This window comes from Phragmites australis, chromosome 13 (genome assembly GCF_958298935.1).
Source record: "Phragmites australis chromosome 13, lpPhrAust1.1, whole genome shotgun sequence".
In the NCBI taxonomy this organism is placed as follows: Eukaryota; Viridiplantae; Streptophyta; class Magnoliopsida; order Poales; family Poaceae; genus Phragmites; species Phragmites australis.
In genome coordinates this window covers 31199639-31260586 of record NC_084933.1, presented here as the reverse complement: position 1 = coordinate 31260586, position 60948 = coordinate 31199639, and the positions used below count along the sequence as shown (strand labels likewise).

General features: G+C 42.3%; 9 protein-coding genes and 1 pseudogene across 10 annotated transcripts; 3 read left to right on the top strand and 7 right to left on the bottom strand.

Moving 5' to 3' along the window:
• Positions 1 to 334: 334 nt before the first annotated feature.
• Positions 335 to 5061, top strand: LOC133888969 (choline transporter protein 1-like). The gene is made up of 10 exons (XM_062329390.1): positions 335 to 759; positions 1548 to 1906; positions 2033 to 2178; positions 2470 to 2653; positions 2786 to 2859; positions 2940 to 3053; positions 3196 to 3552; positions 3668 to 3928; positions 4292 to 4519; positions 4618 to 5061. Exons 1-10 carry the CDS (start codon positions 563 to 565, stop codon positions 4807 to 4809), a joined length of 2112 nt encoding a protein of 703 aa, XP_062185374.1. The 5' UTR covers positions 335 to 562; the 3' UTR covers positions 4810 to 5061.
• Positions 5062 to 5300: 239 nt separating this feature from the next.
• LOC133888971 (MLO-like protein 14) lies at positions 5301 to 11167 on the bottom strand. Its single transcript, XM_062329391.1, has 16 exons — positions 10916 to 11167; positions 10552 to 10801; positions 9535 to 9592; positions 9197 to 9444; positions 8910 to 9026; positions 8434 to 8494; positions 7829 to 7923; positions 7619 to 7693; positions 7306 to 7391; positions 7128 to 7177; positions 7002 to 7042; positions 6747 to 6911; positions 6628 to 6663; positions 6466 to 6533; positions 6297 to 6357; positions 5301 to 6096 (listed from the first exon to the last, which is right to left on the bottom strand). Exons 2-16 carry the CDS (start codon positions 10699 to 10701, stop codon positions 5626 to 5628), a joined length of 1782 nt encoding a protein of 593 aa, XP_062185375.1. The 5' UTR covers positions 10702 to 10801; positions 10916 to 11167; the 3' UTR covers positions 5301 to 5625.
• A 3216-nt stretch (positions 11168 to 14383) lies between these two features.
• Positions 14384 to 28807, bottom strand: LOC133889460 (uncharacterized; annotated as a pseudogene).
• LOC133889458 (uncharacterized) lies at positions 18778 to 19454 on the bottom strand. Its single transcript, XM_062329972.1, has one exon. The coding sequence runs from the start codon at positions 19321 to 19323 to the stop codon at positions 18778 to 18780; it is 546 nt and encodes a 181-aa protein (XP_062185956.1). The 5' UTR covers positions 19324 to 19454.
• Positions 21444 to 23160, bottom strand: LOC133889457 (uncharacterized). Its single transcript, XM_062329971.1, has 2 exons — positions 22945 to 23160; positions 21444 to 22791 (listed from the first exon to the last, which is right to left on the bottom strand). Exons 1-2 carry the CDS (start codon positions 22991 to 22993, stop codon positions 21479 to 21481), a joined length of 1362 nt encoding a protein of 453 aa, XP_062185955.1. The 5' UTR covers positions 22994 to 23160; the 3' UTR covers positions 21444 to 21478.
• A 2526-nt stretch (positions 28808 to 31333) lies between the features above and the next one.
• LOC133888477 (uncharacterized) lies at positions 31334 to 33948 on the top strand. The gene is made up of 5 exons (XM_062328748.1): positions 31334 to 31624; positions 31744 to 31797; positions 32414 to 32517; positions 33489 to 33527; positions 33662 to 33948. The coding sequence occupies exons 1-5, from the start codon at positions 31549 to 31551 to the stop codon at positions 33794 to 33796; spliced, it is 408 nt and encodes a 135-aa protein (XP_062184732.1). The 5' UTR covers positions 31334 to 31548; the 3' UTR covers positions 33797 to 33948.
• A 3877-nt stretch (positions 33949 to 37825) lies between these two features.
• Positions 37826 to 41611, bottom strand: LOC133888475 (bystin-like). Of its 2 annotated transcripts, none has more exons than XM_062328745.1 (10): positions 41142 to 41611; positions 40929 to 41055; positions 40713 to 40764; positions 40305 to 40632; positions 39903 to 39982; positions 39775 to 39822; positions 38943 to 39089; positions 38489 to 38561; positions 38175 to 38367; positions 37826 to 38142 (listed from the first exon to the last, which is right to left on the bottom strand). In XM_062328745.1, the coding sequence occupies exons 1-10, from the start codon at positions 41499 to 41501 to the stop codon at positions 38102 to 38104; spliced, it is 1449 nt and encodes a 482-aa protein (XP_062184729.1). In that variant the 5' UTR covers positions 41502 to 41611; the 3' UTR covers positions 37826 to 38101. The 2 variants fall into 2 exon arrangements, with proteins under 2 accessions (XP_062184729.1, XP_062184730.1); XM_062328746.1 differs by having other exon boundaries at positions 37826 to 38119; positions 38295 to 38367; positions 41142 to 41606.
• Positions 41612 to 41774: 163 nt separating this feature from the next.
• On the bottom strand, positions 41775 to 49267 carry LOC133888476 (general transcription and DNA repair factor IIH subunit TFB2). The gene is made up of 16 exons (XM_062328747.1): positions 48886 to 49267; positions 48443 to 48566; positions 48201 to 48368; positions 46851 to 46919; positions 46251 to 46344; positions 45970 to 46070; positions 45437 to 45482; positions 45299 to 45358; positions 45135 to 45203; positions 44654 to 44737; positions 44507 to 44590; positions 44263 to 44348; positions 43355 to 43445; positions 42640 to 42720; positions 42480 to 42554; positions 41775 to 42304 (listed from the first exon to the last, which is right to left on the bottom strand). The coding sequence occupies exons 2-16, from the start codon at positions 48553 to 48555 to the stop codon at positions 42170 to 42172; spliced, it is 1356 nt and encodes a 451-aa protein (XP_062184731.1). The 5' UTR covers positions 48556 to 48566; positions 48886 to 49267; the 3' UTR covers positions 41775 to 42169.
• Positions 49268 to 54495: 5228 nt separating this feature from the next.
• LOC133888474 (tetraspanin-19-like) lies at positions 54496 to 57708 on the top strand. The gene is made up of 6 exons (XM_062328744.1): positions 54496 to 54930; positions 55855 to 55954; positions 56308 to 56388; positions 56471 to 56575; positions 57076 to 57270; positions 57349 to 57708. The coding sequence occupies exons 1-5, from the start codon at positions 54770 to 54772 to the stop codon at positions 57256 to 57258; spliced, it is 630 nt and encodes a 209-aa protein (XP_062184728.1). The 5' UTR covers positions 54496 to 54769; the 3' UTR covers positions 57259 to 57270; positions 57349 to 57708.
• Positions 57709 to 58258: 550 nt separating this feature from the next.
• Positions 58259 to 60488, bottom strand: LOC133889810 (E3 ubiquitin-protein ligase AIRP2-like). Its single transcript, XM_062330286.1, has 6 exons — positions 60145 to 60488; positions 59693 to 59843; positions 59534 to 59600; positions 59218 to 59455; positions 58584 to 58785; positions 58259 to 58503 (listed from the first exon to the last, which is right to left on the bottom strand). Exons 1-6 carry the CDS (start codon positions 60222 to 60224, stop codon positions 58474 to 58476), a joined length of 768 nt encoding a protein of 255 aa, XP_062186270.1. The 5' UTR covers positions 60225 to 60488; the 3' UTR covers positions 58259 to 58473.
• Positions 60489 to 60948: the final 460 nt, after the last annotated feature.

Here is a 60948-nt window from a genome sequence, read left to right as displayed (position 1 = left end):
TTGTAATACTCAATTTATATATATTTTTATAATTTCATGTGATATTCTTCTTTTAACTAAATTTGAATTCAAATATATATAAAACTAAAACTAGATCCTATAGTATTTACATCCCATTCAAGCCAACAGCGGGTCATCACGGAGGTCACCGGTCAAAACAGTGACCGCGGTGAAGGCGTGGCGTGGGTAGATTACCCTGTGTTTCTGTACTTAGGTGGTGCTGACCATGTGACGCTGTACATTTTTGGGTAAGAAATCCAATGCAGTCAGTCCTGCGGTCTGCGGAGCAGCAGACCAAAAAGTGTCCACACTCTCTCCTTTTCACAAGAAGCAGCAGCGGGACAGCCAAAACCTCTCTCTCTCTCTCTCTCTCTCTCTCTCTCTTCACGCCACCCATCACTCTCCTCCCGCCTGCTGCTCCCTGCCTCCACACTCCCCACCGCCCACAGGTCGCTTGCTTGCTCGCTCACGCCAAAACCACCGCGCCGAATCCAAATCGAATCAAGTAAGCGAGGAAGAAGCTCACACCGAGGCTAGTACCAAGCTTGGACGAGGAGGCAGAATGGGAGGCCCCCTCGGCGCAATCATAGGCCGGTACCCGTCGGCGGCGGGCGGGGGCGACGACCAGCTGGGAGGCGGCGGCATTATACGGCACAACCGCAGGTGCCGCGATGTCGCCTTCCTCGTGCTCTTCGCGGGCTTCTGGGTCGCCATGATCGTCAACTCCAGCTTCGGATTCAACCAGGGCAACCCGCTCAGGTGAGATTCAGGCTCTCTCGGTTACTTCTCTGAGGACCTGTGCTTCTCGTGCTGCTTAATTTCGGTTTCTGTAGCTGGGTTTGGGTGCCCAGTGGAGTTTTTCTTCAAGATTATTAGCCATTTACCGTATGGATCTTGCTTATTTTGTTATGGTATTATGGAATCTTTGTCTTGCTTCAGTATTCCAACCGGTTAGGTAAAGAGCGTGGCATCTTTTGCTTTGCAGAGGGAAAATTGAGCCCTTTTTCAGTGGTTATAGTAGACTTGTGTGGTCCAAGGAATTGTATCCCCTGCCTAAACGCCAGCAATACAGCTAAAGAGGTTGTGCTCTCATAGGTTAAAAGCAGATGACACTTTGTGTCCAATTGCCCATATGCTCTCTTAGAACTCACGGTCCAGCCCTGATAAATAATCTCTTTTCAGGAATAAAATTCGGTGCCGTGGATCTTGAGTATTCTTGCATCTGTACATTGCTATCATTTTACTACCACCATACTATTTTGGTGAACCACTACATTTTAGGTCCAGATGCAGAGTTTATGTATCAGCTTGGTTTTCATGTTGTCTTTATCCATGGAACCAACTTTTACTGATATCTATTTGGTTGCTGGAGCACCCACTACATTGTTTAAGACTTAATCATAGATTCATAGTTAGCTGAAAGCACCATGCGCCCTATCAAATAGTGTCTGTTTGATCAACCAGCCCTAACGAGGAACGATCAATATTATTACATTCTGCATTAGATCAATTGAACAAGAATGACCTCCTGTGCTTTAACCACACAGGCTTACTTACGAACTGGACTACAAAGGAAACATTTGTGGTGACAAGCATGGTGACCCAAATTTGCACGAGCTTGACGTTAGATATTGGATGAATCCGAACCAGGTCTACCAAAGTGGGCTCAAGAGCAGCAAGGTTAACCTTGCTGATGCCAAAGCCATCTGCCTTATGGAGTGTCCGAATCCAGCTGTAGATGCATTGAACTTTGTTTGTGATTATCCAGAGGGGGACATACACCTCTCTGTTGATGATTGGATCAACAGGGACTATGATTATTTCGAGTTTCTCACACCAGACATGAGAAATAGTTCTCTTCAGCTCCAGGGTCCATGTTATCCTGTCATATTTCCAACTGTCAACGGTAATATTCATTATGTAGCCATTTTTCCTTCTTTTTGAAAACAACGGCTAAACAGCATGGCTTGACTTATTCATCTAGTAAATTCATATGGTGAGATTAGTAACTTTAAATCTTCTGCCCCTTCAGTCTATTGGAGCTGCCAATTTATTGCCCGGGCATCCAATGTATCTTTGAAGCATTGGCAGCAGATGGGCGGTGTCAGCATTGATGAAAACATTCTCATAGATAAAACAGTGCACAAGGCCATCGATTCTAGATCAGCTGTATTAAAGGTTTGTAAACTTCTTGGCACCATTTTCTTGCCCTCCTAGACCTTTTTATTTCACAAGATTTCCTGGTTTATACTTACATTAAGTGACAAAGGGCTTATCCTGAATGCGCATTAAACTACACTTACAATACCTTTCTCTTAAAAAGAGATTAATATTGCACTGATGATTAATGTGAAAGTACTTGGTGGCGTCTTTAGGCTGAATTTTTACAACATTGATAATTAATTTGTCGTATTCAAAGAAATTCATGATGCAATTAAAGATATTAATTGCTTTATTTGCTGTCTGCAGAGATATGTTGCTGACATTGGGAAATCGTGGCCTGTGCTTATCGTTTGTGGTGGAATCCTCCCTCTTTTCTTGTCAGTGATCTGGTTGCTTATGATTCGTTATTTCGTTGCTGCCATGACATGGATAACAGTAGTTCTCTTCAATGCCCTTGTTATATCTGTAACAATGTTTTGTTACATTAAAGGTATGATGCACTATTCTGGGTCCTAATTACTAGGTATCTATGCACAAAGAAAGCTCCATCTTATGTTATTGACACATTGTACATACCTGATTTATGTTTCACCACTTGTAACTGGCTGCATTGCACATTCAGCTGGCTGGATAGGCAATGATCCCTTAACTGTTGTCATTGGCGAAAGCGATCCGTATGTTCACATAAGTGGGCGGGTAAGTACCTCCAATTGAATCAATCTTTTACAAGATATAGTTGCTTCTGCTTGTTATCTGATAGTCCCATCTTTTGCCAGGAAATAAGCCACCTTCATACTGTTACAATTTTCATGACAGCGATAATGATCATTGCTTTCCTGTCCTCAGTAGCTATTGTTCGCCGAATACTGATAGCAACACCGGTCTTAAAGGTACGCAAATAGTTGGATAGATGACAAGTATAACATATTCATTCGACAACCAGTAGTTTGTTACAAATGTGTCGTGCATAAATACCGCCTCTGTTGTGAATGTGATACCTAATAGCTCCTAAACCATGATATATGGTTTCAGGTTGCTGCAAAGGTCATTGGTGAAGTTCAGGCACTAATAATTTTCCCGGTTGTGCCATATTTTATCCTTGCTATCTTTTATATGTTCTGGTTTTCTGCCACACTCCATCTCTTCAGCTCCGGTCAAGTTATCCGAAATGATTGCAATACAGATTGTTGTTCATATGATCTAAAGCTGGGGAAAGTAAATTGTGACAACTGCTGTGGATACAGCATCCATTTCACCCCACATATTAGCATTGCCATTCTTTTCCACTTATTTGGATGCTACTGGGCCACCCAATTCTTTCTGGCATGCTCTTCTACTGTGATAGCGGGATCAGTTGCTTCATACTACTGGGCACGTGGTGAAATATCAGTAAGCACTTCAAAGCCAGAAGTTAACTGAATGGACACGTTTTCCATGCTTATTTCTTTTCTTCTTAGATAATATTTCCTCCCTTCCACTGACCATTCAAGCAATTTCAATCCAGCACGAGATACCATTTGTTACTGTAATCTCTTCATTGAAGCGTCTGCTGCGCTACAGCCTTGGATCTGTTGCTCTAGGTTCACTTGTTGTATCTGTTGTTGAGTGGGTGCGGTTTATACTAGAATGCCTCCGCCGCAGGTTGAAGCTAGTTGATTCTGCTCGGGAAAGTTGCTTTGAGAAAGCGGCATCTTCCTCTTCTCAATGCTGCCTGGGTTGCATAGACTGGACCCTCAAGTCAGTAAATCGAAATGCCTATATAATGGTAAGTATAAAGATTTGTTATTCATACCAATTGCTCCCCTTAATTGAGCTATCAATTTGTCAATTGTCATTGTGTGGATAAACTGTCCTCTGGTTATTAGCTACCACCAGGGACTGGTTCAACCCCCTCACAACTGACATATACTAGATCAACCGCTCAAATCTTGTTTGAAAGCAGTTGGCTAAACCCATTTGATATGACGTTATGCTAATGCTGTATTGTTTAAAAGTGTTGACTTTTGAGCAGCAATGTCCTATACTCCTATTGAGGCTTGAATTCTTGCATGTGAAACCATATGTTATCCATGTTACATGGTTCTCGTATTAAACCAAAAAGGCTTATATCCTTCATTTTCTGCTGCAGATTGCCATTACTGGGAAGGGCTTCTTCAAAGCTTCTGCTATTGCAACTGGTTTGATAATGAATAATATACTGCGTATTGGAAAAGTAAATGTCATTGGAGATGTTATCCTCTTCCTGGGGAAACTGTGTGTGAGCCTATTCTGTGCACTTTTTGCCTTTCTGATGTTAGACACTCACAAGTACAAATCGGCACACAACAAGATATCATCTCCACTTATTCCTGTAGTGGTGAGCATTTTAACCCTTTTTTCATTGAAGTTGTCAAATTTCATTTTCATTGCTGAAACTAGAGTTAATTGCATTCTGATGATACGCTGATACTGCAGGTAACATGGGTCCTTGGTTACATAGTTGCCAAGCTTTTCTTTGCAGTGGTTGAGATGTCGATCGACACCATAATCCTTTCGTTCTGCCAGGACGCTGAAGAGCACCAGGGGAATGCGCAGTACGCACCCCCTCTTCTCATGGAAACACTGGATGAACAGAGCGAACTGCAAAGACTAACTCAAGGACCTTGACTTTTAATTCCTCATGGGTACTAGAGTTAAAATGGAAACTTAGTAGCAGCCTAATCATTTACTGTATTTCCCCCTTCTCTTGGCCTGTGGCGAGGTTCACCATTTGGCTACTCTACTTTCTTCTACAAGTCTGAGTCTGACAGGTTGTCCTGGCCTAATTGGCAAGTGTAGGCACCTTATCTAATATATGTACTATCGCTGATACGATGTTAGTGAAGAAGGTTGAAATCTATATGTGAGTTCATCTATTCATCCTGAATTTTGCCTGATTTGCAAGGGAAATGGTGATTGGGGTAAAGTCTTTTGTTCAATGCTCAAGCCAATTGTCACAGTAAAGCGGTGAAAATGTAATGCTAGGAACAGTTTTCCAATTGGTGTCTATTTGTAAGTAACCTCACCATAGTGACGTGCAATCACCCCAGATAATAAGCCTATCGCATAAGGCTCAACCAAGCCCAACTATAGGTCAATCAGATAAAGCTAAAGATACCTCCAAACAGAGCGCGCGTTTTACCAAATACTTGTGAGATTGTGAGGAGCAATATCATTGATCCATGTACAAAGTAACTCAGATTTAACTCCCGACAGAGCAGGCGTCTCTCCTAGCAAGATTTCTCACGTTGCTAAGATATGTTCAGACAAAGTTCATCATAACTTTCATTCAAACCTGTATATCAGATCTACCTCAAAATCCAGTTCTATAGCAGCAGCCGGCTGCAGCTCAGTCTTCACACTGTACTAGCAATTTCACTTCCTCCTAGAGCAGTAGACAACATCCAGTGTCACATGCGTATGCAGTATGTATGCATCGGCACATCACGTAGCTTCCTCGTTCATGCGTGTCGGGGTGCCCGTGCCTGTCCTCGAGGAAGCGATTCTCGGCATGGACGCCGACCTCGTGACGCTGCCACCCCGGTTGGACGGCGACGACGGCGCCGAGGCCGAGGCCTGGCGCAGGAGCATCGCGTGGGCCGAGCTGCTGCCCGGCATGGCGGTGGGATGGAAGCACGGCGTGTCGGGCCTCGGGCTCCCGCCGCGGTGCGGCTGCAGCTCGATCTTCAGGTACGGCCTCCTGGCTGCTGTTGGGGTCTCCTCGAACGGCTCATGATTATCTTCGTCGTCGTCGTCGTCGTCCTCGTCAGTGAGGGAGCACACGGTGCTCGTCTCCGTGCGGATCGTGGAGTCGTCCCCGCGGCGCCGCCGCCTCTTCCTCGCGGCCTTTCCCCACCCGTGTATGGTCTCTCTGATCCTCCGCGGGATCAGAGCGGCCTTGTACTTGGATCCCATCTATTGTCGTACAAGCATAGTGTATTAGCTGCATTATATTTTGTGGAGAAAGCAGCCTCTCTAGGAATGCAAAAACTAAAATCTCACAGAAGTTTAACAAGCTGTTCAATGGCATGACTGTTTCTGGTTCCATAAATTCATCAACATGTAATAATCAAAGATTCGTATATTCTGAAGCATTTGGCATAGAAACATGTTACCTGAGTGACCAGCGCATAAACAGGCAATGTACTGTAACTGCACAGGAACTGTCCGGCAAACCTGAAACGATATATTGGGAGGGTTTATCATATATATAAAACAAGAAAATATGCTGTTCATTTCATGATTTAAATGAGCAGAAACTAAGTGGTATTCTGAAGTGCCTACCCCAGTATAAGACGGCCATATACTAACAGGTGGTTTTTGATGAAGCATGAATCATAACCAAATTGCCACTGCAGCAAAGTGATATGGTTAGTACAATTTAAAAGATAAACAGAAAGCCTCACGCCATATTCATTGTATAAATCAACTGGACAGAAAAGATACCCAGAACCAGAAGAAAGAAGCCAACTCAAATGCATTCTGCACAGTTATCAAATCGAAGCATGAGTAAGCTTAGGTTCATCTCTCAACTATTTTCAAATTACCTAGCAGTGTAGATGTACCTGAAAGAGAATGAAATGTATCAACCACAGGAGAAACTCTGGTTTCTTGAACCAAAAGAGATCATCCCTTGGCTTTATCCTTGGTCCATAAGCACTCATCCTTGCACCCTCTGCTGTTAAAGTTGCAATGACATGCTGCAGCTTCGCACCGACTAGAAGAACAAGCTGCAGAGCATTCGCATTTCAGTTGAGGCCAACATTATTCGAAGAAACTACCTAGGTTGTAGAATGTTCAAGAAGCAGGGGACAGCTTACAGTAACAGGAAGAATTGCTATCCAAAAGTACAGGTTAGATCCTGCAACAAAATCATCATTAACAACACTGGACAGTGAGGAAACAAAAATATCTCATAAAAGGAAACAAAGTAGATTAAAGTTTACCATTCACATTAAATAACATGAAAGCAACAACGAAGCCCCACAGCACTCCACTACAAAGAGGGGGGAAAAAGAGCAAGTTAGCTGACCATATTTCCCCAATGCGTAAAAATAAAGCATACTTAAGATCCATAACCAACCAAGCACACAGACACATAACATTGCATACTATTACACTAACCTCACTCCAACAATCTTCTCAAACTCCTCTTCCATTGAGCGTATCATGTAATTGTGGAAATCGTATGTCGGTGAAAGATTGTGGTTCTGCAATCATCATTGAATCAAATAAGAGTGTACAACTAGTGCATAGCAAGATCAATGGAACTATAGTACATCTTTCTCATGGGGTGTAAATGGCAACACTCAACAAACCCATATAGAGTATCAGGTAGACAGGCAAGGCGCAACACCCATCTATGTGAATAAACATATTTCAAGGACAGATAAAAGAAGAATTCTACTCAAGATGGCAGAGGAAAGAACTGACATACCATTATGAAACCCTTGCGGAGGATAAGGTAGTCTGCTCGAACAACGGACTGACCAAATTGCGCGATAAAGCAAAACTGTATGGTAACACAACAAAAATCTTAAGTGCGTCTGCAACAGTGAAATAACAAAAGTAATTTTTCTAGGCCCTATGCATGGAAAGAGAACTTAATGCCTCAGATGAGCTATAAAAATTATTTTCCTCAACGTACAAACCACATGACCACATTATTTTGGCTCCACGACCGGAACGAATAGGATTTGGCAAGTGCTGGTTGCCTTCTAGTTGCTGACACATGGGCGATCTCTGTTAAATGCAAATTAGAAGATGAATAATCGGATGCATTTTGACTGTAATATGGTTATGTATATACAGTGTCACCAATAACACAGGAAAAGGCTCCAATTACAGAAGCAATTCAAGAGCAGATTGGTTGAATCAGAAGACTTCCTACTAGAATTGCGAAAACACTGCTCTTGGGAAAAGAGGATTAAAATTATTGCAGAACTAATTTTAGGAACATATATAAAATGGCTACAAGAGTCAATTAACAGGAACTACTAAAGCAATCATAAACAATGAGGTTACAGTCTCCCTGACCAAGGTTTTTAAAATGTACACATTGCCCCAGAATTAGTTATTTCAACAAGGACAGTACGAAGTAAATACTGTTTTCCTTATTCTCAATTACTCATTTAAGAAGTGCTTCATTATTGATTTAGATCCTTCACCTCTGTTTCACATCATTAAATGAATGAATTTCCAATCTGTATCATATCCTTTCTTCTGAAGGATAAAAAAAAAAGGTACACTTACGAGAAAATGATTCGTGATTATCCCTGAATGCTTCGTCCTCCCATTTTCTCCATTTATGTATCTACTAGCATGCAAAGATTAGGATCATGACATTAATGCCTATAAAATATGTGTGCAAACAACTAATCTGAGAACCAATAAAATACGTGAACAAGTGTTATGTTCATATACACACACTATCAGACGTCTGTCTAGCCTGTATTCAAAATGCTAAATGTTTCTTCATGGGTCCTATAACTTGTAATCAAATAGACTGACACACTTTTTGATGAAGACGAGAACACACAAGCTTCAGGAATGTCTAACACACAACCACAACAGCTCTTCTAAGTTCTAAACCTCATGGAATCCATCGTCAGTTTTCCATATAAGTTATGTATGGTAGAGTCTACTTTGGTAAAAGGATTAGTTTGTGCTCAAAATGGAACTATATAACAAAGGTAGAAATACTAATCCACATGATAAAGGGCACACACCTTGAGTATTGCTAACAACATAGTCAAGCAGCTATATGTCACATGGGTTACAGCCATGACAAATATAAAGCGGTGCAGCTGCTCCAAACCTTCATGCGAAACAAATGACTCATATCCCTGCACTTCAAACGAGCTTTTCTAAAATACTGAAAGAAGCAAAAGTAATATATATTCTAGCAGGAAAAATATTTGTTGCTATGCTCTAATTCTTCAAGGCAGTTCGAAAAACTAAAACATTTGCCATACTCTTCAGTAAGTATAGCCGGTCAGCAACTTTACAAACACACCTCACGGCAGCCTTGATAGTGATGGTAACTAGCTTTTAGGTTCCTCCTGGGTGAATGGTGCAGAATGACCTCCATTAGGTGCTTGCGCGCATGAGCTATGGCATGCTCAGCATTTATAGATTCTTCAACCTCTTCTTTGGTGCATGGGGAGAATCTACTGTTGTAGTACTTGGAATCAATGCAGATTCCTGAGATAATTCGTGATGTAGCAGCGAGAAGCAAAGATATGAAGCCAAGCAACATCATTTCTACAGCAAAAAGTAGTAAAGCGTTAGTCCACGCTTCACAACAGCCCAACAAAAATAAACTAGAAAAATACAACAAAAAAGGATGGATACCTTCTTTCATCTTCTCCATTGCTTTGTGAAGTGGATTCCGGTGAGTTTTCTTCAACCACTGTAAAAGTACGAGATTACCATGATTTAGTCGATCCAGCTATAGTGCATGTTTGAACATACTCTATTCATTGATTGAAAATACATAATGTAGATAGATATATTCTTTGATACTGATAATGTCACACCTAATCAAGTGAATGAGAAAAGAGCAACAAATAAGTTTTAAGCAGAACACTCAATTACGAATATTCTATTTGGTTACTATGGTCAAGGCAACAAATGCGATGAAAAGCAATGAGAAAATCATTTCACACATTTGTTGAGACTGAAGGCTGTAATTGAACCTATTTCACTCATTTGTTGAAGCAAGCTGCAACAGAAGCATATGCATGCAAACTATAATATTTGAATTTCATTCCAAAGTATTTGCCAACTTATTTCAGCATCCCATTCTCACTGCAGTGCTGTATGGGAGAACATAATTATCCAGGAAAAGATTGTGGGTACTGGGTGGTGGCATCATGTGGAAACCGTGCACTTTCTTTTGCCTATTTCTGTCGGAATTCAGATCAAATATGAATACAGGACTAGGAATGGGGAAAGGGAAATCAGACGATTTCATTCATTGTTTAGAAGTAAACGACAGAATTTCGTGACAGAATAATTTCTGCAACTTGGGCTGTTTAGATGAATTGTTGGTGGAAAACAAAGCTTTGCTTTTAGTGCAACGTTAAGTTGAGTTGCCTTCAGTGTAATGTCAGGGAGGTTAAAGAACAATTCCTGCCAAGAGAGATTTCCCGTCCATATTTTGTTCAGAAACTCACAAAATGAGAATAAACCATAGCCCGAACAAGGTCCTAAAGGTACCTGACCATTTCTGACTGCAACATAACACTTGAATCATAAACAGAATCTTCTTTCCAAACCAATAGAAAAGAAAGGAACACACGGAAGCATTAAGCAGGTAATGATGACAAGCACAAACTGCATCTGGCTTCGGAGTGCTGGGGCACTCACATTGCTGAGGCAGTGGATGGAGCGCTCGATGAGCAGCGAGCCCGCGACGAGGAGGGTGAGCACGGTGGCCACCGACCACGTCGGCGTCAGCGCCAGCGACCGCATCTCCCCCTCCCCTGTGACCTTGGTCGCCCCCTCGCCGCCCGCCATCTTCTTTCTCCACACGCGCAAGACCAACCCTCAGGACGCGCAGAAAGGAGCCACCTTTCCGTCTTCTCTCTGAGCGCCTCCACCTGTTCCTCTCCAGTAACTGCCTCTCCACATCACATTGCAATTAGTGCCATGGGAGGGGTTGTGAGGAGCTCAGCTCAAGGATCAAGCAGAAGCAAAGAAACTATTGAAATGTGAAGGAGCTAGGATTTACAAGGGCTTCAAGCTATGCGCCACATTACATCGCCATTGGCACTGATCAGGAGGAAACGCTGAAAATGAGAAAGAAAATAGCGATCTTGGAGGAGAAGTTCCAATATTTCTCCTTTCTTCTGTTCGATTAGTCTATGAAGGCCTTTGCTATATTTAGGCCGTGGCTTTTGGAGCTTGCGGGGAGAGGAGTAGAGGACGATGTGGTGAAGGCAAAACCTTGTCGCGAACTCTTCTGATCACGCCAAGATCTCAAACCACATAATCATATTTGGAAGGGAAAAATGCAACCCCCCTCCCCCCACAAAAAAAAAAAAGTTAGTCTGGCTTTCAGATTCCCCCTGATTTGAATTTGATTAAAATTCAGTTGAAATATATTTGAATTTGATTTGAAATATTCCTTGATTCATATATATATATAATCAAGAATATATATACACACATGTATGTATATATTCAAATACATTATTTTGGCTACGTATTTGAAAGAGCACCAAATTAAATTCTAAATTAATCCTTGCAATAAATTAAGATTATGCATTTAGCCAAAATAATATATTTGAATATATACATACATGTATATAAATATATTCTTATATATATATTTCCTTGATTTTATGTTGGTTTAATAATTAGACATATTTGAATTCAAATATATTTCAAAATAATTAGATATTATGTTGGTTTAATATGAATCAAGGAATCTTTCAAATCAAATTCAAATATATATTATTAAACTAACATAAAATAAAGGAATTATATATATGGGAATATGTATCAAGGAATATTTCAAATCAAATTAAAATATATTTTAGCTAAATTTCAATCAAATTCAAATCTAGAGGGGAATCTGAAAGCCAAACTAACTTTAGGGGTTTTTTTGCAACAAAACAATTTTTGAGAGAATCTCAAAATCAGATTGACTGGGGGGTTGCATTTTTCAGGGAGTACTGATACTTGAACCGAAGCCGTTCAGAAGAGATCAAGAGACAAAATAGAAGACCAAGATGTTGGGAATGGGCAGAAAGGACGAGCAAAATGGAAAGATTTGCTCTTGGGAGCTTGTGGCCTAGAAGATCAAGGGAGGTAGGAAAAGGACGTCTGTTGCAGCAACAGTTTTTGCATCACAGTGAGAGAAGAACAGGCTGCCGAGCTAGAAGAATCGCGGCCGGAAGAGATCACTGGACATTAGGACAGATCGCCAGCCAAAAGGGGATCTTGGAATAAACAACTACACAGAATTGCGATTAGTATTTCTTTTCCCTCCCATGATTTCCTGCTCGCGCTTAAAAATAATGGTGCGGCCACGCAGCAAGAAGATTCGGGGGTGGCTCCTCCTCGCTGCTCTGCAAGTACAGAGGGCTCTGACACAAGCACGAGGGGGGTACGTGTCGTGAAGGGTCCGGTGTGGCCGTTGGGGTGGCGGATGCGCGCCTTAATTAAGATTTTCCCCCACCAGTCGAATTGCGAGGGAAGACCCCCATTCATTCCTTGTGCTCCCCTTTGCATTCATTATTCACCCGGTTAGCTGTTCGTGATCCTGGAATTTGATCGGGATCTAAGGTTTGTTTATTTGAGCTGTGTATTTTAAAAAGCAGTTTTTAATTTTGGAGTACGTAAAGTTAGATTGTGGAAAGCCGAGGGTTTAAAAGTTGAGAGTTGTTTAACAACTTAGATTTTGAATGAGTTGAATGGCTGTTTGTGCATATTAAAAATCTAAAATGCCCGAATCTATCTTGAGAGCCATGTTTACTATTTCATAGCATGTTTCTTATTCGATCGAATTTGTAGTTTATTTATAAAATATGAAAATACATAATTAAATTGTAAAATATACATCATTCATACAAAATTGAATTCATAATTTTTGGACTTTTTAATTATGGATTTAACCAATTACAACACATTTATCAAATTACATAAATTCTAGCAAGTCCCCTTGTTGACCCTGGTCAAAATCGACAATAGGCGACCATGGCGGCTCTACTCGAGCTTGCCGACGACGATTGGCAACGCAGCTTGGCAATTGGAAATAAGAAGGGGCTCCGGCACGCGATTGGAATCCGTCCAAGGTATCACTTAGGGACCCTAGAGTTCAGCCGGCGACGACAAGGGTGGCACAACAGCCTTGAGCTGTGCAGCGGCGATGACCGAGAGGAGAAGGAGTCGCGGGGAGGGCATTAGGAGAAGGGCTCGAGCATCAGGGCGTCTTCGAGGAGATCACCGAGGGGTTCGTGGCAACGAAGGAGCTTTGGAGTGGCTAATCGACGGTGGGAAGATGGTCGAGCTAACACGGTAGCTAGGGTTGGGGAAGATGGCTTGCGCCCGAGCTTCGGCGAGGAAACGACAGCAGTGCTTGGATCCAGGTCGAGAAGGAAGGCGGGCATGTAGCGGAGGAGGTCGGTGACGGTTGAGGGCCGACGGGCACGACAGAGCTGGCAGCGCGGAGGGAGTTGAGGTCGCGGGTGGTGCGGAGGGGGGCAGTGGAGAAGAGAGTGGCGGCGGCGGCGTTTGGCGGTGTCACGTGAGTATGCGGTAAAGGAGGGGTAGTGGTGGATAATTCTACTTTAAGTCTGATGGGCAATTTGGTCTTTTGCAAATTAAAAGCTAAGAAAAATTGATGGAGAGTGGATCGGGGGATTGTGATAATCTAGTAATTAAATTGTAGAATCCAACTTATAAAATCTGCTTGTTTATTTTCACTTCAGTTTATAAAAACTGTTTTTTATAATCTATAGTGGAAACAAACGACCTTTGGTGTGGTTGAGTTGAACTACTTAGGGGCTTTTTTAGTTCCTGACGCTGGGAAGCTAGACCAAATTTAAAATTTTGGTCATGCCTAGATGATTTAGATAGCGTTTGGTTTGAAGCTAAAATTTAACTATATTTGAATTTTTGCTGGACGTATCCGTCAACAGTTAACTAAGTAGTAGGGACGAATTTTGGGCAGCCGATTTGGCCGCTGCATTAGTTTGATCACAAACCAAACGGTTAAATTTTGATCAAATTTTGGTATTATCCCAACTTACCATAAACAATATTTGGCTTAGCACTCAGCGCCTTCAACCCAACAGTCCCTTAGTACCGCCGCCCATTTCTTCATTTTCAATTTAGATACTAGTACCATGCATAGCTCTCAAATCCATGTACCACACTGATACAACATCTACGAGTTGATATTGAAATGTCTGAGAGCTTCCACTATATTACATACTCTCCCCAAGACTGTTAATCTGTAAATAATCTTGTAATAGTAGGGCCGCTTGGAATGCATGAGCTTGACAGCGACCGGTTTCATCCCCGTACGAATTGAGAAATGTCCTTGCCTTGTACTATACGAATTTTTTTACTTTTCGAGAGCATATTAACTTCAATTGTTTCTTCTTGTTGTAGTAGAAAATTTTCATAAAATGAGGTGTAAAATAGGGAGCACTGATCTAACCATAGCAAACCACATCAAATAAGCAAGAGGTAGAGGGAACTGGACTACTGGTTACTAGTAGTATCGTCAACCGTGCACCTTACCATTTACTACAATAGGCCTCACCACAAAATCCAGCGTCTCTGCTCCAAAAAGTGTGCATGTGCTGATCACATTTGCCAAGGCACAGTACTCTGCTTGCTTCCGTTTACGATTTTGCATAGGACACAGTACTGATCACATTTGCCAAGGCCATTTATCCGACCCCAATCCACCCGGCAATCAGCTAGCAGAATCATCAAGAAGGGAAGAGCTCACCGAACTCCATTCCCTCCAGGCCTCCACACACGTGAACTGGGCAAACCGGGCACAGGGAGATCTATGCTGACGATTTCCACCAATGATATGTCAGCAGATACAAATGGCCCATGTACACTGGAAAGAAGTCAAAATCAGTACTCGATATACAAGCATGAACTTGCGCTCACTGCAGGCAAACTTGAATGCCACAATCGTATTCCAGCCTGATTAACCAACCCGAGTTGGTAAATCAAATGCGCGTTCCATTTCGATCAATTCCTGGGCATTTGTGCAGAATCTAGACCATGCATGGCTTCAGATTTTCAAGGACACACGGTATGAATGACAAGCTGTGTAACCCAAGTTGTTGGTGCATGCATCTTTTCCAGCGAGTTGTACTGTCTGTTTACTGAATGTAGGCGACCGTGCAGCCGTAGTTCAAAGGGCTCTCGTCTTCGAACTTGGCCACTCGAGGATGGTTCCGGAGAATGTCAATGGCGCAATCCTTCACGGCTCCGGTGCCCATGCCATGAACCACAAAGACCACTTGATAGGGTCTGCACGCGTCGATCGCCATCTGAAGCTGGTAGGACGCCTCGCTCACTCGCTTTCCGCGCAGATCCACCGTGTTCTTCGACGTCTGCACAACCGGACCAAACGAAATATTGGCATCTTGGTTTGCTTCCGCTGAAGATCGCTGCTTCAGTGTTTGGCCCTGATAGAAAGCGAAAATTATCAGAACTAGATTGAAGCAAGCCACGACAATCAACAATGCCGAGCACACCAATCTTCATTGATCCTAACGTGCCTAGGTTATGTACAACAGCAAAATTAACAATGGTGCATGCACCATTCTTGCATGGACCAATCTCTGTCCAGCCTGTTCCATGCTGATGCATCTACCCGAACTAAAGTCAAGATCATCAATACTACTAGGCAAGCAAGTCAGAATCAATGCATCCTGTAGGGCTCAAGCTAACTTGGTTTCCCTAACTTGCTATAGCAATCCACCACGTGTTAGACAACGAGAATACTGACAAAATTGACTCAGCCGGGTGGTGGATACACTACCACAGCACGATTATGACGATAATGACCAGTTCATTAGTTGGATTAGTACTTTGGTTAGAGAATCAAAAGATAACAGTGTAAGTTATATTGAGTGACATAACTGAATCAAGAGAACATGCCTGACTAGAGTCAGAGTTCCAGTGTCAAAGAAACCAGCTGCATCAACCTCATAACAGCAGCCTAGATATCCTAGGACAACTGATAAGTCATGACACTACACGGCTTACACAATTAACTAATTCAGCCTGTGCACTTTTCTCGAATGGGCTCTGATAATGATAACTACAGAATCAGTCAAGATTTTGGGAAAAAATTGTATGTTCCACTCAACCTTTCCAATATTTCGGATCTGCCATCGTTTTTGACAGATTATGAAGAGGCTCCTGGAATGATTGAGTACCTTAGTAAGATATCACTTGATGGTTATGGCAGTTTACCATTGCAACAGCAGGAAAGAGACACCATCTGTTTTTTCAATCACTACTACCTTGAAACATATTTTATCATGTAACTAATGCCATGGCTAAGTTATAAGACGTTTCCAGCATTCCGAACATATTGTTCTTCTTATAATCTTATGCGGCATATAAAAAAGATTATTCAAACTAGAATTGGTCTAAATAGATAGTATATTGAAAATATGCAGCATACCTTTACTTTTATAGAAGAGGAAGCTAATGTTTCATTTGTGCCTCTTTGGACCAATTTCATCTTGTTTCTCTTGACTCGAACCTTTATTTTTCCATATTGAACCATACAACTTCCATCTTCACCAAATGTTTCTGAAATAGTAGCCATAGTTCCTCCTCCCAGGCCTTGAATATAAACTTTATCTCCAATTTGTGGAACAAACAAGCTCTGGTTTTCCTCGTCATTGAAAGTAATGTCAGATGGCTGATGAGCAGCGGCCACTGAAGCAGTGCCAGCTTCTGCTTTTCTCATTAGTGAATTGAACTGTTCAAGTTTTGAATTTTGCAGTTGAACTTCAAAGTTCTTGATTATAATGTCCATCTGAGACTTCACGAGCTTTAACTCTTTCTGCACCTTTTGAGACTCTCTTGCCCTCAAAGCAGCTACTCGACTATCAAGATCGTCAGCTTCTGAGCAAATCTTCAAAGTAAAATCATTGCAAAGTAAGAATTCAAGTGACAGTAAGAAGATCCTTTTACATCACTGCTATGGAAATGTATAAAACTATAGTAGATCATTAGAGTAAAAGAAGTGGACCTCATCGTACAACCCCTCGACTTCTGAAAAAACGGATGCTGCTTCATTTGCCTGAGACTCTAGAAGGTTTCTTTCTTCTAGAAGAGAGTCATACAGTAAACCTTGGCGTTCCTTTTGTTTGTCAGGCAATAGTTTCTCAACCCATTCTTGTGCACGATCAAGCACTATTTGATCAAAACCAATTGACTTTGCAATACTAAGTGCATTGGAGTTACCAGTACTACCCCATAAGATTCGGTATGTTGGTTGCAAAGTTTCCAAGCAAAATTCCATTGCAGCATTCTCGAATCGATTATCGGCAGCTTTGAGACGACTTAGATCAGCATAATGAGTGGTCACAATGGCCAGGTTCACTCGATTGGCAAGATACTTCAAAATGCTGGTTGAGAGGGCTACACCTTCTGATGGGTCAGTGCCACTGCCAATCTCATCAATAAGAACCAGAGAATCTTTTGATACAACTTCTACAATCTTGCGCAGACGTGATATGTGCCCGCTGAAGGTAGAGAGGTTGTGCTCCAGCGACTTCAATCCAGAAAATAGTTTGTGTTAATAAACATATTGTCACACAAGTGCTTAGAGAAACTCTCATAAAAAGGCAGAGACTACCTGGTGGTCACCAATGTCTGCAAGAACCTGATCGAACCATGGAAGCCTAGGCCTTCCTTTGGCCGGGAAGAACATTCCAGCCTTTGACATGAGTGAGGCCAGCCCCAAGGTCTTCATAGTGGCAGTTTTGCCTCCAGTGTTGGGTCCAGAGATCACAACTATCCTAGTATCGTTCTTTACCCACATGTCCAATGGAGTAGGCATTTCAGTTGCTTCTGTAGTTGGTGCTTCTTCCATACCAAGATACTGTTCAAGTAGCAAAGGATGCTGAATGCCCTCAATGTAAACTGAATAACCACTGCTCTGATCTGACTGGCTACTGCTATAACTGTCACTGAAGCCTGGTTTGACACCATTTGTCCATAGGGCATAAGACCCTCTAGCACAAGCAAGGTCCAATTCCAAAACCTTCTCCATCAAATGTCTAATCTTCATTTGGGAATCTGAAATCCGTGAAGTAAGCAAGCCCAATATTGCTAACTCTTCTGCTCTCTCATCACCGGAAAGTTTGACTTCCCTGTTGTTGAGCTCAATAGCGTCTCTTGGCTCCATAAAGTAGGTTGCACCAGAGCCACTGGAACTCAGAACGATTCCGCCAGGCAGCAAATGCTTGTGTGAAGCCTTCACGCCAACACACATCCTAGAACGGCGCTTAGTGACAAGAGGGCTATCAATCGCACCAGCTTGGAAGACCTTTGATGATGTATCTTTCAACAGAGATTCTAACATCTCGATGTTCTTCCTCCTTTCTCTGCGGATAGTCTCTAGTTTCTTGCTGGCCCGATCCAGGACCAGAGAAAGAGTGGAATCAAGGCAAAAGTCTATCCTTTGCACAAGCTCTGTTAAGAAGTCGCAACCTTGCAGTATATCCAGAAGAGGAGAGTACCTGCAGCAGCTTGATTCATCATTTTTATACTATCTTTTGCCATTTGTTGGCCTTTTATTTGCATCTCACGGCTGAAACTATGTAATAATGGATGGTTATGACTTATGTGCATGCCTTGTGCAGAGGCCGAAATAATAAAACATTCATTTATCAAAAAACAAATACCTAAGAAATTATGCTGTGTGTAAAAATATGTGCATAGTGCCTTAATTAATTGAAAACCCGAAATCATGATTATTTGCACAAACCATCATAAAACAAAAATATATCCATGCAGACACGAAATGATCAAATAAACTATGATCTGGAATTGCTCAATGCCATCCAATTCATTTGTTGGGAATGCAACTCCTTACCTCCCATCTGGCATTTCCTCGGCGAGTCTCTGCAACTGATCGAACACCCCGCGCGCGGCCCGGACGCTGCGCCCGACTCCACAAATCTCCCTCACCGCTAGCACCCGCCCCCCGGCCGCCGCGGCGACGACCGCGGACACGTCCTCCACGCCGCCGAAATCCAGCGGCGACGACAGCAGAACCGACGCCGCCGTCTGATCGATCAGCCGCTCGCTCTCATTCCGGCTCCGCCCGACGGGGACCCGGCCTTCCCCGCACGCGGCGCGGCCGGTGGAAGTGGCGGCGAAGTCGGCCAGACGCGCGCAGACGGCGCCCCATTCCAGGGAGGCCTCCGTATCCAGACGCAGATTCCTAGCCTCCAGTGTTTCATACGCGGTAGGCGATGGTAGAGTTTGGGAAGAGGAGGTGGAGGCGACGGCGACCGCTATGAGGCGTTGCGGCGGAGGGTGTGCGTTGTGTAGGAGGCGGAGGCGGGTGTGGAAGGAAACTCTAGAGGCAAGAGTCAATGGGAGGAGAAGGGCAAGGTTCGCGGTGGCGGCCATGGCCGTCGGAGGGGATCGGCTGCGGGAGGTCTCCGCTTGCCGCCGGAAGACGGAGGTTGAAGTTGGACACGTGGTGCCTTATCCAGTGTGGGGTTTGGTTCATTCACGCGCAGGCACCGCTTCCAGACTTGCTTAGCGTAAAACCACAATACGCTTCGTTGCTCTGGTTACGTCTTAAATCATGTGCGAGTCGTTTCCCATTCTTATCAAGGGTCTGTTCCAATCGAAATTTTCCCCTATTTTGGCCTTTTTAAAAACATATTATGATATTGGATCGGTGTTCCTCGACCCCATGTCAAGCCAGAAGGCGTACAAGATGGCCATATTTGCAGTAGGGAAACTGGTGCGTAGACTCTGGACCATAACACAGTTGTGGCGACATTGCAGCATGGGCATAAGGTCCTGCGCCAAAGACCATGGCACAGTACTTTGACATAGCCATTACTGTCGGTTGCGTGTAACGGCTTTCACGGGTGCCAACGCGTGGATCTATATCAAAATTATTGGTGCTTGCGTACCGTCAGTGGTGTTGGCACGGGACCCATAAACCCAAATCAATGCCCATAGCTCTCTTGTGGGCCAGCATCTCATTGTTCCCTCGTCTTCTATTCTAAAAGAGAAAGTGGGTGTGATCCTCTTTCTCCTCCTCCATCCCAATCCCTTTTCAATCTCCAATTTCCCTCGGATTTGGTTCTATTTTTTTCATGTGGCATTTGTGAGGTAAGATGCCTTCTATTTCTCCCAAAAAATCGCTCTTTTATTTGTGTTGTTTGTAGCACATTTTGGTGCTAACCCAAGATGTTAGAGGTGACCTTATGGTTGTAGATTGTGTTTAGTTTATCGATCTAGATTACATGGATGTGATTTGTTAGGATTCCACGTGGTTGTGATTTGTTAGGATTGGCCCACCTTTACCGCTAGGGTTTAGAGATGAGATGATGGAAATATTGAAATTAGTGTGATTCTATTAATTTCATTTATTTTGAAGGGGGGAAATATCATGCAATGGATGTGTGGTAACACCTGGGTGCCTTGTAAAATTTGTTGCATGTAATTTTTAAGGTATTTTCCTGAGTATTGGTGGAAATTGGGATATTGTAATTAATGTTAGTTAAGGCTAGATTGGAGGTCGCATTGTGGTATAGTTAAAATGAATTGGGTAGTATGTAAATACTTGTAGTTAGGGCAATTTACTGCAGCATGTTGATTACTCCCTCCGTAGAAAAATATAGGGCGTATTTTCTCAGAGTTTTTGTAGAAATTTATAGGGCGCATACATTTCCCAAAGCACTTTTTTGGGTCATTTTCCTTTAGTACCCTTGTTTCTCATCGTATTACTCAAATATTTAATACGGAGTACATGTCAATCCCAATACATGCATCCTGCATGCATGCACGTTCAATACTCCTGCAGCTACTTGGAGCTATACATGCAACGAGATGGCAAAAAACTATCCAACTTCCTCCATGGATGAGAACCAACCTGCTTCCATCCATGAAGTGGTGCCGGACTTGGAGGGCGAAGACGACGACGACCTCATGGCCAAGATGGTGCCGGATTCGGAGGACGATGACGACTACCTCATGGCCAAGGTGGTGCCGGACTCGGAGGACGACGACGACGACCTCATGACCAAGGTGGTGCCGGACTCGGAGGACGAAGACGATGGCGACGCCAAGGTGGTGCTGGAGTCGGAGCGCGAGGATGACAGCCTCATGGCACAAGTGGTCAAGGAGGAGAAGATCATGACCCATGTGGTGCCGGACTCGGAGTGCCAGGACGACGACCTAATGGATCAGGTGGCCGTAGACTCAGCTAATGAGTGCAAGGAAGAAGACTCAGCTGTTGAGGAAGAAGGGGAGCCTGATGGCCTTGAAAAGATTAGAATTACTTTTCTGAAGATTTATGTTCCTCTTTATTTTAAGAATGGGAAGAGATGAATTTTCTTGCAACAGGTTCTAGTTTATCCTTACATGCATGCAGCCTATCCTTTTTTCTCATCGTATGGCCTATTTGTTGCAACTAGTAGTAGCAGTACTTGTTCAAACAGAGAAAATAACCAGTAGCTAAGATAAAAAAAATTCATTATTAGTCCAAGTAGCCGATAAATGTCTTACAAACCACAGAAAAGACAACACTTTAAAACAAAAGGCACTAGTTCAGGTAGTCCTCGGCTTCCTGCACAATCTGAAGATCACATTTCAGTCTACTTGGAAGCTCACCATTCCTCTCCAACATCAGCTTGCCCATGTGTGGAATGTCGTACTTCTGGCTGCCCTTTACTCTTATAATCTCCCTCATGCAGGACTGTTGAGTGAGAAACACACGGTTGGAATTGTCAGTTGGATATTCTTCATATGCTTTCACTACCGCGCTGACAAGCTGTTCAACAGACTTGGGTGATTCTTTGTGATGTTTGGACTGAAGAGCAGCAAAAAAACCAAGATCTAAGACATTTAGATCAGGGGAATTCGGAGGCTGGCACATCAAACGAATGTCAAATCCATCTTCTTTTGCTACTCGACAAAACTCTTCATCATTAGGATCAATATGTGTTCTTGCATTATCCTGCTGGATAAAGATAGGATGTCCAAAGTCCTCTGTTGGCCATTTTTGCTTGATGGCAGGCAAAACTTTGTTAACAAGATAGGACCTGCTGGTTTCTTTCGTTACTGATGTCATTGGTTTAGTGATCATGGTACCTGCAGGTCTATTTACACTACTCCGACGAGCTGGCTCTGTATATGTAAAAGGAAATATACCGATTTTTCCAGAGAAAGTTTCGTTACCTTCTTCATCAAACCTTGGCCTGGCTATAGCAGCAAGAAACATCACCTTCTCGATGAAATTTTTATTCTTGACAGTGCGTAATGGTTTATCTTCACCCTGCGCCAGATAATAATTCTGATTCTTCTTCGTCATATAGAACCACTTCTCATCTATATAAACCATGTTGTACAACCCACTAAACATTGGATCATCTTGCCTGTTGTCCCTGCCAAGCATTGAGATGCAAAAGCGCAATCGAGCTTTCTTGTTTTCTTCAGTTAAGGAGAACTTTATGTCATTTGTTTGCCGTACTATTTCACCAGACTTGAGACGATTACACAATGTAGTAGGGTCGACATGCAAAGCACGAGCTAAATCACGTAGAGTTGTGCGGTCCTGAAGCGGCACATCACGGATTCGCTGAGGGTCAATCTGAATCCTTTTACGGCCACAATTGCCGGTCTTCTTGTTAGCTACTCCATGAATTCCGCCTCCGTGTTTCCCTGACGTCCATATACGCTGAACAACTCTCAATGGAACGCCCGAATCTGCAGCTACGGATTTTGCCACTCCATTTTTCAGTTTACCTGGAGAGGTCCTCTCTAAAAGCATGGAGTAGATGGACCTACGCATATCATCATTTAGAAAGTTCCTTCTCCCGTTGTTTGAGGACTGCGTTTCACCATTCACAGCTTCATCTATTGAAAACGGAAAAACCATTTCATTTTCTAAAAAAAACGATATGCTCCTCAGCAGCTTAGTGCATTCAGAAAAAAAGAACGAAGTTGATTAAAACAGGATGCAGAAAATATAGAGATAAAAATGAAGAGTAGCTAAGCTTTGTAGTATACCTGTATAAATTGGCAATGGTTCATTGAGATCTGGAATAACTGGCTCCATGGCTCTGATGTTTACAGACAAATACTGTAATGCGGACTCAGCTCCTACTCATGCCTCATGGCCAATACTTAAAGGCCTAATCTTGGCGGTAAATTTCAATTTTTCGTTTGATATTGTATTAGGCGCGTACGTACTTCTGAGGTTTCATGAAATTTTGCATCTCATCCACTTGCACGAGGCAACAAAGAGTCTCCCACAATTAATATATGCATGCATGCAGTTGGATTAGTATCGGTAATGCATTAATACGTGCATGCAAGTACTAGAGTAGAAGGAACCATAAATATGGATATTTTGGTAAACTAACTGGGTTTCTTGGTTTAGGAGCCTCAGAAAAATGCGCCCTATATTTTTCTACGGAGGGAGTATGTTTTTTATTTTTATTTTTTAGGTAAGAATCCTCAGAGATGGGACAACAGAAACTATCCTACCGTTAAAGAGTGGGATGCCCTGATGCCTCCCGCTCTATCGGCTAACTGTGAATGTGGAGTGCCAGCTGAGGTAAAACAATGAGACACTGGTCCATAAGAGAGCCGCGAGTGTCGATTTAGGGTTAGGGGTTTCGCGCCAAAGTCCCTGGCACGGGACGTACGCGCTAATGTCTCTAGCGCGGATCCACATGTTGGCATCCGCAAAAGCCGTTACGCGCAACCAACAGTAATGACTATGTCAGAGTGACGCGCCAAAGTCTCTAGGGTGGGACCATATGCCCACGTAAGTGCCACATCGGAGCGTCGCCAGAATGGTGCCATGCTGTTTGGGGTCTATGCGCTGACATAGCCAGCTTCCACGCCTTCGGCTTTGGTGCAGGACCAAAGGGCCAAATTTTGAAATAGTTTTGCCACCTGTCTATTACCATAATATGGTTCCAAAAAAGGTCAAAATAGGGGAAGATACGTTTCTTTCATTGGTCTACATAAATCGAGCTGACAAAAATGGGGGGAAATTGATAGAAGCATATGAGCAACAGTAAAACTGGACAGACTCTTCTCCCATATCAACAGAAAAATTATGATACAGAAATCCTACAATTCAATTGGCGACAGAGACAAACTGTAAGCCAATCCAATGGAGGGTGCTACTGTGCAACAAATGGCATAAATGGGTTCAATTATACACAGGGATAACCTACAGATCAACAATAGCACTATAGCAGCTCTGCATCCACCTGAAACACAAGAAGAAAGCAAACAGTCAGTACCGAAAAATATAAATCACTAGCTTATCAATTTTCATGCCAGCTACAGTCATATTTTCATTATATAGATGCAGTGATTAAGATAATGTTCCAAAATGCTGTACCGGTGCACCTGCATTTTACTTTGCGAGGATTGGAACACCACAAGCGGCCTTTGCATGCCTGTCTTCAGCGAAAACTAGATTTCCTCTCACAAAAGTCGACATGACCTTGCCAGAAAGCTGTTTTCCCAAATACGCCGAAATATTCTGCAAAAATTGAAGGAATTTCCTGTTGCTGGTCAAAATATCAGAACCCAACAGTTGAAATGTTATAAGATCATTTGAGGCAGGGAGCAAACCCGATGTTTATGGTATACAGAATGGCTGTCATCAAGTTGGAACTGTGCCTCAGGTTTCCATACTACAATGTCAGCGTGGTATCCCGGCAGAATAGCTCCCTACACGAATCAGTACTACACTTAAGATGCAATATTACTGATCATATATACAATCAGCATTTCGTGGAGTATATGTGCTGCATGGTATCAACTGGTCTAGCACGACGAAATGTAAAGAAAATTAAACGGAACTCTTAGCTGTCTGTACGAGATGACTACCATCAAGTTGAATAGCAGTATGGCACAACATTTTCAGTACCTTGTTCTTTTGCCCTGCAAGCTTAGCTGGGTTTTCGCTCCACCATGAGGCTAGCTGGTTCAGAGTAATGCCGTACTTTTGCCCATACGACCATGTCACAGGGAGAACAAACTGCAAATATTTATGCCATTCTGGTTACGACGCAAACACAATGAATGGGTGCACGAATTAATTTTCAGTAGTTTCGCATTACACTTCTGCTGAAATGTTTTATTACACTTGTTTCAATTCACATAAAGGTTTGCATTGGCACTTCTGTTATCAGTGTGGGCAGTGAAATTCACATGCTTCTCGTATTGTTGTGCAAACTGACCTGCAATGATGATATACCTCCCCATGCCCTTAAAAAGTTGCCTTCCTCCATTAGTTTGAGATCAGGAGCTGATGGTGAATGGTCTGAGCTTAACATGTCTATGTGTCCATCCTAATATGAACCATGCAATAGTAGTTAGCAACTTAGCATATAACAGTTTCTTAGAAGGCGTCATGAAGTCATAACCAGTGAGAACAAGAAATAGCATACCAGCAGAGCTTTCCAAAGATTTTCTCTGTTTGTGGCATCACGTATAGGAGGAGCACATTTAAAACGAGTATCCCCCTCTGGAACTTCTTCAGCCGAAAATGCAAGGTAATGAGGGCAGGTTTCTATAGTTACGCTTGCACCAATGTGTTTTGCATCCTACAAGGACAAAAGATGTACAGTAAGAAACAAACCAAACGCCATGAAAAGAAAAGTCATGTTATCGATGTGCAGTGTAAAATTCTCATTAATGGTGAATAACATTCCCATTCATTTCTTGGATATGCAGTATCTTAGTTCAAACCACAAGTGGAGGTAAATAGCGGGAAAGTGGCACAAGGTTCATTTGATATTATGGCATTATACCTTCATAAGTTCAAGAGAAGTTTTTGCATCTGAGAGATGAACAATGTGAATATGAGCTCCTTCTGAGCGACCACCCGCTTCTGTATCCTTCATTGCACGCTGCAAATCTCTGATAGCTGCTTCCTCCCTAGGTTCAAAGGATCGCTGTATTTAAGAGGTGTGGCACTTACGGTAAAGCTTATCCTACACAATTCTACATTGTACTGCTCAAGAACACAGGTGGTACTTCTACTCCTCATGGACTTACTGTGTCCATGCTTTCCAAATAGACTAGTAAGTACAGGGGTATGTACTCCAGGATTCAAATTTCCCATAAAAATCAAAATACAGAAGCCCAGCACCCGAACTAGAGACTAGCATCCAATTCCTTCTAGCATAAGGATATAAAATTACCATGCTGGTGGCCTAGACTTCAGATATGTAGCGTAGGATCGAGGATCTAGCTCATCATCCAGTCCATCATCAACTTCAACATCAGGTATACGTTCCGCATGGATGAGTAAGGGCCTCTTATACTTTGCCAATGTAACCAAACCTTCCTACAGTGTTAAAACAGGAGGAGAAACTCTTCAGGGATTCCCCAAGCAGAATTTGGAAAATCTTGTGAACCTAAAGGCTAAAGTAAGGCAAACAATGTAGCATACCTCAATATGAGTTGAATTTGTCATGGGAAAGTCGTTGATGCCCGAGGGGCACATAAAAGACTAGAACCATGAAAAGCAAGAGCAGTCAGTCAGTGACTTGTGGGTACATCTGCTGGCTAAGAGAGGAAAATAAGCAGGTACCTACTACTAAAGATTCCTAGCAAGAACCTCCAAACAATGGAATCCTTGTTATTCTGTCTGATACTATTATCCTAACTTTGCTGCTGTGCATGCCGGCAATAAAAGGCTTCCTTGTGCATACAAGGAACAGGGAAGAGCGACTGAAATGACGTTGAAGTTTCAGTGCAAACTGCTAGGTGAGAAACAAACCTTAAGTCCTAAAACGCCTGCATTTAGGAGGCTTTCTAAAGCACTTGTGTTGAAGGCGTTCTCTGGCACGAGGCCTCCCCAGAACCCTGTATGAGAGTACCACAGGGGTCAGATTTGGACATGCAAATCTTATCCAAATCTTAACATGTAAGAAGTACTTTTTTATTCTGAGAACATATCATGAAATGTTGAGATACAGAGTTTCAGTTCGGAAAACAGGAAAGTAAAACCCTTTGGTCTCTACTCTACTAATTCACCATGTTATTCAGTCGAGTAACTTACCTACATCAACATAAATCTTATCCCAAGCTGCTTCCACCTGAAATTCAGGCACATAATGTCAGTGTTAATCACAGATATAAAGCAGCTAGCAGCTATGCATGCGTTATGTACTTGTGTAATGATGCAGGCAACTGCCAGAGATACTTGACCTTCAGTTTGAGAGTTTCTTCAGAAACTGTTGATGGAAAGCTGTTGAGTGGCATGTCCACTAATGTTGTTATCCCACCTGAAATGAAAGAATTTGCCGGATTTATAGAACAAGCTTTCTCTGAACCCCATGAGAGAAACTGTATTGCTGACTACTAATTTGTTCTGCTTGCTCTTGACTGACAAAGCTACAGTACATGCACCACAAAGATGTGGGGCATATCTGATGATGTACAGGTGCACCAAACCATGCTATAACTAGTAGTAATTGTTAGATATGATCTCGGCTCACTCTAACGTACCCTAACTAACAAAACCGAGAGGAAAAGGGGGAGTCCATCCCCAACTCGCGCCCTGATGGAAGGCGCGACCAACACTTTTTGGTTACGGTCCCATTCCACACATAAATAAGGTGGAACGCCGGGCTCGTGGGTTATCGATCTCACAAAGCTAATGCCATCCCTACACCTAAAACCCTAGATCGATCTTGTTGGGCGCTGAAGTGGAGAGAAGGCCGCCGCCGTCGTCCACGCCATAGCGCCGCCGCGGCTACACTGAGCTCCCCTCTGCATCCACGACTATGCGCCGGCGACCACGACTTCGTCCTCACACCAACGATCTGCTCCACCTAGCGGCACGGCACTGCGCTTCACCGAGCGTACAGTACCCTGTGGCGGCTCTACACCGACGGAACGACAAAGAAATGGCATCATCCGGCTCGGGTACGTTCATCACGCTTCCGCATTGATGTGTGTTTGATCTTAGGGCTAGAACTTATGTGGATTAGCGCACAATCAGGCCAACACTAACTAGTCTGCTGTACGACTGAACTGAATTTGCACCTGCAGCAGCTGCTTTTGTGCCAGTGGAGAACCCCTCCCACTCGGCGCGTCCGGGCTCGTCAAGATGAGCATGCCTGAAAGAATAGTCAGGACCGTCAAACGGTGAAAGAAAACAAACTGGGCCAATTAAGCATCAGTAAAGTCAGAGCAAGCCTCACTATTTACCATACCATTTTAATCAGTGTTCAGTAAGGTGTTAACTAAGTATCAGATGCTTACACGTCGATCAGTCCGGGCATGATGACCGCATCCCCGTAATCAATGAGCGGCCGGCGGAGCACGAAGTTCCGGTAGTCCCCGACGGCGATCGCGTTGATCAGTCCCCCTTTGATCTCCACTGCACGCACCGATCACACAGCAACCGATCAGCATCAGAAAACTCAGAGTTCGAACTGCCGTAGTGCCGTAACAATCCACTTCGCTTTGACTTTCTCGGAAGTGTGACGGCACTGTGGAACGATGCTGAGGAAAGAGATGGAATGAATGGATCACCTGCGGCGGGGCCAACGCGGCCGAGCGTGACGACGCGGTCGCTGGCGATCCAGAAGTGGTCGTGGGGGAGGAGGCTGCACCCTTCGCCGCCCAAACTCTGCAGCAAGAGAGAGAAAAAAAACTCAGTTTCCACTACAGATTCGACGCGGAGCACAAGAGACGAGGCATCGCTGTCTGGAATCCCGGGGACCTTGGAGAAGGGCGCGCGGTAGAGGAGCACGGCCGCGAGCACCGCCGCCACCGCGAGCAGCGGCGCGAGCCGTCCCTTCGCCGACGCAGCCATCGCCTCCTCCTCCTCCTCCACCCGTCTTTTGGAGTCGCCGTGCGGCCCGCCTCCTCTGGCTTGGCGACTTGTGCGCTGCTGAGGTGGATCCGGCAGATCCAGTTGGAGGCGCAGCTCCGTGAACGTGGTGTAGCGGACTCTTGAAACAATAGATTCGTGTGGGACCGAGATGTCGGTGAGGTAAGTCGCGGTGTGGTCTGTTGGACCGGGTGCTGGAGTTCGATGTGGTGGTCCAACTTGATTTTGTCACGTTCTGGGGGCTGATCCAAGTGGCTTGAACCTTTGGGAATCTCTGGCCCATCTTTTCACGTTTGGAAAATTCGAGATTCTTTTTATTACACGAGACAAAATATTAAACATGTCCTGGATGAAAAGGAAAATATTAGTCACTAAGCTCTTGGTATGCTCGAGATTTGATGAGCTCCTTAGCATAATTTCAGAACACCTTAGCAACCGAGCAATCCATCAGCACATGCTTTTAGTTTAGTCGTGCGGGCCATCCAATTTTCGGAGACCGAAACGGTCTTTGACGAGGATTACACCAGGAATTTTTACTAAAGCAAAACACTCCATCAGTAAAATTGTGACGTTCCTAAAAAAAATTGTGACGTTGATGCACGACGAAAATGCTACTACTCCCTGCATCCCTTTCTCATTGGATGACGTGCCGCACCTCGTATTTTTCAAGTAGATTCACACGACGCCAGATTCTACGTATACTTTGATACTTTCACATAAACACCAATTTTGCTCATCTTTTGTTTTATTTTGTACCTATCTAAGAGAAACACTATACGACACATGTCAATATATAGTGCATGATAAAAGTTAAAAGCACACGACCGGTCACGGAGAGCACGGTCAACTTGGCATAACACATATGCACACGTCATTATAGAGATTCTTGATCGCACAAAAGACTAAATAGAGCATGAGTAGTTGTGTGTGCTCCTCTATGTTTTGCATATCCAGCATATATTAACAAGTAAAATAGATTTTGCAGTACACTTTTTTAGTGTAAGAAAAATGTTTTATAGTGATTTAGTGACAGTAATGCTAACATAAGTGATACGGTGTGCAATTAGAGTCTGTTTGATAGAGCTCTAACTTCAGTATTTATGTTAGATCTATAGTTTATAAGTTAAAATAAAGTGATGTATAACTTTATTTTTGGTATAAAATGCAAAGAAGATGGTTCACTCAAACATCCATAATTTGTCACTAGTTCTAACTATAAAAATTCATAAGCTAAGAATAATCAACTCTAATTTTTCTTAAGCTAGAGCTCTATCAAATAGAGCATGAATACTCTTTTCTTTGTATGAAGATAAAACAAAATAGATGACACTATGCGTTCTTGCAAAAGTTGTGCTTCTTGCCAGTTGCCACCTCATTTTTATTAGTGGTGTCCAAAATCAAAGGTGACAACACACGAACGAAATGAGGTTCTTGCAAATTGTACCATACAGGTAGATCACTTTGAGAAAGAATTAGTCGAGAAATACTTTTCCGCTACTAAGGTATCAAATAGAAAAAAAATATTACTGCCCGAAGGCAAAGAGAAAACAAATGGGAACCATACATTTTTCTCTTTCTAAATTTAATTTTGTGTAAAGAGGAAACTCCTCGTAATTTGACGTGCTTGATCTAGGAGCATGTCCGAATTTTAGGATTGGCTGTAAATAGGACCGACTGCAAGATTTCTTTTACAATATAGACCTTGATATTCAACTATTTCTCCATAATCTTCTTTTCTTATCGCCTTTAAACTACAAAGGCAATTATAACGGAACTTCATAGAATAAAAAGACTAGTTATATTCTACTAGCTACCCAAAACTGTCATGACTCACGAGTCAATTAAAACAAAGATATTTTTAATGACTCATAATATGTGGTAAAGTTCAATGTCCAAAAAAGGTGTCAGCTTTTTGTTGCATTTAGTCAAACTAATTAAACTTTGGAAATGTATGAACAACTTTATTTCAAAAAAAAAACTTTAGTACTACAGTTTTACTATGTTTCATAAATATGCTATACTATAAATTGTTAGTCAAAACAGCATTTTAAAGACCGCGTTCGTATCAAAACGGTGCATTATTCTATTTCGATGTAGTAATAACATCAAAGCAACAATTGATGTGTCCTAGGTTGTATTTCCAAAAATACTATGACAAGTTAGTAAGATATTTAATCTATGCAAAAATTGGAATAACAGAAAGACCATGGCTACCAAAAAAAAGTTGTACAAAACCGATCCAAATTGCATTGCCTTAACCAAGCTGCTCTACATCTACTCCCTCCGGTACAAAATAAGTATTATTTTGAGTTACGTATAGTTAACTATTTTAAAATTTAAGTACAAATTATTTTTTATATATTAAGTTTGGATACTTAAAAATAACATAGGTAGATTTATTTTAAAAAATATTTTTATAATAATATATTTTTACTAAATTTTATCAATATATTATAATAAAATATAGTAGTCAAAGTTATATTTTGAGAATGTGTTAATATACAAAATAATATTTATTTCGAATTGGAGGAAGTATTATAAAAACAATTATCGAGGGACCTGTCCGAGAATTTGCGTCGGTCCCCAATTTCCTCCGAACCGACCAGCGGACCGAGCACGAATCGAACAGCGCGCCGCCGCCGCCGCTCCCTCCCCACCTCCATTTCCTTTCCCCTCACCGGTGCCACCACCAGCATCCTCCGCAGTCTCCCTGCCGTTCGCTGCCCCGACCGATCCGGCCGTGCGAAACGCGGGAGGAATTGGCTTCGGAGGCAGGGCAGACGAGACGGGACGGGATGTTCTCCGGCGACTGGACGCCGCCGTGCGGGAGCTGCTGCACCAAGAAGTACGCGAGCCTAGTGCAGATCCCATGTCAGTGCCTCCTCCCGTCCTCTCCCGCAAACTGATTTGGTTCGGTGATCGAAACTAACGGGTTTTTTCTTTTCTGTTCTGCCAATTTGGTTTTGCCGCGGTTGGGCGTTGGTTTCCAGGGCGGGTGTTCTGCAAGAAGGGGTGCAACGCGGACGGCGACACCTGGGACGAGTGTGAGTATATTCACTCTTCTGTGAAATATCACTCGCAATTGCTTGATCCCATGATTTCGAGTTGTTCGTGGTGCAGCTAAAATGTTTAATTTCGATTTTACGTGTACATAGATCAATACCATGAGGTGACACGCGTTAGGTTGTGTCCTGTGTGGCTGCCCCTGCTAACAGAATAAAGATTAGGTGTGTATTAGTGTATGCTACCATTCGTGGAAAATGCGGTTCAGATTCTAATGGTACTTGATAATTTTTTTACCTCAATTTGCACACACAACAATCACAATGAGCAATGGATTGAAAGAGATCACCCTTCATGCAGTACAATCTAAATGGTATTGGTACATGCCTACATGGTGGATTCTTAGTACATTACTTTGTCATTCTTGCTGCATTGCTTGCTTAGTAATTTGATTTTCTCCATTCTTTGGTATCCTATAAGAGCTTGATTTCTGTCAAGAAAAATAGGTCTCTGTGATTTAGTACATCAAAAGTCTTTCTGTTTTGACTCATATATTCAAAAGATACTACTATATGACTGTCAAGTAGCATATTATTCTGTCTTCTTGACTGTGTATTTGCAGTGTGCTAGATAACTTACTCGCTGTAAAATCCTCAGGCATAGGTAAATGCACTGAAATCTGCTATAAAGATCCGGTGTTGGAAGATCGCCAATGGAGTGCTTACATTGATCGATCTCCAGGGCAGGATAGTTACTCTTTGGTGAGTACTTCATTTACTTGCTTAATGACTTGATCTGGTTACTACATCATGTAGCAGTTATACAAATCAATCATTTACCATCCATTCTATTTATTTTTGCTCTTCTACTACGTTTCTCATTGTTTTCTTTACCTAGCAACATACATGTTACATAATCAAGTTGAGTAGCATTGCAAAAAAAGAAAAAAAAAGTGATGCCATTTCTAACTGGTTTATGCACACCTTCAAGATGTTGTTGGCCTAGTATAGTTCACTTTTGGTACCATATCGTTGTTTGGTCTGCATAGGCAGCACGGCACTTAAGGCCTTTTTAATATGAAGCCTATAAGTATGTTATGCTATGAGGATACAACCACTACTAGGAGCAATGAGAAAGGTATTTTTATTTAGGGCCGCTAAATCCTCTTTGTTTGCTCAATATTTAAAACTTATGCTGAGTGGAAGCATAAGCAATTATTACTTAAATAGCACAAATGCAGCGCTATTTTCAGTGCTCTAATAGGCATCATAATGCTCGTTGACAGTAGGTAACTCTAATATATTAGTCGAAATCACAAACCAGAATTCCCTGGTGGATTTGTTGGCTGAATAAGTAAAGTGGTATACAAATATCAGTCTGATATATAGATATCTGCTGTTAGTTTGTTTATTGCCTTTGGAATGGTTTTATGTCAATTTATTGATAATTTGGTGACAACATGCAACCTAATTCAATCTAAAATCCTGGAGGAAGAAAGCGGGGTGGGAGTAAACTTCTATATTTTGAGGTCCTGTATGAATTTCCTCGCTGAAGGCATTGATGTAATAATAAGTTCTTCTGGTGTATCGATTGACAACAAGCCTAATCATTGATATTTGTCATGGGAATGCCAACCACGTTTATGTGTTGTAAATTAGCATTGTTCATATATGGCCGGTGATATGCTTCAGTTATTCAATGTAGTTTCTGACAAATTCAATCTTCTCGACAGGAGTGCTTCAATGCTTGTGTTTCTGGTTGTGGATTCAGGGTACGTACTAAATATGCAGAAGCACCATATCTTTTATGCTTGTGTCTGCTTGGTTTTTTATATCGATTATTACGTCTGCATTATGGAATGTCCATCAGAAATCTTACCAGTCATATTGTGCTGTTGCATGATAGTTTGACATCCCAGCGGAGAAGGTCGAAGAGATCAAGCCAAATAGGCCGTCCAAGCCGCCACCTCCTGAAGTGAAACGGACTACGAATCCAGATTCCACCGTGAGCCGTGAAGACGTGCCCTGCACATCAGCTTAGACAATTAGATTGACGTGTCACCAAATTTTGTAAAACGGATGTGTTTCTCCACTTTCTTTTCCTCCTTGAAAAACGTATGAGAAGTACTATTTGCAATTGGTAAATTTAGAATGAACAATTTATGGCACAAGCGGCGGGAGATGGTTGGGACTTGTGAGACGACGAACGCAACGCTGCAGTGTGCACTCGGGAATTTCTACTTGATGCTGTTTGACGAGTTGTTGTGCAATTGTTCTTAGACAATAGGAGAGGAAAAGATGGATTAAATAGGTTGCTTAGCTCTTGCTCAAGACCCTTAATTATAGTTTGCATATCCACGGAGACACACGCTTCTGAAGGCAGGCAGGACGAACAAGCAGCATGGAGATGCGGCAGGTGCACAGATGTAGCACCTGTTTGGTTAGTGTTTAAAGGTTTGTTTGGCAGAATTTTCAAATCAGTTTTTTAGCTAAAATTATGAGAGCTTTACCGAACAGTAACTTTTAGGTTTTAGCTTCTTGAGTGGAATTTGTATGAGTGATTATTTTAAATAAACTAGAAGCTAGAAAGTTGAAAAAAGTAGTTTCTTCTGATTCACTTCTTACACAGATTCACTTTCTCCATATATTTTATTTTAAAAAATCACTTTTAGTCACAGAATCACTTTCCGCAAAAAATTTAGAACAAAAGAGTTCTATCAAACAGACCATAAATTTATATAAAAAGAGTTAGTCACGTCGTAAATTATTATGCAACTATTTAATTTATTGTCACAACTACAATAAACCATATTTTGTTAGTCCTTTAGCTCACACGTCATATATTCAATCTTTTAACAAACTTTATCATATATTAATTTATTAGCCACATTTGACAAACCTTACACGTGGCAGGCGTGAACCAAGCGTGAGCCAAAGTGAACCAAACAAGCGCGTACTTCCTCGGAGGCGCCGTCTACCGCCACGCGCTCTCGGAGTCCGGGAGTGTCATCCGCAGGCCAACATCCAGTCGGATGCCCTCACGGCCGCAGACAATGGCTTCCCCTTGTGCTTGATCTTGCTGCTCTCCCTCACCTAATGTGCAGCTGCTGCGAGAACGTCGCCCAGCTGCCAGTCCATCCATCCATCTCGACCGCCGGCGACGGACGACTGACACATCGATTGGCACATGCAGATTCACATCTATCCTCACCCAGCGGACGCCTCCCTGCTGCTCACTCCACAGCAACACATACACGCAGCAAGATCAAAAGGGAAGGAAGAAGGCAAGGACGTCCTGGTAACAACGGAGCCCATGGCTCTCTGCAGGACTGGACTGGACTAGTAGCGCTCTCTACAGGACTGGACTGGACAAGAAAACAGACACCAATTTCAACTATTATGACGGTGGCAAAGTCGAACAAAAATCCCGGAGAACAAAAATCACTAGCTACAACCAAGGAAGATAGAGCCAACTCCGTGGAAGACATGTTGTGCGAGGGGTTAGTTCCAATGAAAGCACTATCACCATTACCACTATAAATACCTTGGGAGCACAAAATCAAAGTCATGCTAGAAGATTGCTTTTCAGAATTAGATCTAGACATTCTATAAAGTTCATGAGATTCCAATTTGCTAAACTATTGCTCACAATCAAGTTTATTGAAGTTGGATATTTCTTCAAGAGCAGAAATCTTAACACCCCAAATATTTTATCTAAAATATAAAGTAATTGTTTAGCCCTCTCATTGTCTGTGTAAGCTAGATCACCACAAGATCTCAAGTTATTCGCATATATAGCCTCAAACCTAGAAAAGGTATCGTCTCATGATTCTCCAGGTTCTTTAGCAAATGTTTGGTATTACTTACTGGAAGTGTTCTTACGTATTGATTTGACTTGATTAGTGCTCTCTTGGTAAGTGCAAAGCTTAGTCCAAAGGGCATGTGGTGTCAAGATGTGCAACACGATCACCGTCTAAGGTTATGCAACTTTGCCCGACAAAATGCCCACATGCACGAAACCAAGAACATAGGTTTTTAAGTAATCATCCAGGCACACAAGTATACTAACGAGATGCTTCACCCACTGGCTTCCAATGCTATATTTAAAATCACTCCACCGCAAACCTGTTTAGACCAGTATGTCAAATACATGTAAAGTTACATATCATGTGCATTTAATTTAGTCACAAGCTGAACTACCAAATTCACAAGTTCATTTGAAATTAATCTAAACATTCATTATAATTATCCTTACAACTTATGATATATCTTAAAATTACAAAATACAAAATTATATGGCACAAGGAAAAAGTCATAATTCAAAATCTAGCCCGCTAATCTGGCTGGTACTACTGGAATATCCCACCTATGTTCTTCGATCGGCTTGGTTATCATGGAAATATGTAGATGTAATAAGAATAAGAAGAATAAATAGTCACAATTCATAATGTTAGCACACTGTTGTGCTCACCCCAAAATACGATTATAAAAGATATATAATTATAATCTGTGGAGTAACCAATTACGATCTCCCGATTTTTGGTCCCCGACTCAAAATTTACATCGGATTAATTTATGCTCTTTAGGTTGTATAATCACTGCACAAGACATTGTTGTTGTTTCTTAGGTTATAAAATCACCGGGCAGGCTACAGTTAAGAGTTACAATTCAAACTAGCCATTTGCAACACAATTACGGCATTGGAAAGTGTAGATTCAGGACAGATAGTAACTCAAGAGCCCTACCTTTGTGCAATGGTGAACTACGTTGTGCATACATGCAAAATAGCCACGCCGTAAACATTAGATAAGCAGTAAGCAGTTGAAATGTTTAATTGCAAAAGATCAATTGAGTTGTTCATGCGAGCTAAAGATCACAATAAAAAGGCATGCACCGTAAATATATTTTATATATTATTTATTAGTGATATGTTGACATATATTAATTTTATAGGCATTGCTACACTTCAACTATTGAAGAGGTTGTCTATAGTATTATCTATTAGTGACATGTATAATTTTTATTGATAGTAACTATCTATAGTGTTAGAGATGCTCTTATATTTAGAATTAGATAGTTACTAATTCAACATAGGTTTAGTAAACCTTTACATTGAACCAAACAGACCATCAAAATCCTCAAAAAGATCCCTTGCCTATGGTTGCTGCCCGGCGCAATAAAATCCCTTGGAGTATCTTAACAATGATATAGTAATAATTGACGAAGGCTTGCAGAGAGTCTACAATATGGACTAAGAGTGTCTTAATTCAAATGGTATGATTTTAGGCTTTACTGAGATAATTTGTTTAGTAAATTTTAAAAACATACAACTATTTTAATATATATTAAAAGACTATAATTTTTAGTATTTATTTTAAAAAACTATAAATATTTTGACACACATTGCAAAAAATTACAGCTTTCTCACTGTAAACTCACCTATCATTATCTAGTAATAGATGGATACACGGTTAATTTTACTATTACATAACATAAAGGATGACAGGTGGGTTTATCGTGAGAAAGTTATAGTTTTTTTTAACATATATCAAATAGTTGTATATTTTTTAAATAGACATCAAAAGTTTAATTTTCTGCAACATATATCAAAATAATTATAGATTTTTAAAGTTTACTATAAATTTTCAAGACGTATGCCTTATTGAGATGACTGGTATGGAGGTGGAAGGTGCACTGATAGGGCTATCCAGGTGATCGAAATGAAACAAGATGTCTCAAGGAAACAAAAAGAATAGTTATTTAACGAGCCAACAGTAACAAGCATACAACCGCATTTACGTTCTTTTTTTCTTCCGTTTCTCTCTACCGACCCATCTCAACCCCCTCCCCCCCGCCCCATCTCAGCGGCCGCCTTCTGCCCTGGCTAAGCCTTTCCATATAAGAACATAGACATGAATTATACAAAGCATTTAGCTAATTCCATACGTGTTCTACATGGGAAGACATGTTCCAATATTCCTTTTAAAAATAGATAATAGTCTCCAACCAATTAATCCAAAATCTATAACTGCAACTTTTGCAGATTTCATTCCACACCACATTAGCAAAATATAAGTCATCCACAACGGTCATATATTGCTAGATCCAAGACATATAACATCAAAAAAAAATCCTTGGTAGGGGTATTCAAAGCGAGTACAGAGGTATTCAAAGCGCGTACAGACCACACACCTAGCTTAATATCACAGAACCCAAAATCATTTCAAATATATGTTTCATTACAACTGTTTGTACTCTCAAAAATGAATAACAATTTGAACGGACTAATCTTCCTCCATTGGTACGTTCGGTACATCCCACCTGTCCTCTTCAATTGGTTTGGTGATCACAGAAATTGGTGACGGTAAGAAAAAATGTTAAGGAAACAACACCACTTCAACAGATATTAATATGAGAACTGTATAATAAGCAGTAAGCATCAGAATATTCAATTGCACAAATCTTGACATAACTCTTTCCGTTCAACTGAATATAACACAAGCAAAAGATTATAACAAAAGCATGCAATGCAAGGATATAAATCTGCATACTGATACAATTTTCACCCCTGTTGCAGCTGCTCTGAAGTTCTCTCCGAATTTCTGGAGTAACCTATTTAGAGAAATGGGATAAAGTTTCGAGGAGTAGCACATATTAGTTAACTCAGAAAATTCAGTAAACACCACTTGGATATTCATGCAGATGTATAAACGATGAAATGAAAATAACATACCAAATAGTGCTTCTGGTGATCCAACAAACGTGCAAGTTTCTCCTTATCCTTTTTCTCTAACTCATTCTTGTATCTATCACAAAAAATTTAGCATGAAACACATGACTAAACCAGTGAAATCGTGAGTAAGGACACTTGTAAAGAAACACCAAGTACCAATTCATCGTCACCAGTGAAAATGTGAGCAAAGACACACAAAGAAGGCTTGAGCGACATACAGCAAAGAACATTGTCAAACTATATAACCATAATTTCCACTAGAACATTTTCCAGGTGAATACTTTGCTCCAGCAAACAAAGATGTGTGTAAACCAATGGAAGAGAGATGGTAAAGAGAACTTTGCGTATTTGAATTTTGAAGTATGGCAGTTATCTTGCTGCATGTCATAAATAAAATGATGATGCCTTTCAGATTAGCGAAAAATGATTTAAATTCTACACATCCATCACTAACCTTTCCACAAATGCAAGCAGTGATTGATGCCATATAACAGGCATGATCCTTCCGTCATCAAGAAACCGCATGAAGTGAGCAAGCACTGCATCAAGTGCACGATATGGCAAAGCATATTTCTTATCTAGAAATAGCTTGATAAAGTAACTGCAAGAGAGGAATTAGGTTACAGCATCCTCGAGGTAAAGGAACCAAAACAGTATATGTACAGACAAGCCACAACAATATTGTCATCCACAAAGTTACAGATGCAATGTATTTAGTAACTAAGCATCATGCGCCCTTCCGTAAACAAGACAAGACACTATTCATGGAAACAACATAATGCATTGCATTGCAAAAAAAATTAGTCCATTGCGTTATATGACAGGACTAGACCACATAATTGAAAAACGAGTAGTCGAGAATTGCCACAACTGTCGCTTTGCATCATGAAATATATTGGGAGTCAGAACGATAATTCAGATAGACAAATGGAGATCCTATGCAGCATTACTAGAAACTTGCAAATTTACTTAATGTTAGCTGATAGGAACCATTTAGCAGAACAAGGTTGCATAGAATGTCAGGAGAAAACACAGGCAAAAAGATATATAAAGGAAAGAGTATTGTGAACTTTCTGCATCACGCACATTTAACAGCTCCAATAGAGATAGCAGATACTATGTGAAGACACTACTATGAATAAATAAACATAAATTAGATTCAATAAGTAATGGTTTTGGACTAAAAAAAGGTAATGTTTGGTAAAAAATTGTCTCTTGCAAAAAGGATGTGGCAATATTAAAATTCTATACAGAGAAAATAGAAAATGTCAAGGTGCCTCACTTACCTAGTAGTACCACAGTATTCCATCTCTGCTAGTTTCACTAACGCTACACTGCATCCAAATGCCAAGTGGGGATAAGACACTAACTCACAATCATCTTGGACATGAATCCTACAAAATATTCAGCTGACCTTGCGTGGAGAAAAGGAATGGAGACTTTCTGGATAATACTTCCAATAATTACTGCTTCACGGAGAGTGCAATCCCTTCCCTGCAGTCAGGATTATGAGCTTATGAAGTGGACAAGAAAAGGGGGAAGTAAGATATCATTGTGCAGCTAGACTAAAATGTGACCAAGGGAGTGATGAACAAAAAAAGCTGCCTGGTAGACATAATTGATTGAAGGAGAATAAGCTTCCATTCAATTTCTCAAAATTATATGTTGAACCATATAACTCCTTTCAATCACCAATCATCGGGAAATGCAGTTTGCCAGAATTTGAGATATTAGTCCAGAGAGCATTACAAAGGAAATGGATATGCCCTGTGCCCCTGTGTTCTACTAAAGTCTTATCTCTGAAAAGAATAATTACCCGACAGAGTGGCAGCAAAATTCCCTTGTTAAAAGCTGCAGGCTTATAAAGTGACTTTTTCAGAGACTGGTAGAGCGCAAAATGCAGTCTCTTGTTCTGCCTTATGTCATTACGAACACGAGGAAGCAAAATGGCTTCATAGAATCGTTCAGCGTTCTTCGTGTTCATGTTTGATGAGAATAGCCGTGTCGCTTGATAAACTGCATTAGGAGACCAATTCTCTGGCTCAGTTAGCTGCAGCACATCTGCCCAGCACTCCAATGATGGTATGCGCTTGAAAGCTTTTGGAATTTTGCCACTTGTGTATCGGCTTAAGAACTTCCCAACCCTACATATGAAAAATTCAGTACTGTATAGAGAAATGCAAAACTTCTTTTACAGGCAACAAGATAAGAGGCAGTCGCATACTCTTTATAAAGCTCAACAATGCTGTTGTCCAATTTCACACGAGGCCGTCCATCTGTGCAAACAAATACAAACATCAGGAATTGTATAACCAAATAATTTTTTGTCCATTTCCAGTCATCGACGCACACCCGGCCAAAATGCAATTAAAACTACTTCAAAATAGCTCCCAGTTTGCTCAATGTAGCGGAGAAGAAACAGTTAAGTAGGTACACTCACCCGTTGAGACCTCGGCATCCTTCTCTCTTATCTTCTGGAGAATGATATCACCCAGTGTGAGCTCAGCAGCATTGTCCTTTGACATGAAGGCAGCGAGAGCCTTCTCGTCCTCCTCGTTGATCTCCACCTACCAATACCACAAAACCAGCAAATTCGCATTAGCCACTGCCCAAAAATTAATCACTCTTTTTTTTTGTCATTCAAGGCACGCACCTCGCCGCCGTCGTACTCGCTCAGCGCTTCAAATCCGTCGAACTCGTCGACGTCCTCCTCTTCGTCATCCGCGGTGCGGACGGGGAACGACGAGGATGCGGACGGCCCGTCGGCAGCGGCTGAGGGTCCCTCGTCGCTGGAGTCGGCGAGCATCTCCTCCTGCTGCTGCTTGCGCGCCTCGCGGAGGATCTTGGCGCTGAGGGAGGAAGGAATGGACGCCTCCTCATCCGCCTGGTGCTGCTTGGTGGCGCCCGAGCGGCGGCGCTTCGAGGCATCGGCGACCGCGTCGGCGTCGGCGCCCAGAGGGAGGCGGTGCTTCGGCTGCTTATCGGAGGCGGACTTGCGCTTCTTCCCCGCCATGGCTTCAGGGACTCGGAACTTCGGCCTGGGGAGGCGGCGGCGCAGGAGGGAGGCGGCGGCGAGGTAGTAACAAAGCCCTAGTGGAGGGCGCGTGCGGTCGTGGCGGGTTTTGTTCCTGGAGGGAGATGACCGAGCCGAGCCGAGCCGACTCGCTCGCGGACACGGCTCGGCCCAATATTGAGCCCACAGCCCAGGGGAGAAGATCAGCTAGCATTGCATGCGACGTTCTCTCCCAAAAAGAAAAGAAAAAAGTCCAGCTAGGCAGGAAATCAATATTCGTCAAGAAAAATCATTAACAACAAACAGAGATCACTCTGAGCTTCATCATATTCCATTCATTTTGTCGCATCACTTCCAAATTACAGAAAATTTAGGCAGCTACACTACTACAGAGAGACGCCCAACGCCCAAGAACAAATGGAATCTGCAGATGCAATTGCGTCTTCTTTTCCATCTTCGATATATATATATATATATATGGAGGCACACCTTCATGTGGCCCGCGTTTCTAACATTTCATTTCCGTCACGTCGCCACATTGACAGACAGAGCTGTATGGTAAAGGCTTTCAGATGGAGGAGCATTGTGCACATATGTTGCTTGTTCCCTCCAAATGGTCCTTTTCTTGGATCAACATGTTGGATCGCAGAAAAAGTACAATGTCTTTTTCATCTTTGCCTGCGGAGGAACTCCCTCATTTCAGGGTGGAATTCCCCTCGTACGATCAGTTTCATTTTCTTCGAGTCCTCCCATAGCAAGTATCCGCTGTCCCTTGCATGATCACAGCATTGTTCAAATAATTCCTGCACAAGGAAGCGGAATTAAACATATTTTCAGTGCTTACAAGAAAAATCACAAAGGAGAACCAAGTAGACCGGATTTCCTGAAATCCAAGGGCCATAAGCAAGCAGAATTTTGTCAGGTACTCTTTGCCGAGAGAGAGAGAGAGAGAGAGAGAGAGATTAATACTGTGTTTACCCTGCTAGGAAAATCTTCATATAAATGTGACGGGATCATCTCAATCCTGTTACGGTCGGTTTCCCACAGTCTAATCTGCACAGAGGAATTACCAATCTCCTATATTATTTCTGCAAAGTTGGTGTTGCCTGGTCTAGGGGAGGGAAGGATTGCTCCTTACCTGATCTGTCACATTCTCTGGGACAGTAGGTATCTTGTCAGCAACACGAGGATGAGCATTTTGCTGAAGAAATGAAATTATCTGAAAAGGCAAGAAGATAATCAATGCTAAAAAAAGAAACAAGCTAGACCTCAAATGTACAATTGCTTTTACAATACAGGAAGTAGAGTAGAAATCAAGATGGACAAAATCCATTTCTAACATATGCACAGTGCTCAACAAGAAGCCCTAATTAAGTTTACAATGCATTGATAGGCTTAAACTTCAAATAGAAGCACACTTATGAAACCACGAGTGTACGTATCTATGTAAAAAATTCTGCAGCAACATACGTTGACCATTATATGTTCACTTGTCATTTTGGATATTGACATGGTCTCCTATACACACCAGACACATTTGTGATTTGGAAAAGGGGCCAAGCCAGCCTCTTTTCTTTTCCGTGCCAAGCCTTTTGTAAAATTGGGTGTATAGCTCAGTTGGTAGAGCATTGGACCTTTAACCTAATGGTCGATTTTCTATTATATGTTAGCAAAAATAGAGATGTTCCAATAATACGGAAATATTTTCTATGACAAATACACTCGTATCATTTCATGTGACAAACAAGCACTCTTAAGTGTATTAATTGTCAAATTTTTAGAAATCCGACCACACACATCCGAGGACAACAATTAAAATAGAATGGGATGGTATAATATAGCAGAAATGATACCTGTTCAGCAGTGATTCCATTCTCAAAAGCACCATATATACTTTCTTTTGTAATAGCTCCCACGATGAGGTTTGGAAGTTGATACTCCACCCTGGAAAAACATACAACTCATAATTTCCTTTCCAGAAAAAATGTGCATTAACAAAGATTGGAAGATCAACAGCGCACAAGGTAAAATCCAGGATCGCAAGCAACCACAGAACTAGTACTCTCACTACAATCAAGCCTTAAAAAGGTATCCTATTGGACTCATTAAAAAACATCTTTCCAACCTAGTTTCAAATTCAGGTCTCAAATTAATGCTAAGTGTTGAATGCAAAAGACAAATCCTCCTAGCCACCTGCAGAGCTCTCCCATGAACCTGTGCCAATAGCATAAGGTGCCACATGAGGACCAACAAAATACAGCCAACATTGGGCAACTGACAAATCCATTCAGATGAGGGTGGTTAAAATAGCTAGATCTACAAGCCAGCTACAGGTCCATAATTCTGAAGGACTTCATCTCGAGGGAATGTCTACAGATTGCTTAGTTGAATTAGTTCATTGCTTTGCCTAGCAATGGTACTGGACACCGCTAGAAAGTTAAATAAGTGACGTTGCTAAGTCTATGAGGTCTAATTTATCAAGGGGAACAACACAACTACAAGCTCCTGCATGAAACTAACAGCTAGTGACCAACACACTGGGAGTATCCAATTAACTGAACAAGCTTGTCACCAGTCTACTGGGAATATCCAACTAACTGAACTAGCATATAATTCTCTCTATTTTTCATGTGTAACATATAGCACATTAATAAACAAAAGAAAGTAGTTCCAAGATAGGACCTACAGCGCAGTAGCTCTAATGAAAAAAAATGACAGATTGATGAGCTCGGCTATGACACTCATCTGACACCTCATGTACCTTGAAAAAAGGCGTAGAATTTCACAATGCAATTTCGACGTAGAGTATGCATACATTCTAAAGTTTGTCTCAACAACCACAAAACCCTGCAACAACAATACCAGTATCAACTCTTAGATGAAACGTACTGCATCTTCATCATGATTGATTGATCATTGCTTACAAGGCAAGTAGATGGAGGTTACAGAGAGGAATTGAAAAACATAAATAATTGCAGTAGCAAGGGAAATTAAATGTTGGTTACCTCTTTGCTGGATGATGAATCAGACAAGCTTGCTGAGAGATCTGTGGCCAATTTCGTAGGTATGAACCAGCTATCCTTTCGACCCTGCAATTCATTACTCATCAAAATGATCAAAGAGGAGGGGGATCTAAATCAAAAAAAAATTACCTGCTGCAGTTTGACTAATCCCAACTCCGCAAGATCCCTAATGGCAATTTTTTGGACATCAGTCAGAGTATTCAAGCTATAAGCCTGAAACATGATCAAAACAGACAAAGTACGGCAGTGATTTTTCAACCAATGTACCATGCAGCAAACTTCGACATAAGAATAAATGCAGGCATGTAAGCTTGATGTCGCTATCCTGTTAGATAGCATAGAATAGCTCCAACTTTGAGAGCTCCTTCCATATACCTCTACAGTTTATCTCAAACTTCCACAAAACCACAAATTAATAGCCTTTTACCCCTTTACCCACTTGATGGGAATACACTTCATTTCCATATTGATATATCATATTACCGAAAGACAAGGTGCTGTGAAGATGGGAAAATATCAGGTGCCACAAAACTTGGTGGAATCGCGGAAACCCCTCCACAAAACCCTTCGTGCAGATGCTTAACATGATCTAAAAGAAGTTTCGCCTTACCGCTCCCAATTTATGAAAACTAAGTTCCAAAAGAAATGATATCAACTCTGTAGGGTCCACTCCACGTTCCTATTTAAAAACATAAAATAATCAAGTCAAAAATCCATCATACAAATCAACCACATGAAGCAAAAAGAATTCCGAAAATAATATAGCACCAATACCTCTGCAGATGAAATGTATTCTCTCATTATGTACCAAAGTTGTGCATTTGTCTCCATCAGCTGGTTGCATAGAAAATAATAAGAACCAAAGATGGAAATCTGTCAGATAATTGAATTAACTGAGAGCTGAGCACGGACAAGAAATTGGAAGCCATTCTCAGTTAACTTTGGAGCTTCACCATCCCTGAAAAGGTACCAAATCAGGAACCCATGTTGTTATAATTATTGCATGTGGATCCAGTGAATCAAATATATATAGTATGCTAGACAACATATAGCAGCAAACGAAAATATTACATTTTAAATGTTTCACATGAGAATGTTGGTATCAAACATGATTCACATTTTTTTTCTTTTTTATTAAAAAAAAGGATCAAGCTGCTGAGCTGAATGAGTTGTAAGGGTCATCAATTAATCAAATTTTATAACCAGAAACTCGAACAGACCATCAGCAATTTTCTGTCAGCGGGCATCAACTTGAATTTACTAGTCACTAATTATTGTTTAGTATATTGCTATGTGGCATTGTAGATAACACCACTGGATATATTATCTAATTTTACTAGAAAAAAGACAGCTGCAGCAATCTGAGTAGTTGAAAAACAACATTTAGCTGTCACTAGTTTATATGTAGTCAATTTAACTATCAAAGCAAGGTAACTAGATGGAACCTTGAACTCAGAAGACCTCGCTGAAATGTTTTCATCATGGATGAGCTGAAACTTGTCCCCCTTTCGACTTGAGACGAGTTGATCAATTGCAGCAAGAAGCACTAATCTCCCGTAGAAAATAAACAAAACTTATGTAAGCCTTCACTAGGGAAAATAAACACAGGAAATCTTCCAAATGTTCTAACAGTAAGATCCCACGGGGAAAAGAAAAGACAATGAAGATGATACAAAGAAAACAGATATGGTAACCAAAGTTCTGAGTTACGCTTTGTCATCCTTACCTCCCACTGCTCAATAGCATAGCCTTCTAGATCAGCTGAAGCAGGCAATCTACCAGTGACACTTGATAGTATCGGTTCCCTTGGTAAACTTCCACTGCAACAAAAGTACAATATAAAAGTAAAATGATCAACCAGTTATAGCTCAACAAATAGAACTTCAAGAACAAAAAGCTAGAGGAATGAAGCTTAAACATCACCAGCTTGAGGTATATCATGCTAGATTCTTTTTTTTAATAAACAAACAGCCATGTATAGTATCACCAGTATACAACATTTTTCTTTCATGTACAAAGATTTGGAATTTTTACACTTCTCAATGCAATCATCTGTGCTCTTGTGAATTATTTGTTCATCACAAAACAACATGCAGAGAGTTTACAAAAAAATGATATCAGCAGGGTACAGTGTAATTTCATAAGGCAGTATAAAATTACTACACACTCTTAACAATGGTACATATGCTATAAGATGGACATAGCACATGTTGTGTTGCTGACACATCAGAACAGTTTAGACTAATGAAGCAAATAGCTAAGAATTTGAGAAAGGAACACCCATGTAATTTTCAAACAAAAAAGAAAGCTGTTGAGAAAATGTTACCCATCAACCAAATACTTCTGCATGTTACCCTGGAACTTTTGGTTCATCTTGTAGCTCACCTCCTTTCGTCTATATACAGAAAAAAACCAAGTGAGTTAGAAAGTGCTTAATTTACAATGGACCAGCTATGCCTATGCACATGCAAGTGATACTAAAAGGAGACTTAAATGTCCAGTTATATACTTGCCACTAAAAATATAGAAAGGAACAACATTTGTATACTGATTGACTTTGTTTGCTAGGTACCATCCCAAAGATGCATGAGTTGGAAAAATGCTATCGCATGTGAGGATAACAGGTGGGCCATGGGCCCAATTGTCAGTGACACCCTAATGGTATTTTCCAATTTCTGAAATCTTTCCGATGGTACTGAGCAATTTCGACTGTTGCGCTTACTGATTCTATTTGGATTTTGGTTTCAAATGACGAGCCAAGCGAGGGGATGATAGCAGACATGAATTTGATCATTGGTTTGCCTGCCATGGTGGCATGAATCTCTGGCAGTGCTAAGCGTAACAGTCAATGCCAGTGCAGCAAGTAAGCTAATAATAGGTGAGCAGTATTCCCAGAAATGTCTGTGTTCAAGAGTCATCAAAAATCCTCATTTTTCCACCTTGAATAAATGAAATTGTATGCGTATCTTAAAAACCAAGTCCTCACTCTAGATATATAGAAAATGCAGCATACATTCAAGCATACCATTGAACATATAGTTCATAAAACAATCTCAAACCAAACTAAACAAATATTCAAACCTATAAGGGTGATTACTCAACAAACCTAATCAGCGCTCGTGTAGACATGGCCATTTCATGATGAAAAATTAACAACATAGCCATCAAGAGCTGAGATTGCCCACGTCACATGCCAATACTGACATATTTGCCATGGTCACAGCTTATTTCATATCATGAGCTTGTAAAAGTCTGACTTAAAGAGGGACGCGCCGTTACTCAACACCTACACTCCTACCATGACACATATTGCCATACATACATGATGAATATATTGTACAGAGAAAACCACTGGGTTATTATCACAAGTATGTAACGTGCTGCTCAACTGCAAATTATTGCTTGCTTTGTACAATTAATGCATTAGCTCAACCTCCCATAAAAATTTTAGCAACTTGCTATCCGTGAAAAATGTAATCTCCCACGAGCGCAGGAGAAACATAATACATGCTATCAAAGCACGAGGATAAAGGTGAAATTACATCACCAGTTCACCACTCTGACTTATGAGTTGAAATTGATTGTTTAGTGATTGATCTAATCCAGGACAGTCGCAGCCTGGTCAGGCTTCAAGCTATAAATACCCAGTGTCTGATCGAGATGGATGGTGTCTTACCTATCATGCACTTCAAGAAAGACCCTGAGCTGGAGCAGCCTATCAATGGCGACCCTGTGCTTGGCGGCGTATTCATCAAGCACCCACTCTTCCATAGCTGCAGCGGCCACCGGTGTCAATACGAACAGCATCTGCAGTGCATACTTCTTCGCCAGTGGAGGGAGTGACCTGTGAAACAACTGAAACTCATGAGGACAGCACTGATAATTCATAACGCACTGCAAAACATGCGGATTTTGGACCTGAGTACAGCCTCACAGATGAAGGCGGAGTCATAGAGCATGTCAAGCTTGGCGGCAGGCAGCGCAGCCACCATGTCCATGAAGTTCCTCGCCACTACCATCACCTGTGGCATCTTCGAAGCACCTGTGGAGAACATAGGGGGTGGATACTAAATCCTTGTTTGCTCCCAAACTGACTCTTTTGAAGTTACAGCCAACAGATCAATCCCAATTAGAATATTAAATCCCAGATCTTAAATACCTAAGAGTAGCTTCGATCAGACACGGTGAGGTTTATAAAACTCGAATGCTAGTCTGGCCTGTTTGCAATCGAATGGAAATGTCATAACAAGTTCTCAAATCGGAACAAGTATTCAACAAAATTGCATGGTGCCTAACTTCACTTAGGTACTAGAGAAACCCTTAACCCCTTATGGCATTATCAATTTCAGCTGGTGCCTAACCTGCTGGGCCCTAGGCCACAAGTTGCTATCCGTGGGTCGCCGCCGCCTCTCCCCGCTCCGCCGTTCAGCGCTCGCCGCAGCCGTGCGCCCGCCAACACCTGGTATCTATGCAGTGCCCGCAGAAGTAGCGTCCCCCACACCTCGAGCTGTCAGTCGGCGGTCCTCCGGGGCCTCCTCAGTCCTGCTCGCCCGCCTCTGGCAGCGGCGGCTGGAGCGGAGCGGCAGCCAGCGCGGGTGAGCGCAGCGCACGGGCGACGGGGTGAGGCAGAGGCGGACCCACCAAGCCAATATAGGGCCGCCCTACCCAACGCCGGGCGAGCACTGGGCTGGAGTTAGACAAGTGACAGATGCGGCCTGCAGTTGCCGTTCACACCGTGCGCCGGGGCGTCAGTTTGGGGAAGAAGGACCCAAGGGCTGCGGGGCCCTCGTGGGTACAGATTAAGGTTAGGTAAAAAAAAATCGAAGAATCTTCAAAAGAGTAGGTAATTTTTGCAATTTATTAAAGAAGAATAAAGTTAATATAGTTTATGAAAAAAAACTAGATCCGAAAACTATAGAATTATTCGATTTATTAGAAGAAAAAACTGATAAAAACCTAACTACGACATAAAGCGACCGGATCGATCTTCAAAAGACGATCCATCACCACACACCTAGATAGAGCGATCATCTAGACGCACGAGAGAAGGAGCCTGCCACAAGTCATCGTTGCCAAGTTAGGTTACATATCACGATGTAGTAGCTCCGACTTCACATAGCAAACTCCCTCACCCATGGCAGACGACCACTACGAAGCATAAGATAGCCGCGAGGGTGAAAGGCTTGCACCCTAGCCGGAAGCCACCATTCCACAGTGACATCTCTAGAAAGGACATGACGCCAAGTTGTCAACATCGGTGGTCCAAAAATTGGACTAGGTTTTCACTCAGAAAATCCAACCAGGTGGGAAGAGGAGGCACTACGACAAATGACTCCATGGAGGGGAACGACGCCTGAAGGGCGTTGCCGTCATCTGCACCGGCATTAATTGGGAAAGGCTTTCACCCCGACCTCCCTCGACTCACCTACAGAGAAGGCAACCGGACCCTGGCCACTCCGCTTCCGCAACAATCGTCGTCCAAGCGGGCGCACCCTGCCCTGAGGCCACCTGAACGTTAGTGTTCTCCCCGTATGCCGGATCTGGGGGAGGGAGACAGATCCAGCAAGGGAAGGAGACTTCACGCCAGGCAACTAGTGATGATCATGTCGCGAGGGGATTGGTAGCTGCTGCAGCATGCGCAAGCCGGCCAGGAAAGGGGGAGCACCAGTCGAGTCACATCGTGAATCACGCCGATAGCACTGCACCGACACGCATAGCCCTCTGTGCACCTTGACATGTGCCCTTAAGCGTCGTTGCGAACCCTGCTTCGCCGAGGCAGGAACCAAACACACGCACGCAGAATCATGCAGACCGAACACGGAGCAGCAGCCCCAAGTCGCCGCCCCGTCGAGCCCCAGAAGACACTAACGACATCGCATGCAGTGAGCGTGAGACAGCACAGGAGACACCCCTAGGGCACCGAGCCGCCGAGCGTGGGATCTCCCACCAAGATCCGACAGCCTGCACTGGAGACGAGACTGTCGCGTCGCCCTATGCGAACTCCGCCGTGGCCTGCCATCGGGCCTCTCGCCATAAGGCCCAAGGCGGAAGACTAGCCACCACATGCGCCGCCAAGCAGATCCGGGTCGGATCCCACCACCGTGTGAACTGTCACCGTCGCTCTTGTCGCCGCACCACCCGTGCTCCGCGCGCCACTTCGCGACCTAGATCTAGTAGGGGGTTAGCCCCACCGCCGTTGTCCTTGTAGAACCCAGACTTCCGGCAACCCACTCGGACAGTGGCAAGATGGAGGGTGAGGGAGGGAGGCGGGCTGGTGACGGCATGGCGGGGAGCTGCCACCCGTGTCGCCTCATGGAGTGACGCGTGGGGCACTTGGAGGAAGGCAGAGGTTGAGAGTTTTTCAAGATTAGGTAAAAATTAGCACTTGCAATACCCGCATCGAATTAACAAAGCTTTTGCTTGTGCTCAAATGTTGTCACGAGAATTGGCTATTTAACTCGCCCTTAGGATGTAATTGATCCATTCCTGCTTTTATTAATTGAGTTCAGTAAGATCTTTCACCCATTGTTGACTCTAACAAAAAATAGTAAAACTCATTAGTTTTAGTGTCATATACTCTAACAAAAAGAGTTTTTTAATTTTTATTATTATAAATATCACGGATCCATACCATTACATTAGTCTTCATGCTCATTTCGTAATGGCATGATCCAATTTGCGAAGATTTGTTATGGCATGGATCCAATTTCAAAAGATTCGTAATGGTGTGATCTAATTTCAGGAGATATATAACGACATCTTTTCAAATACCGAAAGTGTAGTTGTATATTTCAAAACTGTGATATTTATAATAGCATAAATCTAAAAAACCAACAAAAATTAGTATGGCTGCTTTGCTAATGAAAAATATGTTGGTCTGCACCACCGCCCTACCAAAGATTTAGTCATGTGTCTACTGGGCGAGCAGGGGCGGAGCAGTATATGGATATTGGTGTATATATGTACACACACAAAAATTTGAAAAAAAAAATCACAGCTAGTAGGCATAATACATATATATTATTGTAATTCGGTCAGATTATGTAGGTTTAGCACAAGCTCGCTAACTATCCCAAGCATCCACTAGGCTGTACTTTCCTCACCACCCCTCCCATGTTGGGTCAGCATGCTATATATTATATGCGCATATCTTTCAATCGAAAGACTAAAGTTTTGTACCCATCAGACCAAATCATGGCCGGAGCTTGTCAATGTTTTTTTTCGCGATTACAGATCCTGCATATGCACACACTACTACACATACACACGCCTACAAGTATGCAACTATCACATGTCTATAAATAAAACCAAGAAAAATATTCGTATGTGTAAATCATAGACACCATGATCTGAACTTGGTGGATAGAGCCGTATCATCACGCCTCTGTCAGCATGTTAAGAGGTGATTCCCACTTATCAACACTTGTTAGAGAACTTACGAATCAGTCTTGAAGATTACTTTAGTCATGCTGAGATAATCAGTTTCCGTATTGCGTGCAAAAAAGATATGAAGTTTGAAACATCTAAAACAATTTTATCATTGTAAGCATGTAGCCTTAGCTAAAACAAACAAACATATTATACATATGGTACTTCAGACAAAGCAAAAATATGATAAAACCCACTATAGATTCTCTAATTCACATAATAAAGTATTTTTTTTTTAAGAACCAGGGTTTTATTAATCAAAGGTAGTAGGATTACAATCTTTGATGAGGAGCTCGGATACACAAAGAGGTGCGTCTAGTCGCAAAACCGCAGACCCCACGCTCCTTTTCGCTAATTGAGCAAGCTCACGAGCCATCCCATTACACCGATGTTCACCTTCTTGATCTCTACTCACAAAGAAAATTCAACAGTTCTTTGATTTCAATGTAGAACATGCCTCTGGAAGATCGATCCATCGAGGCATCCATAAGGCCCTGACCCCTGCAACACAATATAATTCAAATACAACCGGCATGTTGATCTATTACACTAGCAATCTGTTACGAGTACCTCAGCTTCAGTGGCATGCTGATACATTCCACAGCAATCTCGTTCCTCTAGTGCTGCGAGTATCCATTCCACCAACAATTATGATATATGGCAATGATAATGTATTAAATTTTTAGTAGTGATCTTGTTCATAATTTTTAGAGAAAAGTGCAATGGTGTAAAGTTATCTAAATGTTGATTTTTGAGTGATGTTTTTAATTAAAAGATATCTAAGCAGAAAAGATATTGAAATCATGATATACGGCAATGATGCATTACAAGTGTCCTAGTTATTTGAAGATATTGGTCTCGCAGGAATAGATTATTAATTATTATTTTTATATTGTAAATTTTTTAGGGAAATGAAAGTTTGAAGCTAGAATAAACATATTTAAGACAAAATAAAAATAGAATATTTTGTACACTCATTCTTATAATGATGGGTCTGCCATTGGGGGTGAGGTTTGAGGCCCATTTGGAACGTATGATAGGAAAATTGCAGGAATGGAGGTGAAATGCTTATCCAATCCTATGGGAATTAAAAACACAGGAATAGAAAAAAGAAACCCTTTGATAGCAGCATAGGAAAAATAAAGGAGTCTCACAGCTATTGTTGCCTTTGAATTTGAATTTGATCAACTAGCCATTTGAGCAAGTTAGCCGTTACCTGATGTCTATACATGCACTCCTGAGAGATCTCGACACAAAATGCTCATCACCAAATCTCACCTGCAAGTTTGCTTGCTCGGTCACCAAGCCTGGCAAGAAATCTAACGTGCCACTTCATTTGGTAAGTCAAAACTGAACTCTTTGGTATGCATCTAAAGACTTTTATGTATGTATGTAAGGATTAGCAACTTATTTTCTTGTTTCCTCTCTTCTATCAGGCTATAGGAATTGATAGCACAAACTAGCAACAATTTGAGTATCCCTGTGATGTGCGGCATTTTTTCTCTTCTAACCTATGGGACGTAAGCCCTAAAAGAAACTGCCTTATCTATTGGCAGTAACTCCCACAATGTTACTCTCTAGTCTATCACTCTCCACTTAAATCAGGAAGTGTTCGTTCGTCACCCCTTCACCTTACAAAACACAAGGGTACCACATGGTTGATGTCTAACAAACTTCACCTGATCCAAATCCTCTGTATTAAGCCAGATTTAAGACAGAGAAACACTGTTTACATAGTGAAATATGTTTTATGCAACATTATTTTATATTAATTAATCATTTTTTATGCAGCTACAGTGAATCACAATAGTATGCAGGACCTTTTGTACTATAGTATTTTACTGTAGTAGTCAATTCGAAACATTCATCACAGATCGGACGGTTAAAATTTCTCATCACTACATATTACTATAGATCCTCTACAGTAACTCCTTCACTGCAGAGTATCTGATCCAACTTCACCGCCTCACCCTTCTTCCGCGGTAGATACCAAATCATGACTCTTTCGGAGTTGACCTCCTTTGCAAAGACTCGAAACATGTCTCAAAATCGTACACTTAATTTTTCCACAGCAGGCCACGTTACCTAGACGTTCCGCGACACGTTGGAGTGAAATTTGAATCTTTGTTCCGAGATGCCTCGCTTTACACAAAAGTTACCATGAAATGAAAATAGCACACGGTGTGCTATCGATTGTTTCATTGGACAGGTAAGGTAACACGTATTCATCCTGAGCCATCAACACATCATACCAGGCGTAATGGCAAAGCTGTTCGCCGGTGACTGCAAACATTTATAGTATATTTGGTTGACGTCTAACTTTACTATAAGTAAGATTAAATAAAGTACGGAGCAGGAGAATAAGAAAATTTGGCACGAAATGAATCTATAATATATAGAGAAAGAGAATAAGAAAATTTAATAAGCTATAATTATAATATCAAACCAAATACTATATACATATATAAGAAAATGCGGACACGACTAACATGTGACGTCACAAGAAACAACCAAACGTGCCCTTACTGGCCGGAGCTGCCGGCCATGCCTCTGATTTCGAACGCCTATAACTGCATGCGCTGCCTGAACGCCGGAGCTGCCTGCTACGGCTCCACCCATCCACTCCCGTTGGGTTTCGTTTCTCCAAAATCTCACGCCACCACGTCGAACCCACCCACTCGATCTTCCCTTCTCCCACACAAGCTGCTGCGTGCCTGCGTCCACAACCGCTTCGCCGAATAAAAGTAAGCAACCGCCGAACCAGCGGAGGAACAACTTGTCGGTGCTGGGCTTGGTCAGGTCAGCCACGGCGGCGGCATGGCGGGGCGGGTGGTGCGTAGCTGCGTGCAGACGGCGCTCAAGGCGGTGAACTCCGTCGTGGGGCTCGCCGGCATGGCCGTCATCCTCTACGCGCTCTGGATGCTGCGGGCGTGGTACAGGGAGGTCGCCGAGCTCGACAAACGTCTCCCGGTACCTTGGTCAGCAGCCTCTTCTCGCTCCCCCTTTTCCTCCTCCCGGAACAGATCTCGATCTCCGTTTTCTTTCTCTGCGCGCGCTAGGTGTTAGGCTCTAGATTTGCAGCTCTCATACCCCTTTACCGTCCTTGATTTATTTTCCCAATCCGTTCTTTTCTTGGCTATAATAAATGCGTCTAATTTCAAGCGGATTTTGCAACAAACTGTATTGGCATACTGTTTCATTGGAGCATTTTCTTTAGATGTAGCAACTGAAGATTCCGTGCAAGAATGAGAGATTAGGGAATGGCGTAGAAACCAAACCAATCCTACCCGGCCACCACCGAAAGCGCCTCTTTTTTTTTTTTTCCTTCTATGGCGGTTAAAGGCTACCCTTTCTGGATGGGTGATGGGCAGGATACTCAGCTCAGCATACCACTATCGCAGCAGATTTGGGTGCAGTTGGTGACGCACAAGGCAAAAAAGTACTATCCGGTGCACGCCGTGATCAGCTTTGCAGTGTTGTTCTGGAATTGTACTCTAGAAATTTAGGTGGCGGCTGCAGTGTGGCGTCAGATTGGGGCATGATGTGATGCAACGGATGGCCTAATTGAAAAGGAGATCCACAGTTGGTTGATTGGTGCCTTGGTGGGACAAGAACACTCATGAAGAATATAGAAAGAATGATGCTGATGTTAAACAATTGAATAGTGATGATGTTGAACAGTCGCTTTCCTCATCTTAACGCTGTAGTAATAATCAAATTGGACAAGCATTCAAGTTTTTTCTTCTATTAGGATGTCAGGCTGCCGTGTATATGATGATTTAAACATGTTTTTGCCATTAATTCCGGTTATTGAGTATGCTAGAACCATGTCAGAAATTGTGCCTTGCATATGTGTAGCATGGAATTGGTAGTTTTACTAAGAAAATTCACTGGTCATGCAGGTTTATCTATACTTTTCTCGGCCTGGGGATTTTTCTGTGCTTGCTGACTTGCTCTGGGCACATTGCTGCTGAAACTGCGAACGACCACTGTCTGTCTTGTGTATCCTTCAAATTGCTTGTTACTCGGAGTTGCATTTGATATGCGGCCCAAAAATTCGATGTAGCAGCACATGTTTTTTGCCTGCTCACTGCCTATAGTGCTTTGATGTTTGGCGGCTGCTACTCGTTTATTCAAGTCCTTCACATAGGCGGAGAAGCTACATTCTTCTGGTTTATATAGTTGTTTATAAATAAGAAATCACAAAGAAAAATGTTAGAGCTGAAAAAAAGTGCAGGCTCCTGCTTATTCACAGAAACCTCCAGACAGTAGCTATATATTCTTTGAGTTCTATAACCTCAAGTGTAGTATAACCTGGTGATGTAGGTGCTATTTTTCCTTAACCTTACATGTAGTATATGTTCATCATATTTGTGCTTATTATACTAGAAGGTGCAATCACTGTGGATGTATTTTTGAATAGCAACTGGGAGGAGGTAATGAGCTCTTCAGTGTTGAACTCTGACACTTTATGTTATGTTCTGTATATCTGCTATTTGATAATTTCCAAATCTTCAGGATTTCCCAGATGACCCATCAGGCAAGTTCGATATATTTAAGGACTTTGTGAGATCAAATTTTGAGATATGTGAATGGGTAGGCCTGTCAGTGGTGGCTGCTCAGGTAAGATTTATTTGCTTTTTACATTTGCTACCAAGAAAGAAGCAACACTATCATAGCACATAAGCAGGGTTGAGGTGTTTTGAAGTGCTTGAAATAGCCATTTCCCAACCGAGCATTTTCTGAAAATTCTACCTTGTATATGAATAATACAACTTTGTAGAAGTTCTGCTAAAGTGTAGATAGAAGAGCACTTATTTGCTTAGTTAAGTATGGTGGCACTCTGTAGTAGGTATTGGCTGAAATGAAATATAGACTGCTTCACTAAACAACCAAACATGACTGCTACAATAATCGTACAATAATTTGTTTTAACATTATTACCGTTCAATTTCCTAAATTAAACCAGTGGCTGATGCCCTGTTTTTGGGAAGAAAATAAATGTGTTTAACTTTTGCTTATGTTCAATTTGAGGACTGCAATTTACTCTTTGAACAGAAGAATACTTAACGTTTGAACATGAGTGGTCCTTCTGTAAACATAAAATATTCAATTATTTTCAGGTGTTGTCAATCATTCTTGGGATGGTACTTAGGACTCTTGGGCCTGACCGTGAGATTGGCTATGATAGTGATGATGACGCTACTGTGCCTGCAAGGCTGCCTTTCTTGAGAAACCAGTCCCAACATGCTCCGGACTTTGTTGAACCTAACTTATTTCATAGGAGTGATTCATGGAAAGTGTGAATTTTAGACAAGGTGAGTGCTTTCTTCTGCACCTCGCTTCATTCTCAATTTGTTGACCTTCAGTAAAGCCTTGCAACCTTTCCCTTTCAGGTTATCAAGTAAGATTTTTCTGATCTCATACAACGAGCCCTTCGGAAGGAGCAGCCACATGTTTTGTTCCAAGGGTTATGGCCAGGATGATAAAATTATACTTTTTTTCTTATGGAGAGCTGATTCTTATGATGGAGTAGCAGTAGCAGTAGAACAGTGCTGAATCTGAATGGCTACTTTTGAGTGGCCTTTCAACATGCGCAAATATTTGAGTAGCATGTAACTGACCCTTATAACCCCACAACGTAGGGGAAGAATGCTGTACTAAATTGTTTCAAAAAGAGATGAGGGTATGACTGGTGCCTTCCCTGACCAAAGACAAAGAAATCTTGATTCTTTCCTTGTCCATCAGCTGCGTTATCCATGTTTTATCTGTTTGTCTGGTTTTGATTTCCTAGTTTGCACATACTACTGCTTGCAATAGTTGTTTGCCTACAGCTTAAGTCTTGAAAAAGCCTTAGCATTCAGTTGTTTGGTTCTGATGGTACGCCAAGAACGCTGCGCCTAATTTATAGCCACTGGTTGCTCTCACCAGCCGACATGTTTGGTCCAAAGTCCATCACGGTGGTGTGTTGGCCTCCATGCTATTAATAAGCTGTACTATAGCACTATGCTGTGAATTACTCCATGCAAATACTTCAAGTAGCATTCATCGCAGGTACAGGTACAGTGCTATACTTGATGTCTATACTGCTGAGTACATGAATCTAGTACCTGCATAAGACTCCTTTTATTTACCTTTTGCTGTCAAGTTTAAATGCTTGGATGCCTTCATCAGTGATTTTTAAGCCATGTCAGGATGTGGCATCCTGTCAGTCGGTGGAGTTACCATTCTAACCAAAATGTCAGCATCATAGCTTTGCACCGACTTGTAAGCAAAGACAAGCTTATGGTTTGAAACACAAATGCATCCAATACAAGGTACAACGCATTTGGGGATTATTCGAACCCAATACATGTACCAAATGTATCTCATTAGAGCTTGCATACTTCAGAACACAATGCTTTTCCCTAAAGACTTTCATTGCATCATAAATATGTACAAACATTTACAAAACCTAAACAGACCCTACACCTCAATCAGAGCTCTTAAGGTCTCGTCGAAGTCCACATGCTGCTCCATGGTTAGCCACATCCTAGGACAAGGAACATCCTCTGCATGAATCAATAAGCCATGCGTCACCCTCGGAAAACAATTTTGAGCAAGTCATCATGAGAAGCTCGAGCTATTTTACATGAGACTCATAGGCATAGAAGATGTTATCCGGTGTAACGAGTGGCAGCTTCTCTATGTACATGAACAGGCGCCTGAGGTTCTCTCTAGTCACCGTTGCCATGTCAACCACATCTCGGCAATCGGTGAACATCCACAGATCACCGGAATTTACTCTTTTCAGGCTATCACGGCAGAAGGGGCAGGACTGAGATCTTGAGCGCCTGCAACCAGGATAGCACATGGCTCAATGAATACAGACATATCTTTGCAGCAGGCAGTTCAGTGAACGCATGTATTCATATCATACAACAGAGAAAGATGCATTAAAGCTCATGCAATGAAGCTACTCAGAAATTGATTGATGCGGGACCTATTGGACCCTTGGGTCAAAAAAGTAGTTTTAGCCATTCCTTCTGCTTGTAATTGCAAGTTCTCTGTATCAACTCTGTTCCTGTAATGTGAGGTAATTACCGAATTTACAGCTAAAACTGACACTATGAGTAGGTGATGACTAATCTTGTAATGCCAGACAAGTATCTGAAGGATTAGGCCTAATAAGAATCAAACACCTTTTTTTCGAGGACACGAATCAAATACAAAATTGGCAACCAGATGCAGAGAGCATTGCAAAGATGCTAGGATTTGGCTCTCACCATTGACGGTAGCACTTCATGCACATAGCATGGCTGCAGTTGGGTAGCACCACCTTGCTGCTCATCTCCATGCAAATCCCACATTCTTCTTCTCTTTCAACATCAATCTCAGAAACTGGCCTCTTGCTCTCATCCTCATCTCTCCTTCTGTACCTCTCTGTACAAACCGCCTTCTGCCTCCGGTCATCAGCGTCGCTGATCCCATTGTGCAGTTGCACGAGGGAGGGAAATATGACAGCTGCAAACAATGTGCATCGATATTACAAGTCTAAATGAGAGAAAAATCTCCAGTATTTTTTCTTTGCAGAGCACTTACCATAAAATTCCCTGATGCTTGCTTTCCTCTCATGAGTGGACATGGTGGTACTTCCATCCACATAAACCTGCCAACAAAGCAGCTTGAAATCCTTAGTAGCATAGCAATATCCCCAAAACATGCCGTGAAATTCTGACATTGCACACCACAGAAACAAACCTTATAAATTAGAATCCTGAGCAGCCCAAGCGCGCCGGCGAGGCTGCAATCCGTCCACTGCACAAGGAAAAGGAAGAAGTGCGCGGCCGGGCTGTAGGACATCCGCATCTGGAGGGAGGCCCCATCGTAGTCCCTCGAGAAATCCGCTGCCCTGTTGGATTCAGCCAGTACAGCATAATGTCACGGGTCAGTTCGTCGCACGGATCGTCGGTAAATACCAGCGTCACTCATGCGCGCAGCATGAGCTCCTAATTAATCAACCGCCACTGCAGCATCCCACCTAATTTATTTTCCCTAATTTCCTCAGCAACTGGAAGCATTTGCAAGCGCGGTGAAAGAATAAAACCAAACCGAACTGCAACGCAGCAACTGCAAGTGTGAAATTTCGGTTGCTTGCGATGGAAACAACACAAAAAGGAGGGAAATTTGGGGGTGGCTGATACGATACTCACAGGGTGTTGGCGTGCTGGATGTCGGCCTCGAGCACCTTGAGCGAGTCCTTGAACGACTTGCGCATGGAGCACACGACCATCTTCCTCCTCCTCCTCCTCCTGCTCCGCCCGCCGCTTCAGGGTTCAGCTGGTGCCACCATCGAACTGGGCAGCCGCCAACCCCGGCCCGTGAGTGAAACCTCCTCGATCGCGACAAGGTTCCACTCCACGGAAAGCTTGCTCCCTCCTGTGCGGTGCCGCCCGCTTTTCCCTCCACTCGGTCGCGTTTCCTCCCTCCCCTTTCCGCTCGCTCGCTCGCTCGCTTCTGTTTCTATTCGTTGCGTGGGTGGAGGGAGAGACGGGGCACGCGTCCCGCGGAGACGAAGTGGTCGCGCTGCTCCAACTGACGCGCGGGACCCACATAAGGACGGCGAAGCGGCAGATGATTGGCTGCTTTTCCATGACATGTGGGGTTTGGCATCTGGTGGGGACATATTGTCAGTGACTTTGCTTCGGTCGTTTGGAGTCGAGGGAGGTAGGGAAGTGGAGTGACGTCTGAGGTAGGCCTGGTCTATGCACCGACGACTCTGGAGCAGCGGGGTCAGCTGGCGAAGTGGACAGGCCGGCCGCCCGGCCGGAGGTGGAAGGGGAAGAGACTTTGACGTGCACGGCGGCTTGAATGAATTCATTTTGAAAAGCGAATTCTTTTCAAATGCCGGCAGGAGGAAACCGGTGAAACTTGCAAGTAGTACTTAGACTAGACTAACCTAATCCAAAGGGCGTTAAATTAATAGGCGGAGTCCCTTCTGTTTGTGGCGAAAAAAA

Coding starts and splice junctions, on each gene's coding strand:
- LOC133888476 (XM_062328747.1), bottom strand. CDS start 48,555: ATGCCACAGGTGATGGTAGTGGCGAGGAACTTCATGGACATGGTGGCT. Junction 46,071..46,250: donor ATGCTATTGAGCAGTGGGAG/GTAAGGATGACA, acceptor ACGGGAGATTAG/TGCTTCTTGCTGCAATTGAT. Junction 44,738..45,134: donor GTTTTCATAAATTGGGAGCG/GTAAGGCGAAAC, acceptor ATCATGTTTCAG/GCTTATAGCTTGAATACTCT.
- LOC133889458 (XM_062329972.1), bottom strand. CDS start 19,323: ATGGCCGCCACCGCGAACCTTGCCCTTCTCCTCCCATTGACTCTTGCC.
- LOC133888971 (XM_062329391.1), bottom strand. CDS start 10,701: ATGGCGGGCGGCGAGGGGGCGACCAAGGTCACAGGGGAGGGGGAGATG. Junction 7,178..7,305: donor GAGAAGATTGTTGGAGTGAG/GTTAGTGTAATA, acceptor CCCTCTTTGTAG/TGGAGTGCTGTGGGGCTTCG. Junction 6,534..6,627: donor CTTCTTTCTTCTGGTTCTGG/GTATCTTTTCTG, acceptor ACTTTGCTGCAG/TGGCAATTTGGTTATGATTC.
- LOC133888477 (XM_062328748.1), top strand. CDS start 31,549: ATGTTCTCCGGCGACTGGACGCCGCCGTGCGGGAGCTGCTGCACCAAG. Junction 31,625..31,743: donor GAGCCTAGTGCAGATCCCAT/GTCAGTGCCTCC, acceptor GTTGGTTTCCAG/GGCGGGTGTTCTGCAAGAAG. Junction 33,528..33,661: donor TTTCTGGTTGTGGATTCAGG/GTACGTACTAAA, acceptor GTTGCATGATAG/TTTGACATCCCAGCGGAGAA.
- LOC133889810 (XM_062330286.1), bottom strand. CDS start 60,224: ATGGTCGTGTGCTCCATGCGCAAGTCGTTCAAGGACTCGCTCAAGGTG. Junction 58,786..59,217: donor ATGAAGTGCTACCGTCAATG/GTGAGAGCCAAA, acceptor TCCTGGTTGCAG/GCGCTCAAGATCTCAGTCCT. Junction 58,504..58,583: donor TCTATGCCTATGAGTCTCAT/GTAAAATAGCTC, acceptor TGATTCATGCAG/AGGATGTTCCTTGTCCTAGG.
- LOC133888475 (XM_062328745.1), bottom strand. CDS start 41,501: ATGGCGGGGAAGAAGCGCAAGTCCGCCTCCGATAAGCAGCCGAAGCAC. Junction 41,056..41,141: donor GCGAGTACGACGGCGGCGAG/GTGCGTGCCTTG, acceptor TGGTATTGGTAG/GTGGAGATCAACGAGGAGGA. Junction 38,143..38,174: donor TGCTTACTGCTTATTATACA/GTTCTCATATTA, acceptor TGAAGTGGTGTT/GTTTCCTTAACATTTTTTCT.
- LOC133888474 (XM_062328744.1), top strand. CDS start 54,770: ATGGCGGGGCGGGTGGTGCGTAGCTGCGTGCAGACGGCGCTCAAGGCG. Junction 54,931..55,854: donor AAACGTCTCCCGGTACCTTG/GTCAGCAGCCTC, acceptor CTGGTCATGCAG/GTTTATCTATACTTTTCTCG. Junction 56,389..56,470: donor TGAATAGCAACTGGGAGGAG/GTAATGAGCTCT, acceptor CCAAATCTTCAG/GATTTCCCAGATGACCCATC.
- LOC133888969 (XM_062329390.1), top strand. CDS start 563: ATGGGAGGCCCCCTCGGCGCAATCATAGGCCGGTACCCGTCGGCGGCG. Junction 2,860..2,939: donor ATGTTCACATAAGTGGGCGG/GTAAGTACCTCC, acceptor ATCTTTTGCCAG/GAAATAAGCCACCTTCATAC. Junction 4,520..4,617: donor CTCCACTTATTCCTGTAGTG/GTGAGCATTTTA, acceptor CTGATACTGCAG/GTAACATGGGTCCTTGGTTA.
- LOC133889457 (XM_062329971.1), bottom strand. CDS start 22,993: ATGGAGCCAGTTATTCCAGATCTCAATGAACCATTGCCAATTTATACA. Junction 22,792..22,944: donor ACCATTGCCAATTTATACAG/GTATACTACAAA, acceptor CGTTTTCAATAG/ATGAAGCTGTGAATGGTGAA.